The sequence below is a fragment of the Diospyros lotus genome, chromosome 8 (assembly GCF_014633365.1).
Source record: "Diospyros lotus cultivar Yz01 chromosome 8, ASM1463336v1, whole genome shotgun sequence".
NCBI lineage: Eukaryota > Viridiplantae > Streptophyta > Magnoliopsida > Ericales > Ebenaceae > Diospyros > Diospyros lotus.
Genome location: NC_068345.1, coordinates 27050257 through 27122345, shown reverse-complemented (window position 1 = coordinate 27122345; position 72089 = coordinate 27050257). Strand labels below are relative to the sequence as shown.

Below are 72089 nucleotides of genomic sequence, written 5' to 3'. Positions count from 1 at the left end.
AATGAGAGAGAGAGAGAGGGCGGGAGAAGCCGACGCCGGCCGCAGCTAGTCACCGCAAGTTAGTCGTTTTGTTTAATTTTGTTTTCTTCTCCTGATTTTGTCCTTTTTCTTGCTTCCAAGCCCTAACTGAAACAATCAAAGCATCAGTTGATCGAACCAGAGAGTCATGTAGTGTCGACCTTAACTTTATTGTGAAACTAAACTGACACAGAAATAGAGAGCTTCAAAGCCCTAATGGAAAGAAAATTCGTTTTTGTATGAAGTGATCTTAGGAAACTGGGGAACTTCGTTCTCTCCCTTGAACCAAGTTATTTTTTTGGGAAAATAAGAGGTTACTTTGATGTTGATTATAGCCACAGCCTCTAGATTCTGAATCTCTTTTTACGGCTCATGCTATTGGTAAAGCATATAAATTTCATATTTGTACAGTCTCTTAGCTTATGCTTATTTGATTGGTTTTGGGGCTCTCTGAATGTGTTCATTTTTTTCTGGAGAATGTTCTTGTAGTCCAAGGAGAGCCTTTATTATTTTGGTAGCAATTTGTACAATTAAAGGAGTTTTCCTCCCATCCCTTTGTATGCAAAGATCATATAATGATGCCATTTAACTTTATACATCTTTGTAGACAGAATACTAGCATGTTTTCCTTGCATTCTAAGACTAACTGACTAAGTAGAAGATATTATGTGATATAATGCTTAATACAATTACATTAGATTGCTCAGCCATATATATAGCTTGGGATAGGATGGAATTTCTAGATTCAATTAATACATTTGTTCCAGTGCCCATAACTGTGAACATGATATGTCAAGAGTGTAAGATTGGGTTCTTCATGCAACAACAGCCCATTCCTAATCAATAGACATGACTGAGCTGTCAAAACCAGGAAGAGATTGTTGTATCTTGAACCTTTTGTTGTCTGCCCACATAGATAACTGCTTTACTGACGTCCTCTAATTTGTTCTACGTATTGTTTTTGCTCAAATAGAATTCTTGATGTGGTGATTGCTTGAAACATATTAAGAAATGTCAACCATTGGATTGCCGATTTAATGGGGACATTGGATTTGTTTCAGTTCATCGGATTCCGCATTTGGGATGGACATGTTTAAAAGGATGCTTCAGATTGGACATCCGACCATGCTTAGCTGATATATGAAGCGCCTCACTCTGAGCTGCCATTAGACCCCTCATGCATGGGTAAAAATTGGTCTCTCTTTTATGTTAATGTTGATATTTAAGTGTGTATATATTATAGTATGCTTTATAACCCTGAATAGAGAGCTGCTGAGATGAGCAAAGTTGATCTATCTGTAAAGAAGGGGTTGGTGTGTACATATTATTATTATTAAATTCCTCTATGTTCTGCCTTTAGCATTTTGCTTTTGCTTTCCCGTTCCCATTTCCTTTCAAACGATCTTATCTTTTTCCGCCGTTGCCTTCTTCTACTTGTATAATGCCGTTGATGTAATTGCCAATGCCATCCATTTTGCACCATTATTGATGAAAGTGACTCAGAGTCTGTCTACCATTCATTTGAAGTGGCAAATTTGGACCTTGATTGGATTTGGATGATTGTGTGTCTACTTGTGGAATAACAGGCCATTTGGTGTTGGAGAGTGGATTGGAATTGATTGGCAAATTTTATCCGAGAAAATACATTTGTTTTACCGACGGTTTTAAAACCTGCCGGCAACGGAAGAATTTTGCCGGCAGTTTCTTAGAATGAGTACTTTTACCGGCGTCGGCGGTTCTTAAACAGCCGACAAAGGAAGAATTTTGTTGACGATTTCCAAAAACCCCCGGGAATGAGTACTTTTATCGGCGGTTTGTAAAAATCACCGATAAATAATTTTTTCCAGCGGTTTCCAACCGCTGGAAAACTTTCCCGACGGTGGTATTTCCGACGGTTGTAATTACCGGCGGTAAAAGTTTTACCAACAGTTTTTCAACTTTTTCCCGCGGTTTTTTCACCGCTAGAAAAAGTTGAAACTCTTGTAGTGTATATAACAGAGGCCATCTCCTTATTGCCCAGCTCAAAGAACCCACTTTCTGGAAGGCTATCGAAATTCAATGAAAGAAGGGAGAGAATGAGAGCTTGCAAACATAGCACATCGTATGGCAAAAAATCCCACTAAAACCCACTGGAACTCAATGGAGGTTGAGAAGAAATCATAGGTAATGATCTGCAAGGGAAAGGAAAGAAGCTTGCCTGAACGAGGATAAAACCACTCCAGAAGGTAAGCCAAGCCTTTTCTTCTTCTTTCTCTTCTTCTTCTACCTCCCAAATCTTGACAACTCTCTGCAAATTCCTCTCATTCTCTCTATATCTCTCTAATGCAAATTCCTCTCATTCTCTCTATATCTCTCTAAATATATAGGCAAGGCAATAGACATATAGAAATGGATAACACACGTGCCTGACCGCATCAAAAGCCTCTACCACCACTCTAAAGTCAAAGAAAATGGTCTCTGAAACTTGCTTCCAGAAAAACGCACTCGTTGGATTTAAGAAGATACATGGATGCCCGGCCCGTATCCAGATTTGAGAGGGTTTAATGAAAAATTGAGGGTTCTTGATAGATTCGACATCCTTGAGCTGATTCAAGATGGTATGGAAAGCCAAAAGATAGATCTACAACTTTCATGTTTTACGTTTTGAGTGAATCGGGCTGAATCACGGTCTAAATTTAGTTGCAAAGTGGAAACAGAATGCTGGAATGCAGCGTTCTGGACAGCTCTGACACATCTTAGTAATTTGACCATAACTCTCTCATATGAGCTCCAATTAGGGTGATTCAAGATGATATGGAAATATAATAGAAATAGATACAACTTTCTTGCTTTGGGTTTGTAGAGATTCGAGATGTATCAGGGTAAAAATCGGGTTTCAATGCAAAAATCGCACACTAGAAATATGGGCAATCTGAATCACACACACCCAATTCGAATCACTCTCCCAATTCGGATCAATCACTTTCAATTCAGATCACACTCACAAAACTCACAAAATTTCATCCAATTTAGCCTTGATTCCAATCACTCACTATCCTATTCAAATACCAATTAAATTCATTCCGATACTCCAAACATATACGCAACACTTAATTAATAAACACTAAAAATAATATATTAAACATCAAGGCTAACCAATTCAACCACAAGAATGAAACAACATTAATTAACTAAATTCGGGTCATTACATTTGGGTTAAATTAAATTTGGACAAAATATTTTATTTAAACTTATAATTGGATTTGGGCCACTTAATTAATTACTAGTTGGACTAGGATAAATGGGCCGGCCCATATCCACTAGGGTTTTGGAAACCCTAAGAGGCCATGTTCCACTATAAATACCCCTTTATGAGTTGCCCAAAGAGAATGAATGATTTGTGTTTTTTAATAGTTGAAAAATTGTCATTCACACTCTCTCATTTTTTTTTATTATTATTTTGCATCGAATCAAAACGGGAGGTTCTTTCCGTCCATACACAAGCTGTGAAAAGGAGAGAGAGTTAGCACTCTCATTCCGCTCTCCTTGCCAACGGACGCATATCGTATCACAAGTTAGAGGCTGGACGCTTGGACGGCTCGAATCTGCAAACGATTCAAAAATCTAAAGGTTAGATTTATTTTATTTTATATGTGAATGATTTGATTTTGATGTTGATCCAATCGCCGGGATCGGAGTAAGGTTCAAAATTTTTAAACTACGATACTTGCCCCCGTAGCGATCTTGCTTTACATTCATTGTGGTTATTCAAGATCTTGAATTGGAATAGTTTGATGTTAAGACAGCATTCTTACATGGGGAACTTGATGAGAATATCTATATGCAACAACCAAAGGGTTTTAAAGTTCCAGACAAAGAAGACTATGTGTCTTTATTGAAAAAGTCTCTATATAGCCTGAAACAGTCTCCTCAAGAGTGGTATAAAAGGTTTGATTCCTTTATGATTAAGCACAATTTTAACAAATGCAGATATGATAGTTGTGTTTATTTTAAAAGGAACAAGAACAAGTCATTTATATATTTTCTTATATATGTTGATGATATGCTAATAGTATCGAAAAAGATAAGAATGAGATAAGGAGATTAAAAGCTCAGCTCAACAAAGAATTTGAGATAGAAGATCTAGGCGCAACAAAGAGAATACTTGGAATGCAAATTTCAAGAACAGAAAGGCAGGTAAATTGTATCTAAGTCAAAAGGGATACTTTGAGAAATTCTTGACTAAATTCAATATGCAAAAGGCTAAACTTGTGAGTACTCCATTGGCTGCACATTTTAGGCTTTCATCGAGCTTATCTCCTCAGTCAAATGATGAAATTGACAAGATGTCAAAAATTCATACTCTAGTGCAGTGGGTTGTCTTATGTATGCTATGGTTTGTACACGCCCTAATTTGGCTCATGCAGTGAGCATGGTTAGTAGATACACGGCTAACCCTAGTAAAGAACATTGGAAGGCAGTCTAATGGATTCTTCGATATTTGCGTGGCACCACTATACTTGTTTATAGTTCAAAATACTAGAGATGGAGTTATTAGTTTTGTTGATTTTGATTTTGCAAGTGATCCGGACAAAAGAAGATCACTTACTAGGTATGTGTTCACCATTTGTGGTTGTTCTATCAACTGGAAGGCTACCTTACAGTCCATCGTTGCCCTGTCTACTACAGAAACAGAATATATGGCAATTACTGAAGCTATTAAAGAAGTTATTTGGCTAAAAAGGTTGATGAGTGAAATCAGTGAAAATCTTCATAACAGTACAACCTATTGTGACAGTTAAAGTGTTATTTTCCTCACTAAATATCTTATGTTTCACGAGAGAATGAAGCACATTGATGTGCGATATCATTTTATTCAGGATTTTATTGCTTGTGGTGAAGTTACTGTGAGAAAAATCAACACTCATGACAATCCTGTAAATATATTGACCAAGTCCCTTCCTATTGCAAAGTTCGAACATTACGTGGATTTGGTTAGTATTTGTTAAGGAGATTGATTCTCCATCATTTCATTGGAAGAAAGAATTCTGGATAATTTCGTTTGTGGATTTAGAGTCAAGGTGGAGATTTGTGATAATTAGGACTGAAAATCCTTATTTATTTGTGATTGGGTTTCCTAATTTGACCGTGACTATAACTTCAATTTTGATTTGTGATTATGACGTTGTCAAATTTGATTTTATATGATATTTATTTCATCTGGAGGAATATCCTTGTGCATCATCTTCTGATTAGGATATGATTATAAGACGATATAGTTTTCATTAGGATATATGATCTCTTGTAAAGAGCTACAACATGATTATTTGAAATAAGGTATTGAGGTATGTTTTTCCTTAGGTATTCGATCAATCAAGTTTTAATTTCGAGGATGGAATTTTTGGATTTAGAACATATGGCAAATTTCGATGACGAAATTTTTGTAAAGAGGGGAAAATGTAAGAGCACATATTTTCATGAGGTTACCATGTAATTTAAGTAAGTTTAGAATATCGAAAAATTGACTTGATAGCAATTATAAGTACCGAATCAACTGCAAGGAGTGCCCTGGAGCTGAGATATCTAAGGAAAATGATACGGCTTTGACGAGGATTTCAAGGCATGATTTATGGTATCAGAAAAAATTGGATCAGAAACGATTTTCGGTACAGCTAAAATGCAGCTTTAATTCTGGTTGAAAAATTGAAATGTTATAGGAGACTTCCAGGAAGTTAACAGAAGCTTGAGGGGGGTTCAGTTTTTCATAAGAAACAACCCTTCAGTGGTTTCAGGAAGAAACAAAAGGATTTGCGGCTAAAACAAAGATTTGGGCCTAAGTGCATTTTTTTGAAATTGCCAGAGGGAGGTCAAAACGATGATTTTTTAGAATCTTCAGGGGTCAAATGAAAGTTTTAGGACTTAAGGGTCTTAAATCCAATTATGAAAAATTGAGGGGCTTTGTGAAAATGGGCCAAAGTGAGAAAGCCAAAGTTTGAGGGGCCAAAGTGCAATTTCAAGAAAACCTGTAAACAGCCATGGCTGACCAGCCCATCCCATCGTTGAATTCAGCCACAGGGAACCCACAAGGGTTGGTCGGCGACGTCTTTGGGTCAAGTCTTGGTTGACAACAGCCATGAGGGTGGCCGAAAAATCGAGATTTTCGACCGGAAGTTCGGTGGTTTTTGTTAAGATCTGCAAGTGGGATTTTTGGTCAGGTAAGGTCGATTGAACGTCGATCTAAGGTAGGTAAATGCTCTAAGGGCTTGGGTTGTCCGAGCAAGGGCATTTGAAGCATAAAAAATGCCTATAAATAGGGGTTCTTGATAGCCGATTCTGAAAGAGATTTTTGCTTCAAATTGGTCGTGTTTTCAAACAAATTGAGAGAGGAAATCATAGGGATTTTGTTCCCCATAGCCTGAGGATGATTTATGTGCATTTTCATGCATTTTGATGAAGGTTAGAGGGTTGTTCGAGGCTTCGCTGGAGTTGGGAGGCAGACAGCCAAGACGAAGCTTTGGCCGGTCCGTTGAGGGGTCTCCGGTGCTCCTTTTAGCCCGAAAATGGTACCTTGCGGATCGACTAGAAGAGAAGAAGAAGCTGATGGAGTCAGTAAGCATCGCCGGCTAACTATCGCCAGAGAAGACGACCGGCAAGTGGTCGGCACGCGTTGGTTTTCATGAGCAGCCACTCGCCCTAGCGAGTGCGGGCGCGTGGAAGGCTGAAAAAATTTGGGAAAAATCTCTAAAAATCCTAGAAAATCGGGAAAAATAAGATGAGGAAGCCTGTGCAAAAGGATTTGGTGTTTGGCTTCCCGATGTCTCAGTTTCTGCACCGATTAGCCTCGTTTTACAAGCAAACGAGGGTCTGAGGTAAGTCCAAAAATTTTTCTTTGATGTTCTTAGACTTTAATGAATTGTTGGGGAAAAAGATTGGAGAAAATACTCCCGAAGGTATTTATTTGGATTTTTAGAAGGGAGAATGGAAGAAAATGCATAGAAAATGAGGAAATTAATGTTTTGAGATGTTTAGTGATTAAATATGATTTATAGGATTGTTGTGCACGAGATAAAGCGATTGGTGCAACTTTTGAGGGTTGGCACAAAAATCGAGGTGATGCGCATTTTCGAGATATCTCGAACTCGTGCTAAAAGTAAGTAGTACTTCCCAACTAGATTTATTTTTATGAAAATGCTTCATTGTAAGTGGTTTGACCTAAAATCCGATTTTATGTAAATGATTGTCATGTTGTCATCCCTTGATGTGAGTATGTCATGTAGATTGCATTTACATGTATTGATGATGAAATATGCATATGAGCATGATAAGATTCACAGTCATACATTGCATGGGTTTGGGATTAGGTACTGGCGTCGTTACTTTGCCAAGGGTGCACCCATACACCTCGGTTTGGCAGGAAAACTGTAAAAATGGCGAGTAATATTAAGATATGGTCAACCCAAACAAAGAGTTATGATGTTATGTGCATTGCATACATACATGAGTATTAAATATTTTGTTTCCCTCACTTAGATGATTCATCATCTAACTTGGGCTTTGCTCCTAGAATATTCAAACATTCCAGATGGAGATTGTAGCAGAAACGATGATGAATAAGGCATAAAATGGCATTTAGCAAAGTGCATAATGAATTGTATGATGAGTTGAATGTATGTTATGTAGCCCATGTATTTAAGTTCTGCAACTTTGAATTCTGAACATTTTGAGAAATGATGATGTATAATCTTAATTATGGTTAATGAGGATGTAAGAATTGATTTATGATTAATGTTAAGATATTAGGTTCGATTCTAGCTTCCGCATTTGATGTTTATGATAATTCTCTTTCGAGATAGATGTATGGAAATTTTGGGATGGATATGAGAAATGATATGGTTTAGCAATAATTTTTAAGAAAAAAATTTATCATCCCAGAATTGTCCTAAGTTATAGCGCGCTCGAAAAACGAGGCGCTACACTCGCAGTTTTTCCTAATTTCCATTTTTCACGTTAAATTCTGTATTTGTGTGTAGTTGATTGGTTTGATTGTGGTTTGTTGTCAATCCAATTTTGTAACAACTTCTAAGAATATTCGATTCAGTTTTCTGTGATACTTTTCAAGCTACTTGAGTCACCTATAAACCTGTTCCATTTTTGTCCGACAATCCCCACGACAGGTTCACTTGAACCCGATTTTTATTTCCCATCATAAAGTCTCTTGAATCTTCAAGAGAATAAATTTTTGCCTCAAATCTTTCAAGCAAACTTACCAACACCTTGTCTAAATTAGTTTGTTTGGGAGCTCTTCACCCATCAATTTGATTTTGTTCACAACATTAAGAGTCTTTCAGAATACTCTTTTATGGTTTTAGTATCCTTTCTCAAAAGCTTAAACTCTTTTCTAAGAGCATCCCAAGCTTCCTTTGCAGTGTTATGGCCATAATCCTTATGAAAACTACATTTAAAATTATTAAGTGAATACAAGTCCTAGTCTTGAATCTTGTTTTTGTTGCTTCTCTATGATTCCTAATGAGTTCAATGGTTAGATTTTCAAACAATGGTGGAAAATCATTTTTTCTCTACCACATGTCATAAATTACTTGTGTGCAAGTATGACTCCATCTTCACTGCCCAAATCTAGTAGTTTTTACTAATAAAAATAAGTGGACATAAAATTGTTTCCTGACATAATTGTTTATTTGGCTTGAAGGGCTGAGTGTCAAAATTTTATATGGAAACGTTTCTCAATGGATTCACTTGCTCTCAAACACAATCCCTATTATAGGATAGCCAAACAAGCCTTAATAGTCAGCATAGGAGGCGGAAGACCCTTCCACAAGCAAGTGACCTCGGGAAGACCTAGAAAACTCTTCGAGACAATCTTGCCTAAGAGCCCCGAATCCTGAAGAACCCGAATGCTCCTTCAAGACCTTCGGGTAAACTCTTCGAAGGCAACTCTTTAGGGCTTCCAATCCCCAAAAGTACCTTTAGGCCCTTCAACCTTAGCCCATAGACCCAAAGGCCCATGTCTCTCGCCTGAAAGGTCGAACCACTCGCCTTCACGCAAGTGTGCTACGTGTCCTGCCTAGCCATGTGGCCTAGTCCTTGGCGCCTATAAATAGCCCCTTGACCCGCACCTTTAAGATCCATATCTAATGCCTGAAGACCCAAACCTAAAGCAAAACCCAACACTTTAGATCTATCATCCCTAGCCTTCGAATACCCTGATGACAGACATGACCATCCGCACATTACATTCTGCATCATGACAGTATCCAACTTTGGCATCAAAGGGCCCGCACGAGAGAGATCCCCGCGTGCCTTCTAACTGTTTATTTGTCGTAGACCACTCGAAGACTCGGAAGACCCTTTTAGCAGTACTGAAGAAGTAGCTCTTCCTAGAGACCCACACAACTCTCCCAGAGCTGAGCCGATCTGAAGACTCTTTGGGTTCTTTCACCTCGAAGACCTTTCAAGTCTTGTCACCCCTAAAGACCCTTCAGGTCCAACTATCGCCGAAGACCCCCTTCAAACCACCAGTCATCCAAAGACTACTTTCCTTGGGGAATTTTCCAGGGTAGCATTCAAGCTCTCCCAAATAATAGATCGAGCTTAGCCCTACACACCTTGCTCTCCTAGATAGCGGATCGAGTCATTCCCCAAACAGCTCCAAATGCTTGCCAATGCCACTCACCAACACAAACCTTACTCCAAGCCCTTAAGAATAGTAAGACTTCAATACCAATTTGTTGGTACATAAAATCAAAAATACAAAAGTTCTCACTGAAGTTATATTATTGTTCATTAATCAATTGAAATTTATACTAGCGCAAAAAAAAAAAATCATTATTGTTTCCTAAAAATCTCAACCCAACTTTGACTATTATTTAAATTTAAATAAAAAATTCAAACTGAAACAAAATAAGTAAATGATAAGATTTCTGGTCGTTCGACCCTTACAAATAACCTGGCATTGATCAGGTCTTCAATTGTAGCAACAAATGCATCCTTCAACATGCTTATTAAGATAGCAAAATGATAGTCATTCTTAATTAGTAGAGTATTCTCAATTTTTCAGAAAATGTCAAATTAGTGTGTCAGTTGTGAGGGTTGGGTACAATGGAATAGCCCTAATTAGCTTGGCATCCATTTATCCTGAAAAATCCCAATAGATCTTCCATTTCCTATATGCCAACGAAGCCCATGTCAAGAATATATTTGGCTTGTCATATAATTCTCTAGATTTGAGAGAGGTTACAAATTTTCCTCAATTAGGAAAGAGTTAGGAAAATACTTGCCTTTTAACGACTAGTGATGCTTTATTGACCTCTAGCCTTGTTTTGCAAGCATAGCTTTATTGAACGGAATCCCAGACCACCCAAGGCGCCCATTTCAACCCAACGGATCTTTATCTGTTCTTGTGGTATGACCTCAAACCTTTACAATTATTTGCAAAGAGACAAAGAGAGCAGAAAACATGACATAATGCATGTGGGAATGAGATGAGCGGTGACTTTAATCAATACCTCTCCAGCATGCCAATGGATAACATATTTTCGTTCCAAAACATTATGTTTATCCTTGTGAGCATTGATAAGTTTTCCTATTTGATTGACTAATGAAAGTTAGCATGTCAAGGCCCAGAACCATAAGTTTACTTTGGATAGTGGTTGGGGTATATTGTGACTTAAAAAGGTGCCTGATTTTTCGAAATTAATGACTTAGCCTAAAGTTTCACTATAGTCATGAAGTATTTATTCCCAAGAAGTTGTTATGTATTACTATCATCGAACCTACAAATAGAAGACATTAGGGGAATGTTATGGGGCTCTAAAATTGACTCCTTTGATCTTCTCCTAGCATAGAGAAGAGAGCCTCAACATGTAAAATGAACAAGAGGATACAGAGAAACCTCATCGAGGGTTGTCCATTGCTTAGCACCTAAAATGATCCAACACAAAGATACAATTATAGATAAAAATTTTAATGTATGCCGTACAGGTTAAAAGTTAAGTTGCACTTGATACATTAAGATATGGTATATTTGTTGAGTAATATATCTAGTTGTTTCATGTTCATGTTATTTATTGGCAAGCTTTGTCTTTTGTATTTATTTGTTTGTTTATCAATTACTTAAATACAAGATGTCTAAAAACAAAGTCTCTAGGTTTATTCTATGAAGAAAGGAATTGAGGTATGACTTCAATTGTAAGGTCCTCGATACACTTAAAAGTATAACCTTAAACATATCCCTAGTCAAAAATGTAATCAAGACGGGATATCAATGACACAAAGAGATCGGTGTGTGCTATGTTGTTCCCTTTAAGAAAGGTAGTAGTTGATCTTACAGACTACGAGCATTGGATGGCTAAGCTAGTACATAGGTGCTTGTTGGTGAGTACAAATTCATTGGACAATGACCTGATTGAAAGGATTCCTTATGGATCTTGCACGAGTGTCTAAGGAAACCTCTAGTGGCAGTTGTGCAAGTGATCCTTCATCTTGAGGTCACCACTGTGTCTTACGTGTGGATTTGTATACTTTGACACTGTTATGGAAGCATCTCAATAAAGAGTGTGAGTACGGTAGTGATTGGGTATGCCATGAAGCATGTGAAGGTTGTGTGCAAGCCAAGATAGGATTCATCAACCCTTATTTTGGGGAGATATGTCTCATAGACCCTTTAGGGAAATATACCTTGTAAGTCTACAGCCATAGCAGGATAGAGATCCTATGAAGCTATACTTTCCAAGAACCAAAGAAATATTATGATCAGGCACTAAATGGAGATTGGCTTACAATCCATGTCCCTACTTGATTAAGACACTTTAAACCGATGAAGGGATTGTATTGCATGAGAAGACCATCACTGAAATGCATTGATCGTAAATTGATTTTTCTACTAATTGGGGGTCATGATGGGTTGCTAGACTCCGCTCATGGTCTATGCATTTATTCAATAAAGTCATTACCAACATATGTAGAAGTCTAATGGGTCACACGCAATAAGGGTTTGCAATTACAAGGTAATAGCGAGCTTGATTAGGATTGGGGAATCCTAACAGTTAATATTTTAGAACTTATAATAAATAAGTTTTTTAATTAAGTTTGTCATAATTCACCTGAAACCCTAGTTGGACTAGGCTACCCAAATTAAGGGCTTGGGTCTTGGTGGATTGTTACTTAATTAATCTATGGACTTATTTATAAAACTAGCCTAAGAACATTGGATGAGTTAAAAAGCTTAATGGGTTGTTTTAAAGTGTTTAAAAGTAAGGCTTAATAGGTTGTTTTAAAGTGTTTAAAAATAAAACTTAATGGACTATTTTAAAGTATTTAAAACATAAAGTCCAAGAAGGAGAATAAAAAGAAAAGCCCAATTCTATATTTTAAAGGGTTCAAAACATGGTCTTAAAATACCATGCGGCCCAAAATCTCAATTAGACTTTTATCCCTAAGGGTTATAAATAGCCCTTATGTGGTTCCTTTTGTAATGAACAGTGTGCCTCTCCTAGCCATTGATATCATTTGACGTGCATAAGAAAAAGCTCCCACGCTGCCCTCTTAAGCTAGCACTTTTTCGTCCTTAGGGAAACCGCCCCCCTACAAGGTTCTTGGATTGCAAACTCGCGTAGATACTATTAGAGGCCAGGCAATTGAATGACTTCGAATCATCGCTTTTCGAGATTGGATCTAAACGTTAAAAGGTAATCTTTTGTCATTATTTCGTAATCTATTTCCTTGAAAAGATTCTAGAAGTATTTACAGTTAAAATTTTTATTTTTCGCTACATTATGATCCGTAAAAAGCTTCAAAAAAAGTCATCAATAAAACCATTTGCAAACTTTACCCATTTGTGTGCAGAACAAAGCCCCATTCCATAGAATCATATGTTTTGCTCACGTGTTAAGTTCTACACGCTTTCCCTTTCCTTGGGCGTCTTCAAGCTTCATACATGCATGATATTCATGTTATACCCGTGATCAGTTGACTGCGCACAAAAAGCACTTTGGAAAGGTGAGATGGCCTTCAGAAGTACTGTCTTTAATCCATTCACCAATACTTTAAAGAGAGAGAGATTCAAACAACTACCATTTCCTTCCAGATAGAGATGTTTATTCTTTTTCTGAACACAAAACAAAACAGAGCCTAAATATGATAGTTTTACAATATATAAGAAAATGGACCTGAATTGGAAATTAGATTTTAACAACTCGTTTCTGCCTCTAATTAATAACCGGACAATCCAGAGAAATGTTTCTTCATGGCTCTATCTTTCCTGTAATTGTTTCTTCCTCCTCCCCTCCTCCCTCTACCACCCCTGTGATTCCCCCGTCCCGCTGCAGTGTCAGTAACACCAGCCTCGTCGTCCTGAGCCTGCTCCTCGCTCGACTCTGTCAGCTTCTTGACCGCACCCAAAGGAATGTTACCACCCCGTCCAAGGCCGTGGATTAGTTCTCTCTGAGCTTGATTAACTATTGTGGCTTCATTGTAATTTGCAACCGCAACTGAATCTGCCACCTTGTAGCTGTAGTTCTTACCGTCCTTGACATAGAATTGTGGCTTCTTTCGCGAGTTCCATCTTGAACTATCCGATGGAGCAGGGGTTCCTGTTCCTGTTCCTGTCCCCCATGATTTCCCCCTATTTGAATTTGTCTTATCTTCCAATATTTCACTTTCCTCCAGCCCACCTGAATCGGCGATACTCAGTCCCAAATCATCAAAAGAGTCATCATACTCATCTTCATACTCAAGTTGAGAGATCAGCGCCGCAGTCTTTGCTAAATCCTTTTTATCTCTGGAATCCAGGATCTGAGAATTGGGTGAGGTGGCTGTAGACTTCCTGACAAATCTCCCAACTAAAGACGATGCTGAAGCTGAAGGCTTCTCAGTTTGAAGCCCTCTACTTGTAGGTATCGCATTGGTGGAGGCAGGTGCTTCATACTCCGACAGTTTGCCTTTGCCTTTATCGTTCTTGCTCACTGGAGCAGACTTGCGAGGTGGAATGCTTTCCAGTGATGGGTCTAGAGCCTGTAAATCTTCATGGAGAGTTCCTTCCAGAATGCTCTGAATCACCTCTTCTGGATTCTGGTTATACACTTCAAGGCAGGCAGATAAGAACCCCTTTCCGTAGTCAGGGAAAATGTCTTTTATTTGACTGATTTTGGACTCAATTATTGCAGTGTCTTCATCCACCTGGAAATCCTTGCTTGTCAGAGAGATTGGCTGTGGCACTTTATCAGCAATGGCTTCCATGGGATGCTTCATGATTCCCGAAAGATACTGAAATTGCTCATCATCCATTAAAATCCATCCTGGAAGAAAAAAATTGTTGGCCCAAAATCAATTCCACCAATATACACATGGGTTAGTTCAACGAAACAAGTGTGCAAAATAGAGCACAGAGCATCGGGAAATGATTATCTCCTTATGAATAAAACATAGTCCATGGAGAATAGCAAAAAAAATATCTCCTCATTAATGCTATATTTACCCTAAATGTCACCAAATGACGAACACTCGCCAAGATCCTATGATACAATTAATTTAAGCAAATAGCACATGGTTTTTACATCTTTCATAATATACTTGTACTTTTTAAGTGTCCATTAAAAAAAAACATGTTTCCTTGCAGAAAGCCTCAAGATCTCACAATAAAGCAGGAAAAAATTCTAGAAGATAACATGCAGCCTCAAGTAATAAGAATAGCATATACAGTTTTCCATATTTGGGGAAAACAAGGACAATAATATCCATGCTTTCATTCAGTGATTGATACAATACCATTAGCCATAGGATGACGATTTGTCTATGCAGGGTCTGTAACATATGATATTGGTGACATGACATCTCTTACCCCATGTTTTATCAAAGAACTGGATAAATTTCTATCCTCAAATAAGTCTCTTCTCAATGAAGGTAAAAACCAATCAAGTGAGCAAATTCCCAGAAATCCAAATTTCCATGAAGATAAACTTGAAAAGCGGCATAATTATTCTCAGTGTTCTTCCAAGACCTGGTTAAGTTCTACCAAGAAAGTCAGACAACATCTTCATCAGCATGGTGTGTCTCATTTTAGATTATCAAGTGCAGGAAACGAACTAGAATATATTGTCACGACCACAAGGGTAGATTAGGCATAGGATATTACATGTATTTGTTAGTGGTTGTACCTTACTGCTTTACTGGTTTGTACCTTTACCTAGGAAACCTATAAATAGGCTGTAACCTAGAGAATTAGTCATATTGGGGAATGATAAACTGAATTTCTCTCAAATTCTCTCTCTAATTTCCCTCCCAATTCTCTGTTCTCCCTCTATTCTTGCTGTCTCCCTCCATTTCTGTCTAATTCTTTCCCATACTCTTCTCAATTTCCCATCCAAACCCTAGGAAAACCCTAGGTCGTGACATATATCTCATGGAGCATACTGAGAATAGCTGCTTTTTTGTTTTGTTTTTTTTTTTTTATCAGTAGAATAGCTTTTTTCTTACTGCCATATGCTTTTGGTTGGTAAGACAATGGAACCCGTGTAATCACTTGATAAACCCTCCAAAATTTGTTGCCTACAAAAATCAAATAAATGCAAAGATATGACAGAAAACTCAAAAAAGCTGAATATGTTATGATTAGAAAAGATTCATTTAGATATCTCGAATCAATTGTTGAGAGAGGGAGAGATTATTGAGGATGTTAATAATAGGATCAAGATAGGATGGTTAAAGTGAAGAGTGTCCAACATTTTATCATCAAATCTTTCTAAAACAAGCCCCCAAAAAGACTTTTCAGGCTAAAAAGAAGTTTTCTTGGACAGCTATTAGACTTTCTTCGTTGTATGCCTTAGAATGTTTAGTTACGTACTAACAAGTGCAATTATGAGCATTGAGGGCATTATGAAGGATGTGTGGTCATATAAAAAAAGACAATTAGAAACAAAGATTATATGTAATAAGATGGGGGATGCCTATTGAAGATAAGATGCACCAAAGAGGATTAAGATAGTTTGGTTTGGACATGCAAGAAGAAAACCGATAGACACACCAGTGGGGTGAATTGATGAAATGGAGGATGTTTGTAGCAAAAGAGATAGAGAAAGGCAAAAGAAAACTTGGTGAGAAACCGTTAAAAAACATGACAGAATACAATAGCTTTAGAAAGGATATCTCCATGGATAGAGATGGTTGGAGAGTTAGAATTCATGTAGTAATTCCATCTCTAAGAGAATTAAAACTCGTGATTGTTGTTGTTCTATTCACAGAAGAAGCTAAGTATTATGTATCTTGAACCCATCAAGACAACCTAGCTTGAATTTATCAAGTCTTTGTTTGACTTGATGTTGACAAATTATTTATGCATTTATGAACATTTCTTAGAAACATGCCCAACCCCAGTGTACAGCCTTCGTCTTCAGGATGGCCTGACTAGACATGTGTGCAACCAAGTTATTATGATCACGGTGACAATTACTTGCTAATTTTCTGTTTTTGAAAAAATGATCAACAGGGAGAATTTGAAGAGATGTGAGTATCATGTTAGGGGATAGGGGCACACTTGTGAAATATCTATGTAACCACCCAAAACTTTGTGCCTAAACCAGGAAATTATTAGAATTCAAACACAGCAGCAGATAATCCCAAAATTTCCAATATTTGTCATGAGTTCTGCTCGAGTTTCTGCCCCTTATCAGTAAATCCCGTTATGCTCTTAATATCAGTGCAACAAGTATATGTGCACACATGTAATAATCCTGGTACAGAATGAAATTACAACTCTAAGAGTTCTACAGGTTTCTTGATGTTTTCCTGAAGGTAAGGCAGTTCCCAATGTCCCAATGCATAAAAATATCAAGGGTCTGATTAAATCTACAAGTCACAATTAAAGACTTGAACAAGATGATTTTTTTTTTTTTTCCCCTCATTTTTTGTGCCCCTCCAAATGTTGGCTCCTGTGCTTTAGTTTTTTTTTTTTTTGTCAATTTTATGTTCAGAAACCTCATATTATTTCCTTGATTTAGTAATTCTAGCATATGTATCAAAGTCTGAATGCATGCCTAAAGCCTTTTCCCCAGCACTACAGCACAAATAAGAATGTAAAAAGCCTTACTTTTGGTAGAGTTAAGCAAAATCTCTTAAAAACCATCACTGTGATTAAGAATCCATACCAGTACTTCGTAAAAGTGCAATTCGACTCATTATCTTGTGATTTTTTTCAACATTTTGGAGAAATGTTCCCCTGTTTTGGCCCTCCTGAACTTGAGAATGTACAAAACTGATCTCCCTAAAAGTCTGAACCAAAATGTCAGCCCTTATGACACAATCCTCTACTTTTGCTGGGAACATCTTTGTGGCTACTGGAAGAGGGAAGTTGCTTCCAAACACTTCATCACTGAGATAGCAACAATCAAGTAATTTCCAGCCAAACTTCAATATCCTTGTAGATAACATCTTCAAACTTAGACCGACATTAGAAAGAAGATCACCAAATTGTCCCTGCAGTCCATCTTCTCCTGTGGTAAACATAATTTGGAACCCTTTCTGTAAAGAAGGCAGCAATGAATCATGTAATCTTGCAAGGGTGTTTACCAAATCCTCATTTCCATAACTGCACATAAAGATACGTTGATTGGATGGTGTTTGTAAACAAGTAAACAAAAGCAGATATTAACACAAAATGAACAGTTGCCTAATAATTTAAGCTATCAACAAGTTAGCATCTTACTGTCTGACCTACAGCATTGTGCAACACTGAGAACAAAATGCAACAATGACAACTGAAAAGTCCAAACATAAATAGCTTCGGGCCCTCATGTTGCAACCATGGCAACTGAAATGTCCAAACATAAATAGCTTTGGGCCCTCATGTTCCACTTCTCATATTAACATTTATAAACAACCCATAGTACCATCGTATTCTAATTTATGCAAGCCATGGCAACATCTTTTCAAGGAGTACATATCAACTGCAGTAAGATAATTTTGGCTGCAGTGTTCTTGCACAGGATGGAGCAAAAAAATAAATACAAAAAAAAAAATAAAATAAAAAAATAAAGAAACTTTTGTAACATATCATAAGCAAAACTTTTTAAATGGCCAAATACAATAATGTCACTCAAATGGCCACTGAGTGGAAACTGTCAAATATTTGAGTCTTCAATAATGTCTGATTGATCTCAAGCATACCAAGGTTAACAAATTTGCAGGAGCTTGCTAGTATTGACCAAAGCACACAAACCATACAAGAAGTCAAGTTCGGCGGAGAATGTTTCTCAGGTAACAAGTCAAAAAAGTCCCAAAGGTATGGCCATATATCCTAGAAAGCAAAACAGATCTAACATCAATTATAACAAGAAAGAACAAACTTTTAAGTAGCCTGCCAGTGGATCTTCCCTGATTGACACATAGAAACCATGGAATATGTGAAAGTTTTGCCATTACTGCTTCTTAAGTCCTAAAACCAACAAGTTCTAATGGTTTAGCTACTTCATTTTAAATAGTAACAACAGATTTAGCAAATATAGTCATCCAAACAGACCCATGTCTTGCCATTAATTAATCAGAGCATTCACTGGTCATTTAATTAATGAACCTATTAATAAAGATGATAATAACAGCCATTGGTTGATGAATAAATAATATTACAAAAACTAAAACTCCTAAACCAACAATGATTGTGTCTCTCCTCAATTCACTTAGTGAAAGTAACTACTCTTTTATGAAGCAGCAAAGGACAAACCATCAACAGTCAAGAGTAATCAATGATCATTAGCTCAACAACCCTACATATCAGAAAGATTAGTAAGTAATAATCAATGGCTCAATGAACCGACTATGTTACAAGAACTAAAGCAGCTAAAATCAATTACTTTTGTTTCCTCAACTCATATGCAAAAGTAACCCCCAGTCCTTTATTAAGAGATAAAAGGTCAAAATGCCAAGTCAATACCTTGTTTCCACCGGATATGAGAAAAAGACAGCAGAAGGCTTGTATGCACTGACAAAAGCATCCATGGAGACAATTGCATCATTTATGAAATCCATTACCTGTGAGTAAATACAAAAAAGTCCATAGTCTGAAGCAAAAGGAAGCATAGACACTATGTTTTCTCTGCAGATTATTTCCTGACAAAAATTCATCTCAGTGACTCCTATCATCATCATCATCATCAATTGCACCTTAATCCTAACCAAGTTAGCGTCCGTGACACGGCATTCATAATGTAAATTCAATTCTAAAAGTAACATTGACAATACAAATCCATGCAAAAGATTATTTCCATGGAGTAATAAGTGTAATAACCTTTTGCAAAGATTGTTCCTTTAACAATAATTTAGGGAAAATTTTAACTAAAAACCACAACTGTAGTCACCTGACACTATTTCCAAGGACAAACAAGAATGTTTTGCAGATAACAATATAACCATGTCATGTAGTTCTCCAAAGAAATTATCTCCAGCATACATATAAATAAAGGAGACAACATGAGCTATTCAAATAGTAACCTCCAAATAGTCTGCATGTAGTTGACCAGATCCATGATTTTCACCTCCTTGAGAAGAAAATAGAACCTGCATGGAAATCCAAGAAAGAAACTTCTAGAGTCATTTACAACATACTTCTGATTTTATAAAAGTAATGCAGCTCCTCCAAGAATATATGGGAAAAGCTCAAGAGAAAATAAGCTGCCATATCCATAGAGGAAATACAACCAATACTAAATAAAATTCCACATGTTCTTCTAATGTACAGCTATTAGCTCTCAGAATATCTATCCAAATTAGGGAAGCTATACTTAACAATGTAATTGGAATAAATATAGACATTGTCATGTCCCTAGGAGGATTAGAAGGGTAATATTGTGATAGAGATATAATAAAGGGGTAATATTGTAATAGGTTTACATTAGTTTGTTAGGAGATATTTGGTTGTTTGTTAGGATCACATGGGTACTGTTAGAAATTAGTTAAGGGGCTACCTATACCTATAAAAAGGCCATTGTAAGAGGAGATGAATATGCTGAAAATTGATATTGATTCTCTGAATTTCTCTCTCTCTCGTTCTCCACTGTTCCATTCCTTCTCTCCCTAATTCTATTCAATCTCCCTCTTCAATTCTTCTATGTTTCTTCCTCAAAATTCCTTCCAATTACTTCTAAGACCCTAGCTAAACCCTAGGGTCATGACAAATGGTATCAGAGCAATCAATCCTTGGCTGTGGATTTGATTCCAGTTGATTGGAACTCCCAGACGAGCAAGCCTTCCCATCCTTGGAGCTGTTGCAGGTGAATTTCGAAGAAACCGCAACCATCGATTCTCAATTTCGGAGAATCCCGCTGGTTGCATCACAATCGCCTTCCTTGATCGATCAAGCTCTGCGCCTTCTTCAATTGGTTCGGCCACTCTGAACATGTTAATCGACTTGGGTGCAAACCTCGCTTGCTGATCCACAGTGAAGCGGATTTTGAACGATAGTCGATAGCGGTTGGGTGCAGTGATTCCTAGCGATTGGTTGGAACTCAAGCGATCATCAGCCTAAGACAAAATTCCGGGTGAACGAATTGAACACCAAACCCGATCGGAAGCATCAATTGATTGAGTGGAAGAGGAGACCGCCTGAGGAAGGCAGGTGAAGGCAAAACTGACCTAGGCAACTTTGACGGTGATTCTGGAGCGATTAGGTCAGGGTCGCTGAGTCGGTGATCCTCGACCTCGAGAGGCAACGAAGAGTCGACAGTGATCTTTGGGTTGACGGTGGTCCTCGACAGTGATTCTGGACGGTGATAGATCTGATCCTTGAAGGGGATTCTTGGTTCGGCTAGAAGGCAATGAAGGGAGGGTGGTCCACGACCACTAAAGTGCGACTATTGAGGCAAGCTTGAGTCTGTCGAAGGTGAAGCGAACGGCCCAGCGAGTTGCGACCAGACCGGAAGACCATTTCGACCCAGACCAATAAGCTTCCTATAGGTGCGACTGTGGTGTTGCGGTTTTGATCGAGAATTCCGCTCGGAATTCTGTGGGGTTCAATTCGTTTAGGAAAGCATTGGAGGCAAAAGTGGAGTTGATCTAAGTAGATCACTGTAGTCCAGTGACCCACGCTTCTTGGTTGTGAACTCAACAACTCCCAATAGCTGATTCCAACGAATTCCAGGGCCTCGGTGTTGATTGGCGAGTGTGACCAACGACTCCAACCTGATTTGGGAGGGTGATAGTGGTGAATTGGAGGAGCGGATACAGAGGCAGCTTGTAGAAACTAGTGATACAGGCCAACGATTCTTGCCTTTGATTTCTGACAAGCTGGACAAACTCTCTTATCAAATCCATTGAAGATCCGTTGAAGCCATGACAGCTGATTTATGACGGTGATAAAGGCAGGTGGCTCTATCTTGCTGAGAAATTGAAGACCGTTGAGGGTGAGAGGCAATCGTTTATCCTAGGTGCTTGTTGTGAAGCAAATACCACAAGGAGATGAGGTCTCAATTGCAACCGAATGATGTTGCATTTTCAATGGCTAATTTTCAAACAAGAGAGCAGCCTCAATTGCAGCGAACCAATGCTGCATTTTCAGTGGGGTATCCTACTAGTGAAGCTAGGGGAGGCAGCGCATACATGAAGCAAAATGCTTCACTTGTAGCTGGAATGGAGCTTTAATGGCAGCCAAAGAAGGCTGCATTTTCAGTTGACAGCAACAAGGATAAGCAGCAGTGTAGCTGGAAGAATCAAACATGGGGAAAGAAGTTTGAGAATGAGTCTAGCCGAAGGGACAAAGGAACAAGCAGTGGGATTCATGAACAAAGCGAGAAATTTGATCGCATGTTCCACGAGAAGCTACAGGAGTTTGCAATGATCAAGAAGTATCATTACAACTTTCTTATTGAATATTTCGATGATTATCGCGGGAGTTTTAACAATGAGGAATTCCTTAAAGTGGAGCAGCCAAATGAGACAGCCTTACTGAAAGTAAATCCTTGGTGTACTCCAGCTACCAACAAGTAAAAGAATTTCCACTGGAGGAGGTCCCTACTGAAGATGTGAAAGGGTCTAAACATACTACTCCCTTGGTCTTGGCTATGGAGAAGGCTAAGGAGTACATAGAAGAAAAGATTGGGGAGGAGAAAGTGGAGGATGTCACTCAATCAATGGACAGTCCCTCAAGCACTACCACTAATGCTGAGACTCCTGATGCCATTGATCTCCTGAAACAGCAAAATAAGGAGTCTAAAGAGAAGGAACAAAGAATTGCACCGAGCACCTTGCTTGGAACATCCCACATGTATGTCATTGGCACGGGCACGCAAGACAAAGCAAAGTTAACATTGAAGCCCGAAGAGTTGGAGGATGGGGTTGTAGGATTGACGGCGCATCTGGAGCAATGGAGGACGCAGAAGGATAAAGCGAAACAAGATGAAAGGAAGAAAGGGAAGGACTTCTTTGTTGAAGGGACCAAGACCCTTGATGTTTTGCTCATTCATGTTTCCATTAGTGTGGCAGCAAGCCAGAATGCTGTTGCTGCTAAGGAGAAAGAAAAGAGAAGGCAAAAGAAAAGGGAAAAACAAGATAAGAAGAAGGAAAAGCGAAGAAGAAACCACTGGGTAAAGATGGGCATTGGATAAAGAAGCAATGGTTAGGTGGTAATAAGTTTCTTGAGGACAAGAAACATTTCAAGGGGGGGAAATTGTCATGTCCCTAGGAGGATTAGAAGGGTAATATTGTGATAGAGATATAATAAATGGGTAATATTGTAATAGGTTTATATTAGTTTGTTAGGAGATATTTGGTTATTTGTTAGGAGCACATGGGTGCTATTAGAAATTAGTTAAGGGGCTACCTATGCCTATAAAAAGGCCATTGTAAGAGGAGATGAATATGCTGAAAATTGATATTGATTCTCTGAATTTCTCTCTCTCTCTCTCTCGTTCTCCACTGTTCCATTCCTTCTCTCCCTAATTCTATTCAATCTCCCTCTTCAATTCTTCTATGTTTCTTCCCCAAAATTCCTTCCAATTACTTCTAAGACCCTAGCTAAACCCTAGGTCATGACAGACATGCTTTTAAGAGAGGGACTTATCCACTCCCTGTCAACCCAAGGACAAAGAGACAGCTGTGTTCAGATTTTCTTAAACTCCTCAGTTATTTTCAATTTAGAACACCATCTTTATACAACATGAGTATTCAGCAAAGATCACTATCGAAGCAACCACGTAATAGATGCATGATATAGAGGCTTTACATACACATTTATACCAAAAATGTGAATTACTTAAAAACTTGTTAAGCTATATCCAAACGAAGTGCCCATACCCCACATCCATGCCCAGGCATATTGGGTATGATACAAGTACTTCCAAACACTAGAAGAAACTGTGTAGCAAAAATCAAGGAAAAAGTTGAATGCCTTGAAAGATGGAATCAAAGATGAGAAATATATAATCAAGTTGAAAAGGTTATCCAGAAAAGGCCAAAGGTGATATAGGTATTACAAGCCTATTTTTATTCATCAAAGGAACAGACTGTATCTCCCCTGAAATGTAACTGCTAAAGTAAGTTCATCCAATAATATTGGAGCCTCACTGAGCCAGCTTTTACAGAATCTCTACCAAAGAAGCACAGATACACCAAAAAACCATTGTTAAATATAAGAAACAGTACGGTGGAAAAATTTATTTAAAAAAAAAAATCTAGGATGAAATTATCTAGCCTTTCAGCAACTTAGCTTGTTTCAACAACACAATAACATACCCTTAATCCCACTAAGTATGGTTAGCTATTGAATTCTAGCACGCCAATCATTTTTATCTATAGCTATATCTTCTATAAGGCCCTAATAATTCATATTATACCTAGAAGTCTCTCACCACATTTTTCTTGGTCTTCCCCCAATTATTTGGCAAAAGGGCTGTTTAATCCATCCAATCTTCTCATAAAAGCCTCTATTGATCTTTTTCTCACAAAACCAAATAATCTTAATGGTGGCTCATGCATGTTATCTTCAACAAGAGTGATTCCAACCTTTTATATGGCCACACATACATCGTAACATCATTATCTATGTTGCACTCATATTTTGCACATTTTGGTGCTTTACTACCCAACATTGCATGCCATACAAGAAAGTTAGTCTTATAGCCATCTAATAATTTTTTTTCTTTTTTCAGGTTTATTGGAATCTTACTATCACATAGAATGGCATACACGCTTTTCCATTTTAACTATTCCGCCTTAATTATATGGGATGATTTGATCCAAGATATGTACACTAATCTTTACTATTATATTTAACAAAACTTACACTCCACGTATTTGGTTTTGAATTTGCACAAATTGAAACCTCTATATATTCCTTTATATCTCAAGCTTAGCATTCAAACCTCTTATCTTATCTACCAAGCCAATGTCATCTACAAATAGCATACAGCTCTTCCCACATATGCTTAGTGAGTTCATCCATTTCTACGACAAGATATAAGGGCTCAATGAAGATCTTTGATATAATCAATTGAAATTCAAAAAGCCTTTAGTATCTACTCCTCATGTTCTAACACATGCTTCTACACCATGATATATGTCTTTAATAGCCTGAATGTAACCAATTCAAACTCCTTTCTTCTCTAAAACCTTCTATAAGACTTCTCTAGAGACATAAGTTTCCTCTAAATCCATAACCCCATATGTAAACCCTTCTGTTTATATCAATATCTTTCCATTAGGTGCCGTAGCAAGTATATTGCTTGCATTGTGAAGCCAGTAGGCATGAAGTCAAAGTTTTATGGTGTGGCTTATTAGCTTGGATCCTTTATAATTGGCAAAACTTTGAACATCTCCTATATTATTAACCAAAAATAATCTCATTAACCAAAAATTCCCTATTCTCCCATGCATTTCCATGCTTCCATCAAGACATTATCTGGTCCAATTGTTTTACTATTTGTCATCTTTTTCAATATTTGCGTTACTTCATTTGGACATATACATCCATAAAACATATAGTTCCTATCTTCTTTAAAGTTAGTAAGATGCCCCAACATAACACTTGTTTCCCCACCTTCATTAAATAACTTCATGAATTACTCCTCTAACTTCTCCTTGATCATCCTCTCATTTACTAGTACTTTTTGGTCTTCGTCTCTTATGCATTTTACTTGGCTCAAATCTTTTGTTCTTTCTCTTGCCTTAGTAATTTTATATATGTCTCTTTTCCCATTTTTTTTTGTGCCAAGTCATTGGTATAAATTTTCATTTTTTACTTTGCTTCACTAACTGTCTTCTTTGCTTCTTTTTTTTGGCCAAAATATACCTTTTTAGGTATTCTACATTATGGGATGTACAAAGTCTTGCAAACAAGCTCTCTTAGTTTTAGTTTTTTCTTGTACCCCCTCATTCCATCACAAACTCTTTCTGGTTTGAAACTTTCCTCTTTGACTCTCCCAGAACCATTTTTGTAGTATTTTGAGTTGAAATAACCATCCCAACCCGCATTTGGTTAGTCTCTCCTTCTACAGCCAAATCTCTTTTGCCACACTTTTTCCTTGAAAATAGCTCGCTTTTTTCCTTATAAATCCTACCATCTGATTCTTGGGCTTCGATTTTATCATTTTTCTCCCCCATTTTTTATATGGACGCGAAGAGCCATGAGTCCATATTGGCTTGCAAGCATTCTCTTAGTATAGCATTACAATCCTTACGACATAAGCAATCCCCATTTCATAAGAAAGTAGTTTATCTTGATAGCTGGTAAGCCATTTTTATAAGTGATAGTGTCTGTTCCATTTCTTAAACCTGTTATAAGCTAAGATGAACTCATGTTGGGGCAAAATCCAAGGTAGCTCTACCCTCAGTATTTCTTTCCCCAACTCCATAATTTCCATGCAATCTCTATACCCATTCCCCTCTCTACTCACATGACTATTTAAGTCACCTCCTACAATGAATTAATGACCTTCTCTCTTCTAGGTATTTCTTGTATTGACCACTCTAAATCTTCCCAAAATTTTCTATTTCTCTCTTTTTCCAACCCAATTTGTGGTACATGTATACTAAAAATATCCACAATCTTTTCTCTTAGATCAACTTTTGTTGCAATATCCCTATCTCCTATTCTCTTCGTACCTACTACCTATTCCTTTAACATCTTATCCATAATAATTCTTACTCCATTGCTTACATGAACCTTCGTTCACTATCAAAGTTTCTTATATCCATTTTTGTTAACATTTTAGCCTTATCTTCAACCTATCTTGTCTCTTGGTGGCACATAATATTAATTTTTCTTCTAATCATCACACCCACTTCCACATATTTTCCTATCAAAATCCCCACATTTTGTGATTCAATCCTTAATCTATGATCCCAGACTAACTTCTTGTCATGAACCTAGGGTTCATAACAAGGTTGGAATTGGCAATTGAAAGGATCCGATTGAATAGGACTGAAACAAAATGATTTGAGGGGGAAATGGGACAAAAATAGGGGAGAAATTAGAAAAAAAAATGAGGGAGAGCAGTAAAGAGAAATGAGAGGGAGATTGGAGAGAATTCTTAGAGAAAGAATTAGAGTTTCATTAATCAATTCATGCCTATCCCCTTCCTAAAGCTGAGGCAATATATATATATAGCCTTACTTAACTACCAAACAAAACTCTCTAACCAACTAAGCTACAAGACAAAAAGGGAAAATAACTGAATAACAACACCCATGTGTTGTAACCAAATTACAAAAATACCCCCTAACTGTAATTGTAACTCAATTACAACTTTGCCCCTATAATACTCAAGGTCGTGACACTTCTTCATTCACATCTGTCTATGAAACAAAGATGTCTTGCCCATTTAACACTACATCCATTAATAAATACCATAGCCCTAGCTCATTTTTCATTGCACCAGGGCAATATAGTGCATCTTTAAGAAGGTTGCCCCCAATGATTTCTCATTTGTCTAGAATCCATGATGCTTGGTCTAATAAATTTTACGTTGGTTGTCGGCTACGAATGCAACCATCCTACTCTAGTTATTGAAGATTTCCCATCAAATGCCTCATTAGGCACATTGATAAACTATTAACTACATGCAGTGTTCCAAAACGCGTTAAGCGCTAGTCGGGTGCCAAAATAAGGCCTAGACGGGGCCTAGGAAAACTATTGGGTTTTTTTAATTTTTTGATATTATTCTAGGAAAATCAAAGTTGAAAAGACAAGTGAAATATCCAACACCCAACAAAATTGAATTGCAGGTTCAACATAAACATGTGCGAAGAAAAACTTGTTGATTCATAATGAACTTCTTAGGATGATAGATGATGAAACTAACAAAGACATGCTTAAATTGGGGTGTGTGTACAACGGCTTATATTGGGTTGCCGCACACCCAGCAAAAGAGCTCTGCACGGTCGACGTTAACGACAATCTTGTGGCTGCCCAGATACTCATATATTCGTTGATCGATACTTGACGTCCAATCGGTGTTGTCACTAGCTCTCTAGTCACTGTTGTGCCCTATTTTAGTCTCCTTCGTTCACCATTCCTTCGGCGATCGAAGCTCTGCATATCGCTACATATAGCCGGATCTATTGTCTGAGCCTAAAACCTTGTCAGATCTGGTGTGGATCTCATTGAAATCGGTCAGATCTAGTCCTCCTGTCTTTGGAACAAGCCTGAAACTCGTCGGATCTGGTGTGGATCTCACTGAAAATTAGGTGACCCAAGCGGCTAGGCACCGCCTGGGAGCCGATTAGGCCCAATTAATCGGGTCGGGCCTAGGGTGCCAACTTGCATGTATTCACTGCGGCCAAGGGGTCACCTAATGCCTTGGCAACGTGCAGCCACCTTTTTGAACACTAAGTACATGCCTATTATACCAACAATAACAATTTGACAAGTATACATAGACAAGAATGGGATCTAAGACTTTATGATGTAACTGGAGTCAAGATTTTGATTAGGATGACACTTTCTGGTCACAAAAACCGAACATTCAATGAAAACCAAATCAGCCAATGATTTTTAACTCAACATCTAAATTCTTTTATTGAAATAGAAAAAATGCTAAACAAGATGGTTGGGTAGATAAAAAAGTGAACCCAACAACCCAGACACACTACAGAATAAATCTCAATGTCCCGGCTAAACAGATCAGATTTCATATCCCATTGTTAAGTTGAAGTCAGCTGTTGGGAAAGTTTACCTCTAATGATGCACTGCAACGTTGATGCATTGTGTGGACAATATTCATGAAATGAGAGAGGGCAGCAGTGAAATCATCATGGATCCCAGGCTGAGCCACCATAGCATTCATAACCTGCAAAACTCTACAATATGAGAAAGAGAGGAGGGGGTCGACATCAATTCTCCTCAGCCCCAGTGACCAGTCAGGTGCAGAGGTAGTCATCTAGGGGGAGGTACACCCACTGTATATGAAAAGTTAGAACACACTAGTAAATCCAAATATCACAGAATGAGTGCATCAAACATAGGATGGAGGATTCCAACAAAGCAAGGCACAGAGTAAAACATCCCATAATGAGGAAAAAAAATTAGATTCATTTGTTGGCAGACATAACAAAATTGAGATGTGAAGTATAATAAACACTGGGAAATGCCAAAGACCAGGAGAGTAAATTGGCAAATATATCCAAATCCATAAAATTGAAACTAAGGCATGCTGAATTATTGTAACCAAGAAGAAGAAGAAGAAGAAGAAGCAAGTTCAACAAAATCTGAATTCTGGAATATGAGCAACAAATGCAGTTAGCTGTGCTCATCAATAACACTTGAGCAGTACAAACCTTGTGCCCTAAAATTAAAAGACATAAATCAGCGAACTTCAAAATCCAAAAAGTTCCCAGTTGGTGAAATTGGGCCATCTTGAACTTCAAAACCAACAAGGAGAAGGGGCAACATTGAATGTTCAACAAGTTCGAGATTTCAAAATCTCAGCAGTGAATGTTTACTGTATTGATCGATAACAGATGAGCACTAAAAATCTCTGGTGAAAACTGTACTGATCAGTATACAAGCAGTACATATCTCAGACCCTGAATTTAAAGTCTGAGAAGACATGGAGGCAAGTCATACCAATGCCACAATATGAACTCCCAACAACGTAATTCAGTCACACCAATTGCCACAATATGGACTTCCAACAACATAATTTTCAAAGTCAATGATGACACCACAAGCCTTAATCTAGCAGTTGTCACGACCCTAGGGGTATAACTGTAATTGGGACACTTACCTTGTATGAGCCATTGGACTAACGGAAAGGGGTTAGGCGGGTCAAAACTAACTGTACAACAGCTATCTGTTTTGGCTGTTATTTAGGTGATTGCATAATTGATGAATTGTGCTAGAGGCTTTATATAGAGACCTACAGCAGTAAGGAATGTATCATTGAGAATATTAAGAAGTTCTTCTCTCTCAAACCTCTCTCTGTCCTTTCTCTCATTCCCTCTCGTTCTCTATTCTGTTTTCTCCCTCCAATTCTGTTCTTCCTTCTTCTAAATTCCTATTCAAACCCTAAGGAAACCCTAGGGTCGTGACAGCAGTGTGGACTAGAAACTATAATATTGAGAAAATTTAACAATGTAGACCAGAAACTTGATAATGATAAAATTTAACAATCTTTCCTAAGTATGAACTTATGCAACCTAAGTAAATCCATTCGAAATGAAAAGTACAAATGAATGTCCTTACCAGTGCATGTGTCAGCTCTTCATTTTCATGGCCATACATCGCACATATGTCTAGCAATTTAGGCAAATCAAGCAACTTCTTCTCCTGCAAAAGGGCTACATGTGGAATTCGTGAAGACCTGCGCCTTGGAAATCCAAGGGCAACCTCATAATAAGCACAAAATTTCATCACTTTCCATGATTTTCATCAATAGTTATTTTTCTAAGAAAAACAAGATTGCAATTACTCAGTAAATCTAAAAATTATAATAATGATAGTGGACAAGGAAACAAAATGCAACCAAAAGAAAAACTGCACACCAGAAAGTCATAAAATTGATCATTTACTTTGAGTGCACAAAATGAGCAAAGAACATTCTCTTTTCATGTCTAATTTGATATCTAATGTTCATAATGACAATCACATCCTCAATCCTACTAATGTTCCTAACAAATACAAAAAAGAATAGAAAAAATTACACTCAGCACCCCTAAGGTTTCACTACATTACAGCATGCACACCAAGTTCTGGAAATTACACTAACCACCTCTTCATCAAGCAGTCATTAAGAAACGATTATAATTAGAATTTTGCCCCTGAAATATTAAATTAGCATTTACTAAAACAATGTTAGATATTTTGCATGATGTTAAAAGAACCAAATGCCCTTTGATTTTAAAATTATGGTTTTTGATCTGGGACAACAGCAAAAGACAGATTAAATTACATTGGGCACCCTTAAGTGTTACATACGGGGCACCCCTTTGCTTTCTTGAAATTGACAAAAAGGGACGTCTAAAAAAACCAGATTACTTTGCATTGTCCTCATATTCACGTGCTGAGACATGCTGGTACAACTATTCATCCTTCTCTTCCCATTAGATAGTTACTCTTCTTCTAAACAATGAACATAGAATTAAAAACAAAGCAAACTGATAAGCCATGGAAGTAATATGACCAAGAGCCATTAAATAAATCAATTAATTGTCCATTTTGGTGTGTCAAATATATTGGGAAAGAAAGGAAAGAAACTCCCCTTATTAAAATAAGTAATCAAGCCAAAAAAAAAAGTGATCAAAAGAAGCATGTAAAATAAAAGTGGATGAAAAATATATATCTATCTGGCGGTATTTCCTTTGGAAATGATGGGGTCAATTTGCAACCTAAAATTGTTAGTATAACTCAGATGGCCATGAAAGGGCAGTGCAGTTTGTGATTGGAGACTGATGGACGCATACGCTTCCACCAAATCCCCCTGCTTGAAACCCTCTCCACTATCATCTCCATTGTTCTGCAATCCGACACTGTTTGACACCACGTGATGACTCTACAACGCTGGCATTCCTGTTGATTTTGTGCAACTATAGTCATTTGAGCTTTGTGATTCATGCTTCTATAAAATGGAAAATGCATCTGGAATGCTATCGCCAACAGTTCGAGTCTGAGAAAGCGAACGATTCCAAGAATCTAGGGTTTGTCTTGCCAGGGGATGCCAAAAGGGTAGTCTCTTCCAGCTCCGTCCAAAGTGCAGAGAAGCTCAAGTCCAGTGGAGGAGATGAGGGCTGTCTATATATATAAATATATATTGGTACATATAAAGAGAATTTAGATATGACAAAGAAAAGGGGAAGAAGTTGTGTGTGTATAGAGAGAGAGTTGGGGGGGGTATTTTGGGCAGTTCATAAAATGTCATCATTTTCCATTTAATCTCACTAACTAGTATCAATATGCCACAATTTTTGAACAATAGAAGTACTTAGTGTAATTTTTGAAGTGTCAAGAGTACTCATTTGTTTCTACATCAAACCTTAGAGGTGCACAGTGTATTTTACCCAAAATAATAATAATGCACCAATATCAACATAGCCATAAAAGATCGCATATTAATAAGGATAACATAAAGTTTCCATATTAAAAGATCACATATTCGTAAGCAAATGCTGATGTGCATGGAATTGCATGAGGAAGCACAAACATGATAAATAAAGTTGCCAGATCATATTTTTTCATTAGTCCAATTCTCAAACATTGCAAGAGTCCATCAATCTATTGCAATCATTCACCCAATAAATTATGGCAAATGACAGATGTACTACGCCCCTCCCTCCAAACCAAGGTTTGAACGATCCAAGTTAAATTGTCTTCTGAAACTTTTGTATAAAAACAAACAACCAGAGCAAAAGAAGACAGCACACCTGCATGGTCTTTTGGACTGAGACTATCAGCAGCCCTAGCACCAGGATCCCGATTGGAGGATCTGCAATAGAAGGACATTCCAAATTAAGTACAACAGTTGCAGGCCTAGAAAAAACATGTAAAACTTTAATCCAGTAAGTAGCAAAGAGTTACTGTTGAAACTTACATGCGGTATAAGACCATGAAAACACGCCTGCTCAGCTCGTATTCCCCTACAATGACCCCTGCAACTAGTCCTTTTACGCCATGGTAGGGGAAATCATACCACCTACTCCTAAATTGTAGGAAGCTATCCAGAAAGTTGTGCAAGGAAGAATCTCTAGCCACTAAGATGCACCACAAAAACAGTGACAAGAACATGTTAAGGAATAAAATAAATAAATAAATAAAACATACATAATCCCTACTAATCAGAATCAAGATATATAGTTATTCACCCAAAAAATGGTAATTTCCACACTTTCATACTTTCTCAAATAATCCCTTATTTTATCATCTATTGGAAGCTAGGACAATTTGTCCTATATCCATTTCCATCTCCAAATCCGTACCAACTTTGCACGCTTGTTCCTTGATGATTCTTATGCATAGGTTTCCATAATGTGTGTGTGTGTGTGTGAGAGAGAGAGAGAGAGCCATCCTAAAGTCACAAAAGGAGGTATTTCCATCTTTCAGTTTAGATATTCAAGGAAGCCAAGAGGATTGAGCTTCACCAGTGTATATCAAATTGGCTTTTAACTGGAAGCGAAAAGCACCGACTAACAACAAATGTAATATTTAGTAAGCATCAATCGAATACAGCGGAAACAACAATTCAGTGGCACCACTATCTCAAAGCAAACCACTCAAAAGAAATGCAAATAAGAAATCAATAAATTTACATATTTTCAATTCCGAGAGACAGTAGTAACCTTCTCTCCAGAAATCTCTAGGACTCAATTTGAGCAAGCGAGACAGCTGCCCGTTGAGAAGATCGACAACTCGTTGAGACTCCACGGGATCCAATCCGCCTTCGGCGGCGCTGAGACCTGCCGCCACCGCCTCGTCTTGGGGCAAGTAATTCAAGAAATTACAGCCACCGGCGCTCGGTGTGGCGGCGGGGCCATGTGATTGACTCGAAAGGGATTGTCTGAGAGTACTGGATAGCGGTGGTTGAGCGGCCTGTGGTGTCGATTCTTTTGTGGTTGCATTGGGAGTGGTTCTGGGAACGAACTTCTTTTGGGTGGTTCTCGGCGGGCCCTTGTTTCCGTCGTGCCTGTTGCCGGCGTACCGATTGGACATTTTTAGGAGAAGTGCCAGAGGAGGTCCCGCTGAATTCCGTTGGAAGAATTCTGGACGGAAAGACGATCACGGCGGCGATGAGGCTGCTTTGAAGCTTGAGAGTTGCAGTAATCTATGCAGCGACAATTCGATTTATGGGAAAAGTATACAATTCCCCCCGTATACTTGGTCTTTTTTTATTTAACCCCCTTTATCTTTAGAACACCGATTTACCTCCCTTGACCTTATATCAGATAAAGGAAATATCACAGTATGCATCCCAAGATTTGTGTCCCTCAAATTTTAGAAATTATACTAATCGCACGTGCATCTAATGAATATCTATGTTGCATGAAAACTTTTCAAATGAGTTGTTTCCTCGTTTCTAAAACATTTCTCATTCCCGTTTCGAACCCTATTTATGCATATTTCTTTAAAAGAATGTCTATTTCGTTTTGTATCAGAAACGTTTCTCATTCTTGTTTTCGTTTCCGTGCAACATGAATGAACATTATTGAACAAGACAATAATATTTGAGACAAGAAATTAGATCTACACAACTCATTTTTTTCTGTATAGAAATGGTCATCATTCTTAGTAATTTAATATTGCTTTTATAATGTTATGCAATAAGTTTATGAATTGATGTGTTTAGTTAAAGAAAATATATGGAAATACTCAATCCATGTGTAATCCTCATAATTGCTAAATGTTGTGAAAGTCATTGGGTCCATTCATCATTTTCGTCATCGTCTGTAGGCCGTCTTCTCCCATCCGGTCATTATCCCGCATTGGTCTTAAAATCCTCACATACATTCATCATCTTTCATCCATGCATCATCTTGTTTGTTCACCATCTCATTGATCATCATCTTCTCACATTCGTTCATCATCCTTTCATTCGTTCATCCTCTCGTAGCTTGCCATCTCGTTGTCTGTCGGTTGTCTTCTCACGTTTGTTTATCATTCATTCATCATCATTCACATTCTAGTTGTCCATTCATCATCGTTCAGCAACTCTTATCGTCGGCCGTCCACTTTCTGGTTGTCCCATTGTCATCGCTCATTTCTTCGTCATTGTTTCGTTGTCATCCTTCTTCTTAATTATCCTTTGTCCATCAATCATTGGTCGTTGATAGCATTGTCTCTATACCACCATTTTCCATTGCTATCCCTTTCTCTTTTACGTAGTTTTCTTGGTTTTCTTAGTCATCATTTCATCTTCTAGTTACCTTCAAGCGTAAGTAAAGCAAGTGGTTGTGATAAAAATGATAGTCTTACAATTAGTCAAGTGAAAATGCAAACTAAAGACATTGTTTGTGGATAACATTTGTTTGAGTTTGTCAAGTGGATCCTTTACAAGCTATTCTCAAATTTTGGTTGTGTTATGGACATGTTCATTCCAATAAAGTAAAGTCAAGTATAGATCACCAGTTTCACTTCATGTGGTACAAGATGGATACAAAGGCTAAGAGAGCGATTAAGGCGAGGAATGGTAAGTTGTTGCATGGAAGAAAATTGTTCGTCAAATGGGAAAAGTTTATTCAAGGAGGTCACAGAAAAGGTAAAGGGTTGGGTGTGCGATTGGTGACATCCTTAGGTCAGCGTTTAATTGCCATTAATCGATCTTTTGTAGATGTGGTTAGGATAAAGAGTGGTGATATAGGTTAGAGTATACGTTTGAATATAGTGCCTCCCAGGCGTACTTTCATTAATTTGTCAACTGACACTGGGTTGGAGGATTGGTTGCAGTCATGCTCAGTTGGGTATGTTTGGACCAGTTTGATTGATGATTTCTTAGGTGGATTGCATCAATGTTGGGACATATTCGTGTGAACTTAGGTCGATATGGGGGAAAGAGTTTTTCTATTGTTTTTTCGAGCCCTGATGCTAAGAGGTCTTGTTTAACGGGGAAAGCTAAGTGGTTTGAACGAGTTCTTGACTATGAAAAGTTCTATGTGGATGATGAAAGTTATCTTTATTTGTTTAATTGTTGTAAACATACTTAAAAGCTTGTTATGTAAGTATGGTAAATTTTATAGTTATCTAGAGTGTCAAGTTCTTGAATGGCCTAGAAAAATATTACTTTTTGATTTATCAAGAAGATAGAACATGAAAAATAGTAATTGTCTATTTTATTTTGAGAAAAACCTAATTTTCTAAAAATGTCAAGAGGGGTGATTGGTCAATTAGAACAATCTTGGGAAAGTTTCAAGAATGAACTAATTTTTATAAACTCTTGATTTTGGTTGGAGTTAAATAAAGTGATTTTGTATTGTTTAAAATGAATTAAGAAACTATTAGTAAAACATAACCCTAGTGGCAAAAGGAGAGATCACATATATTTCTTTTTTTTCTTTCTTTCTCTTTTTGTTGAAAATAGGGTAAGGATGTGAGCAAATGTTGTCCAAAGACCTATTTTTAATAGAAAACAATAAAAAAAACTTTTAGACATAAAGAAACCATTACTTATTAATGTCAATAATCGCAACACAACACACAGAATTATATGAATCACATATACATGTTCGATATATATTTCAACATAAAACAAAAAACAAGTCATGCTTCAAGCTCAAAAGGGATAACATAAGCAAGCTTGATATAACAATGCATATCAAAGCATAATACTTGGATTTATCACATACAAAAACTATTTTGGAACATAGGACTCCTAATTTACCTCAAATAAGCTTTGCTTGAAAATGTGTTCAAGAAAAACCTAGCCCATTTCCTTCTCATATTCTTTATTTTCTTCATTCTTTTTTCTTTTTTTTTTTCTCCTATAACATCTCATTTTTCTAGCCCCTTTTTACCTAAAAAATTTAGGAAATTGTTTTAAATTTTACATATACTCACAAATTTTTATGCTATTTTGACCTTTTAACAATAATTAAGGTAACTACTTAGTGTTCAACACAAAACATAACTAGATCAAACATAATTGACATGTACTTACAAAGAAATAAACATTCAATTAAGAAATAAACTCTAATTTATTACATTCCATGAATCACGTTTAGACAATTTTAAGGAAACTAAATAATATAAAGAAAAATAACTCTAAATACAAAACAACCAAAAATGATCTTCTAATCGCCCATTTTCTCATTTCTTTTCTATGTGCTCAAATTACCTAGACATATTTTAATTTGTCAAATGTAAATGATGAACCATTAGTAACACTCCCAAAACAAATTCCATGCATGACATGATCAAGCATATGGATATGACCAATTTCCTACATCTTTATGACAAAATGAGCTGATAATCGATTATTATTTATTAATTAAATCTACACCATTTGGTTTGAGAAAAACACCAATCACCAATTGATAAAAATGTATCATATCATTTTATTTTCCAAATCATAAAGGCAAAGATAGTCATATATGCATAAATCAGCATTAAAAAAGGGATTTAATGTAATAATTGTAAATTTTCACATTATTCTTCAAAATGAAAAAATTCTAAGGCTATAATGCAACTTATGGAAATGTAATAGTCATATGTGCAATAATATGTAAATTACAAGGCTCAAGTGCAATTTGAATAAATTCAATGCAAATTTAGGGGTAAATGTGTCAGCTAAAAAATTTAAAATTTTCAATGAATTACATCTGTACTTTCTTCTCCCTTAAGTTGTTTCATTGTTAGTGACTCTTAACCCACACCAATTCATCATTAACTATCATTCTTCACGAACACCTCACCTTGTCATGCCTTAAACCACTAACCATTATGGCCTCTACTCTGTAAAAATAAAAAAAATAAAAAGTTGCTAGAAATTGAAACCACCGCTATCAATTCTTGCCACCGACAAATAATTCGTTGGAACTAGTTACAACTACTTAAATTCCTCCAAACTTTTTCAAACTAACCCTCTTACTCTTCCACTTATTTAATGTGCTCCAAATAAAAAAAACCCACTATTTTATTGCCAAATATTTCCAAAATTCAATCAATACTCATAGTCATATACATACAACGATACGTATATCGATTTCTATCCAAATTCAGACCAATCTTCATATTTTTTACTCTAAGTTAATGCCTAAAACATTATAATTCTAGTTTTGAGTCTCAATTTGGAGAGTTGCATAGAATTGAAAACTTTGGTTAAATAGATAATTGATTTTTTTGGTTTATTTTTGTTATCAAAAATAACAAAAATAGTTTTGTACCGAAAATGCTTGGCCACTTTTCTCTTTAAGATCTATAAAACAATTTGATCCATTTTGAAGCCATTTGTTCGAGATTTGAGTCTAAAGTGACCTACCAAAATTATTCATCGTGATTTAGACTGTTTTTTCACAAACTTTAAGTCTCAATTACTTTTTAATTCAATGGTTGATAATGCAAACTAGAAGTACCTTTGTGTTCTCGATTATGTCCTTTTCAACATTTAGTTTTTGGTTTGTCTTAATTAGAATACATTTGAATTTCATTAAAGTTTATGCAACCAACTTGTTACGTGTTTTAACCATCTTTAGGGTCAAATAACTTTCAAATTGCTCCTTGATTTATGATAAATTTGGGTTTCACGGGTTTGTCTCAATCTCATCTATGAAGTACAATATTAAGCTCAACACAATTTAGTGTGGTTTGGTCAAATTTTGTGCCTAAAGCTAATTTCCTAATTTCCTAATTTAGAAAAATTAACCTATTTATATAATTTCGACAAATTACACTTATACCCACTTTCTTTGTAAATTCATGTTTATTTCTCCTGAATTTCCTCCATGGCCTAATAATTCACCAAATTATTGCTAGATCGTATTTGACCTATTTTAATTAAATTCAAAATAAAATTTAATATCCATAATTTTTCTAAAATTTCCTAGTATTACATCTAATACCCCTTAAAAAAATTTCATACTCAAAATTTTCTTAAGCTTAACTATAATATGGGGTTATTATATGCATCTCCAATGTTAGCCACTATGGAACAACAAGAAAGACAAACTCGGCAATTGCTCTTGCTCTTACTTGATGGGCATTTTAGCCAATTTGCATCAAAGACGAAATTTCAACCTTTCATTTTAAATCTTGATCTAATGGCTAGAATTTAAATTGAGGCCTTTTGGTAAATTCAAGTCAAGATATTTCCATTTAAGAATATAATTAGGATACAATTTTCACTATTCACCTTGCCTCATCATTCACATCCATCAAGTCAAGTCAATGTTAACATCAATATTAATATCATATCAAGTATTTCATGTCACTATTTGACAATATATGACAATATATTCCTCTTATTTAATTAAGTCGTATCTCAAATGTCAATTCATGAGATCACATTTCATTTTGTAGGTAAATTTCTTGTTTTGAGTGTCTCGTAGTATTCTATCTTGATAATTTGCCCAATAACATCATTCTAAAATTTATCAAAATCTATGTTGATGAACTTGTATTAACACAAAATATCCAACTCTAATGTTTATTTTCCCAAATAACCTTTGTTAACTTTTTATTCCTTGAACAACTTGTTATTCAACTATGGCTTGACTATAAATCTCCTTTAAATTTTTTGACATGGTAGTCAACCTACAATTGACTATAACTTAGCTGACGATACTTTTTGGGTTGTCATGTTGGTAATCCACAAAATGTTTCCTTAATAATTAAATCCTCAAGTATTCTAAAAAAGGAACGAGGTATTATGATAAAATGAAAGCTTGCCCATAAGTTCAAGTAGGCCCCACAGGAATAATTAGGCCCGGTAGAGTTAAGAAAACCCTACATGAATAATGACCCTCACACAAGTTTAGGGCATCAAGTATGACTAAGATAACAAGGTGAATTATGATAATTAATGAATTCTTAGTGTTGAGATAGGTTCACTAGTGTGTCATATCGGTTAATAAAATGGACAACTTAAGTCAAACGATATCACTCTAAGAAGTTACGAATGCAATATAAATACAATCAAGGTTGTCCCTGAGGGTAGGCAACCAAGGCGGTCGCCTGAGGCCCCCCAACCATAGAAGGTCTCCCAAAAATTAAATTCGAGCTTTGAATATATATTTTAAATATATAATAAATACATGCTAAACTATATAATTTACACCAATTCTATTTGAATTTAATTGGTAGAGTGGTGGGTTGTAAATCACAAGTTTTTTAGGTCACTAGTTCAAGTCACTTCACCAGCATGCTTGAATTTTTTTACATTTTAATGTTTTTTAAACAATAAATACAAATTTCATAAATTTTGTAAGAAAAAGAATTTTTTTACATTTTAACGCTTTTTAAATAATAAATACCAATTCTACAAATTTTGTAAGAAAAATTAATGCCTTAGTGATTTTTTCTACATTTTAATTTTTTTAAACAATAAATATCATTTCTGTATCAAAATTTTGTAAGAAAAATCAATACTTTAGTCATTGGACCTTTGCAAGTTTTTAGTTAAATTTTTTAAACTTGAAAGTTAATCGTGTAAACTGTTAATATTAGATTCGATCTAAAGTTTTGAAAGCCTATGACCCCAATAAAATTTTGGTTTATAAGCTTACCTAGGGCCCCCAAAATTTCAGTGCCGACACTGAATACAATGTCATGCATTCTCTTTTAAAGCCTTATGCTCCGTGTCATCAAATTAGGAAGAAATACAAAAATGAAAAATGGTGAAAAACTTTTATTTATGTACATTGTCATATTAATGGTAATCGTCTTATGAAAATTTAAACTTGTCCTTAACAAAATATTTCATACTGTTAGGAGGATATTTATTGTTATTGGTTGCCTAAATATTATTACATGCCATGCATTTATATACCTTTAGCAAATAATAAAAAAGTATTTTATATTATTTACTTTCTATCCCTTAATTCTCCTAAACAAGAAAAAAAAAATTTATTTCCATTTTACTCTTTTCCATTCTACTCCATTTCAATATTCCATTATTAATTCTTCCAAGAAAAGTCCAAATAGAAAGAAAATAAAGATATGCGTCATTGTTTTTCCTTGTTTAGCTTTTTCTTTTTTCATTTATCTTTTCTCATTATTTAATTGTCTTCCTTTCTACTTACTCTAAAAAAATAGAATGATTTTTTTGCTCATGTTCTTTGCAAAATTAAATAAAAGGAAAACATCGCTTACTCTTCAATATCTATTTGGGAGAACGGTAAGGTAGAGGACATAATGACATATAGTAGAACATAACATAAGGTAAATAAAAGTATGTAAAATTTGTTACCCTTCTATTATTCCAGAAGAATAAAATGTAAATAAGAGTAATATAGCTTTATTTTGTTTGAATGGAGAATGGAATGTAAAGGAACAATAAAAAAGAGAAGATGAAGTTATAATTATCTCTTTTACTTTAAGATAAACATGCAAGGTCCATTCCTAAATATCCCGCTAGCATAGGAATCCAAATGGAGAACCCCACAAAAATTGATAAAGATATGACTCAAAATGATTACAATTCCAATCTTCCTCCTTAACAAGAGAAGCCAAATAAATAAATGCACTATCTGACATTTAATAATCTCTTAAGAGCTTAATCGCCCATACATTTCAAAATGAAAGGGGAACAAAAAGTTAATCACAAAAATAAATCCCTTTTCTTATCTCCTCAAAATGAACCTTCAAGAATCTTTTGGCTGGGATTTCTCTGTACACACATACTACATTACCAGCTTAGACGCCACTCGTCTCACCCTCAACTCTGCCATTGCCCTTACCTGAAATGATGCAAAAGTAAGGGTGGGTCACAAGGCTCAACAAATATAATATAAGCAATGAAAACATTATGAATAAAGGCATGAATAATAAGAAACGAGTAGAGAGTAACCACTTATAGCATTATATATGTAATGGCCTGTCTCTCGGAGCCCCTACCGAGCATAGAGGATTTGTGAGAGGTTCATTATTTGAATGATATTGAACAAAATACACAAACTAAAACTCACACACAACTCTTTTAGAAATCATAACTTTTTACATCTCATAACATTTCATAATCTTCTTTACATAATCATTCACAACTTGAGCCCACTTGGGCTTACAAGACATACATCAATCTCAAAAACATAAAACACTAACCTTAACACAAACACCATGATACACATGATCTAGTTTCGGGAGAACTCTGCACTTGCTATCTTCTGGACCTAAACCCCGCTAAACGAATTTGGCAATTCAGACCAATCCCTGACCTGGAATGATGGAAAGCAAATGTGAGTCACAAGACTCAGCAAGCTCTAGAAAGAAAGGCTATAGGTTAAAGACAACACTATTCCCATAATACCCTATGCAATTCATGTCAATGCAACGTCATATCATGCCATGCCCAATACCTACCTTATTTCTAGATGCATAAACATATAATAAACTTCATATAAACGGTCATTGGGGCCCACATAAAACACACACTGGCACCCAAGTCCAAGATAAAAACCTGTTAACAGCCTTTTATAGGCTACCATACTATTTCCCTTACACGTCTCTTCCTGTCACTCACCACATAATCTATTCTGTGGGTTTCACCCCACGATCTTACTGTTGTCGTGGGTCTCACCCCAAGGTCTTTCTGTTGCCGTGGGTCTCACCCTAAGGTCTTACCGTGGGCCACTTCCACGGCCTACGTTCCGTGGTGGGTGCCGCCCATCACCCATACTCATCACCTAAAGCCACACATTCTCACCATACAATGCAACAAGTAGGAAGTGCAATGACTTTTGCAGCATAAGCGTGATGACAAGGCCCCCATAAATCAAGTATTAGGCCATGATACACCCACATAGGAATACACACATGCGAAATGCTCTACATGCACTGGCTCACCTAGAGTACCTAGGTTGGCTCTTAGACCAACCGGGTCATGCAAATGCTCACACATCCCATCATACACAAGGCATGTCCCCCAAATGAATGCAACCCAGTCCCTATGCAGCACACACATCATGATATGTATAAAACAAAGCGAAAATTTGGCAGTACTAGCTCTTCTGGCCCTTCTAACTCTTATTGCAACAGTCGATGACTGGCGGCCATACATCCAGCCATCAACTGCCACGACCAACGGTCGACGATCAGTGACTTTGTACCCCATACCCTTAAGACACATATGTCCAACATCAACTTATACACTTCCGACTTAACATTTCTTAAGCTATTCCTATGACATCTCATGCACTTGTAACATAACCATTAACATACCATTCCTGTTCTCATTCCTTCTTATTTTCATAAAACCATCTCAACATACATAAGACTCTTAACATATTCCTATAATCTAAACCATAACATTTTCTAAGAACCTAGCCCCAATGGGTTCAGCATTATTCCCAAAGAAAGCAGAGCGATACGAAGCCCCGTGACGAACGAAATGAACGGCACTGAGGCATTACTGCTTAGCTCATTCCATTAACAATAAACCCATTAGAATATATATATGTCATAGGGTGGTTACCACGTGGATTATTGTTATTAATGTGTGGTCACGGTGAGTGAAAGAATAAAATGTAGTATCTACCTTAAGATCTAGAGATCTTGAAGATGATAAGAAAGATAAGAAAATAAATAATGCTGAAGGCTTAAATGTAAAGGGAAATTGGGAACATAAATTAAAGAATAAAGGCAAAGGTAACTCAAAGGCTACAAGTAAAATGAGGTTTAACTCAAAATCTAAAGGAACAAGTAGGGGATCCTCTAAAACAAGAACATGTTGGTATTGTAAGAAAGAGGGTCACGTAAGAAAGAATTGTTACAAAAGAAAGAAAGATTTAGAAAATGAGAACTCTAGTAATCAAGATACAACAAACTTATCTGATGGATATGATAGTACAGAGGGCCTAATTCTGTCAGAACATGCCGCAGGTGATGAGTGAATTTCAGATTTAGGTTGCACTTTTCACATGACACTTAGGAGAGACTGGTTGCTTAATTTCCAGCAAATAGAGGGTACATTTTTTGTGACCCTATACCAGTTATATTGCAGGATTGATTATTACCCATTAGGACCTTCTGAAAATGATGACACTGTTTTGTGGCATAGGAGGATTAATGATTTAAACTTTTGTGAGACATGTGCCTTGGGCAAGTCTCACAGGTTGCAATTTGTTCCTACAACTCATAAGTCCAAAGATGTCCTAGATTATATTAATTCCGATCTTTGGAGATCTCCCCAAATCCCTAGTTCCCTATCAGGTGCCTAATATTTCCTTTCTTTTATAAATGACTATTCTAGGAAGGTATGGGTCTATTTCTTTAAGCATAACAATGAAGCTTTTGCAAAATTTAAGGAGTGGAAGACCTATGTAGAACTACAATCAAGCAAGAAAATAAAGACTCTAAGAACAGATAATGGCATCGAATTCTGTAGTCATGAATTCACAAATTTCTGCAAACAAGTAGGTATTGCAAGGCATAGAACTTGCAATGAAACACCTCAACAAAATAGTGTTGCTGAGCGTATGAATAGAACTATCCTAAATAAGGTTAGATGTCTTTTGAAAGACTCTAACTTGCCTAAGAAATTTTGGGCTGAAGTAGTTTCAACTATTTGTTATCTCATAAACAAGTCCCCTTCCTCTGCCATTAGCTTTAAGACTCCTAAATAGTTGTGGAGTGGGAAAATCCTATCATTAAACCACCTTAGGCCATTTGGATGTATTGCTTAAATCCATAAGAAAGAAGGGAAGTTAAACCCTAAAGCCAAAAAGGTTGTATTCTTAGGATACCCTCAAGAGGTAAAATGATACAAATTGCTGCTAGTTGATGAAAAGAAGACAGTCATCAGCCGGGATGTAGTATTCAAAGAATCATAATACTATACCCCAAATAAGGTGGGAAATGCCAAGGTAAACCAAACTGAAAAATTCTAGTTTGAGGTGGAAAGGGACAATCTTAGTGATAAGGTAGTGGAGACTAGCCTAGAGAGTCCTCAAGTTACTAGTCCTCCAAAAATTGTTGAATCTGAAATAGAGAATGAAGATAATGAGACTTCAGTTGAAATCATTCCTGAATTGAATGATTATGTCCTATCTAGGGATAGGGTAAGAAGAGAGATTAAACCTCCTACTAGGTATGCCCATGCAGATGTAATTGCATATGCTCTTAACATTGGAGACTCAATAGAGCATGATGAACCTGTTACTTATCAAGAAGCTTGCTCTAGCAAGTATAGAATTAATTGGTTGAAGGCAATGAAAGAAGAGATGGAATCTTTTCAAAAGAATAATACTTGGATTCTTGTAAATAAACCTAAAGATCAAAAGGTTATAGGCTGTAAATGGATATTTAAAAGAAAGCCAAGTATTCCAGGAGTAGAACCAGCCAGATTTAAGGCAAAGGTAGTAGCCAAGGGTTTTTCTCAAAGAGAGAGCATAGACTATTATGAAGTGTTCTCCCTTATAGTAAAGCATACTTCTATAAGGTTAGTTTTAACCTTGGTAGCTTTATATGACCTGGAGCTTGAGCAATTAGATGTTAAGACTGTCTTTCTTCATGGAAACCTAGAAGAAAAGAGATATATGGACCAGCCTGTAGGTTTCATAGAAAAAGGTAAGAAGAATAAGGTTTGCTTGTTGCAAAGGTCTCTTTATGGTCTAAACCAATCTCTTAGGCAATGGTATAGGAGATTTGATGAGTTTAGGCTCAAAAAAAATTACACTAGGTGTAACTTTGACCATTGTGTCTACTTTAAATAGTTTAAAGGAAAGTTGTATATATATCTCCTTATATATGTAGATGATATGCTTATAGCATGTAAGGAAAAGGGAGAAATAGATAAATCGACTCAAGTCCTAAAATCAGAATTTGAAATGAAACCCTAGAAGCAGTTAGGCATATCTTAGGAATAGATATCAAGAGAGATAGAAAGAGAGGTACTTTGACCTTATCTCAATCTGGTTATTTAAAGAAAGTGATAAATCTCTTTGATATGGAAAGCTGTAAACCTATCTCAACTCCTATTTCCCTTCATTTTAAGCTTCAGGCTGTAAAAGAAAATTTACCTAAGGAAGAAGCTGAGTATATGAAGAAGGTTCCCTACTCTAATACAGTGGGAAGCCTTATGTATGCCATGATAGGTACTAGACCCGACATAGCATATGGAGTCAACCTAGTAAGTAGATTCATGAGCAATCCTTCTAAAGAGCATTGGTCAGCTGTTAAGTGGGTTCTTAGGTATTTAAAGGGGTCAATAGATAAGGGTTTAGTGTTTAGTTCAAATGCTAAAAATTCCAGCTACATTTAGGGTTACTGTGGTTCTGATTTTGCAGCTAATTTGGATAAAAAAATATCTTTATCAAGATATGTTTTCACTATAGGTGGAAATGTGATAAGCTGAAAATCAAATCTCCAACACATAGTAGCTTTATCAACCACTGAGGCAGAATATGTTGTCTTAACAAAAGCTATGAAGAGGCTATTTGGTTGTAGGGAATAGTTAGAGTTAGGTCTAGGTAACCAAATCCCTAAGGTATTTTGTGATTCTCAAAGTGTCATTCATCTCTAAAAAAATAGTGCATTCCATGAGAGAACCAAGCACATAGATGTGCATCTTCATTTTGTTAGGGATATTATATCCAAATGGCAGGTTAAGGTAGAAAAGATTTCTACACTAATAAATCCAGCATATACTCTAACTAAATCTGTTCCAGTAGCTAAATTTGAGCAAGTCTTAAATTTGCTCAATGTTCTTCCAACGTAGCTGTGGAAGACTTGTAGGGGTCTCTAGTCATAAATCCACTATTTAATCTATTTTTAAATCAAGGTGGAATTTGTTGATTTGTGTGATTCAAAATTACTTAAATGATTTTTCATTTGTATTTTGATTTATCAAATCTGATTGCATGTTATATGAAATTGAGATTCATGTTATATTCATTTTATTTGAATTTAATTGTTATGCATATTCTATTGATATGTAAATCATATGGGCTATATTATATGTGGGCTGAGTTTATTATGGGTCATGCCCATGTACGTATGCCTTTCTGTGTTGTATTTGTTGTTGGCCCAGCTCATTCATCGGTCCATTCAGTGATACTATAAAAGGCTGTTTGATACCCTAATCTCGACAGATTGCATTCACTCATATTTCTGAAACCTTAAATCGGCGCCTTCCTTGAAGCGAGACATTTCCTATGAATCCTTTTCTCTTGTTTTGATCGGTTGGTTGTTTCCATAATAAGATCGTGTGGTAAGTGATTGTATTGCTTTAATTTTTATATTGTTTTAAGCACCTGAGACATGAGAGATTGGTTGGTTGAAAGAACAGATCCGAAACTTTGATCGCGAAATCGATTTTGAACAAATCTATACTTGTTCTTATTTTTGGATTCTGTTTTCAGTTGTTGTATTTGCAATATTGTTTTTACTTTCGTTTGAAATCTTGTAATCCGATTGTAACTTTGAAATTTTAGTGGATTGATTAGAGGAGGAACCTCTATCGTGAGTAAGATTTATTGATCCGAACACGTATCTCACTGTTTCGCTATTTGTATGTGAGTTGTGATTGTATTTTTCATTTATGTGTTCTTGTTTATTACGCTTGATCTGTGTTTGATCGAGAAATAAGCTGGATCTAAAACCCACACACCCATCTTTGAAGGTGTGGGGCCTCAAGGTCCTCAACTCAAATTAGGAATATATTGGTTGCATATTAGCTCACATTTTCATAAAAACATATTAATTTATTGCAGGTCGCACATGTCCCAAGTCCTATGAATTTACCTACGAAAAAGAATATTGATCTATTACTATTATCTGTCTAATAAATTTATTTAGTACAGAGTAACACCATACCACTTGTGAATTATTATCATGAAAAATAACAAAATACAATTATGAGAATCTTGAGACCAAGAGAAAAATGAAATGCAAACTAACCACCACCCACCAAAATGTAGTATTACATGGCAAAAGAACAAACAAGAACCCTCATTAACATCCACGAACAAATAAAAAAGAGTAATCAAGTAAAGTCTGCCTAAAAATAAAATGATATATACTGCATAATATTATAATGATTAGCATGCAAATTTTCATCAATTTCCAAAGCAATGTGTGACAAATTAGAAATAATGTAGATAGAAAAATCAAACTACCAAAGGACTTCATTCAACAAAAACCAAAATAAGTAACTACACAGTTAGAAGGTTTTAAATACCAGCAAAAGCCCAAAGATGAGTAAAGACGAGCTAAATAGCCTCTTACCACCCACCTTCAATGAAAAGTAAAGGCCTTAAATATAGACTTTCATCCAAAACATTTCTAAGCTATGGTTATGAGTTATGACCTATTTCTTCCTATTTTCCCCTTATTGAGGAAAAACGGTTTGATACAACCAAAAACACTAGAAACTGTGCATTTACTGTCATCGCCTCCTCAAGGAAAGCGGATCCCTTGCCCCATGCGGAAGCTGATTTGAAAGTCGACAAAAGGAATGGTGTCATCTTCTCCTCAGATCAGTAACATCATTTTGTTCGTGAAGAACAAACAGGTTTGTTGCTAACCAGTGAAAGCCTGGATATCAGCCTCGTAGAGCAGAAATTGCACCCTTCCCATGCAACATTCCATATCACCACTCAAAGTTTGATACTTTAGGCAAAATTAGAGCAATTAGGCACTCTGAGGGATTGGGTGGAATGGAGAGCATTGAAAATGCATCCTCAGAACAGGGAATAATGAAAAGAAGCCTTGCCCATATGGATTTGGTACCCGGTATCTTGATCACGCCAGCACATTCTCTCTGCTTCAAGTAAGTTATGAAATCCTGAAACTGTATCATTAATTTTGTAGCATCACAAATCAGCTGCCACTATGTTTTAGGAGGAACAAAAACATTGGATTATTTAACTAATTTGAGTTCAAAGACAAGCTCCAAGGCCTAAGTACAAATATAAACACCATATATGGACACCCTGACATGGAAATTTAGAAAACAAAATGGAAGAAACAAAAGATTGTATGCAGCATAATAGAGACTCAACAAGTACGTAAATTTTTGTGTATAGATGAACAATAACTAGTCTTCAGTTTTTACATTAAGGATTTATGTTTTATTATATCAAATGCAAAAAGAATGTTGCAGAAAATGTCTCAAGATGTAATACCACTATATGTTTTAGAACGATCTACAAGATTGGTATGTTTTATGGTATAGGGTGTCTGGAAATTAAGAAACAAATGTTAAAAATTAAATAAAGATTAGATGAGAATATAAAGGTGGATGTACAGTAAATTATGAGAGATAGGATTAGAGATAAACAAATTTGAGCAGTGATAAAGCCAAACATCTGTTAAGAGATAAAATGAGAGATGATCAAAAGTGATGATTAGGGCATTTACAGTGCAGATCAGTAAGTGATTTGGTTAGTAAAAATGCGATTACCGATTAGGATAATGCTAGAGGAAAGTGAGGCTAAAACTTAAACTTTAAAGACATGAGGCTCAACTAAAAATAAGCCATTTTCTCAACTACTTTGGACGACTATATGAAACTGTTTTCTTCAATTATGCTTGATGAAGGGCCATAATTTGATGGGAAAAGAAAAGCGCCCTGAGCATGAGGCTCCCCACTTTGTAAGGATCGGAGAAGGGACGTTTTTTTATGCACCCTTATCCTTGCTCTGCAAAGAGGCGGCTGTTTCCACAACCCAAACTAACAACCTTCCAATCACAAAAGAGCAACTTTACTGTTGCTACCAAAACTCACCATCTAATGACCATAACAACGATGGAGAACATATCAAGCCTTAATCCTACCATGCGGGATAAAATCATAAGATTTAATGTGGTTTTTTAACATCTCACACAACTGAATTTTGGGACCTCCCATCTTCTGGGAAATGCATTTTAGATATTTGTCTGACTGGCATTTCTTAAAAGCATCTGTTCTTATCTGCTTCTTGATATTTGAAATGTGCTAGCAGTGCTGCAATGGGAATTCCAATTGGCACTAATGAAATACTTCGCACATCAAGGGACAGAAATTGCCATCATCAAAGAAAATACTTCTCAAAACCAGGACTAGTGGCTTCAGGAGCTGGATTTATTTTAGAATAAGTGCCTAAAACGATTTTTTATTTTCAAATTTTTTGACAAGGAATATACCATGTCCACATAATTGCATTCATGAATGATTATTTATATGTTCTAAGTTTATCATATTTTTAGAGGAAAAAAGAAAAATCATTCTCCAACTATTGTATTATTTGGCAAATGACAAACCACTATATAAAAAAACAAAGATAAGGACAAGATAACTTACGCCTTTACAGTCACCTTCAGATGACGGGAACAGCCAACACACTTCTCTCTGCATGGCATGCCAAAATCATAAGATAAGACATTGCAAATTAACATCATTATCCACTCAAACAAACTCTAGAGGAAACATCCTAATCTAACTCTTCAAAGTTCAAAAAAACCATTCAGAAATCATCCAATTAACAAAACTAAGCTCCAAATAATTTGTTGCCTAATATTCAAAAGCCAATACTCCCTACTACAACATAAACAAAAATAATTAACAAAGGAAGAACAAATATTTAGAAGCTAATACTTTATACAATAAAAAATAATTAATAAAGGGAAAAGAAAGGTTTACAACAAGGACAACAATCACAAGCCTTAATCCCACTAGATGGGGTTGGCTACATGAATTCTACACCTTCAATTATCTCTATTAATGGAAAAGAAAGGTCCACAAGTAGAAAAAATTGTCAACAACTTTCGACTGTTAATTGGTGTCCCCAAGATAAGGTTTTCTGATTTATCACACCTATCTCATCAAGATGCCAATTCACCACTACAAGGATAAGAGTTACTCAGACAGAAATTCTGGGTTAAGAGTTATTAATTGGAATTTCAAAGATAATTATCAAAACATTGACTAATACAAACAAGATAATTATAACAGCATTAGATTCCAAATAGGACATCACTCATTGTTTGACCATGTTAGTAGAGGGGCTAAGAGCGTTCCCTAAAGAAAGACCAAATATTTCACTTTTTCCCTTTTTATTTGGATAAATAAACGTATTAAACCAGACAAAGTCTTAAGGGGCCAAACCATGCACAAATAAAACAGGCCTAACTATGGATAAGGGTAAGCCAACCAAGAACTACAGAAAAGAGAATGGACAAAAAGATGTGTCATCCCTGAGCCATAGATGCAGGGAGGCAAGAATTCTTCCCTTCAACTAATGAATCAACCTCTCAATCCCTTCAAAGGTGCTATCAGTGCTCTCTCTTAATAGGGAGTTCATGAGCTAGGTGGTATTAAGGTCCCATTCACACAACCTATGGGAGGAGGTTACAGATAGGTACTAGAATCTGGATGGGTTTATTAGAAATACTTGTTTGGAGGTTGGTAGCCTATGCTAGGGCTAGATTTTGGTAGATAATTGGTGTGCCTATAGGCGCCTACTGGAGGTCTGGTTTTCTCTCTCTCTCTCTCTCTCATGAGATTATCATCTTCTGTCACTTTCATTGAGAGATCTTCAGGACTTCAAGGTTGACTCCTTCACAGCTTTCCTAGGCTGCTTCGAAATAATCCCTTGTTACGGTAGCATGAGGATAGATGCATTTGGAGCCAGTCTCAAATAGGGAGCTTTCCTGTCCTAATGCATTTATCAGGATAAATCCTCCTGGAAAGATATCTAGAGATTAAAGGCACTTAGAGTTGACTCTTTTTCTGGAGTACTTCTCTCAGTTGTTTACCTTCTTATGACAGGTAACTTGCACGCAAGGGGGAAAATTCTAGCAGATTGGTGAATCTTGTGTAACGAAAGTGGTGGGCTGTTTCACCACTTCATTGTTTTATGGCCAGAGAGGACAAGAGTATTACCTTCTCCATTTTTGATACTCAACAAGTGAGGCTAATGATTGATATTCAACAGGTGACTATCCCCACCTACAACTCTTGTGATTGCTGAGATCTTTTTTCTTATGATACAAAGCTTTGGCTTGAGAGGAATATTAAACTTTTGATGGCATGGAGCATTCTATTATGATCTCAAGGGATGCATCCGCATTTCCCTTTTTTCTATTTCCCTTTTCTTCATTTGTTAATTTTCTTGATGAGCTATATTTGCTGATATATCTTATTTTCTTTAGTTTTCTAATTTCTTTTTCAATCCTTCAGTTATTAGGTTCCATTAGAATCCTAATTAGATTGGGATTATATCTATTGAAATCCTAATTAGAGAATGATCATGCCTATTAATTGTGTATATGAAGTTGTTTAGGATGTAATTGAAAGAGATTTTGATTATTGGTATTGATTTGAGTTTTTGGGTTCTAGTTTATTCTATGCGTTCTTGTTCTTGTTCTTGTTCTTGGTTCTGCATCAATTGGTATTAGAGCTATCTTTCTCTTGATCATTCTGCATCACACAGATTCTTGAAATTTTCAGTTCTAGTTGTTGCCTACAAGATTAATTGATTGCGCAATAAAAGATAAGTACATAACAAGTAGCACAGTTATGTGAAGAAAACCTATAAACTTGTATGATGAATACTACTAACCAAACTTCCTTTTGACTTGCAGAATGCGGTTTATTGCTTAATATGTGCAAAGTGAAGTACAAGAAATCATCATTCAACTTGGACAAATGCATTCCCACAACATATCGAGACTTAATCCCACTAGAGGGGGTTGGCTGCAGGAATTCTAGTTCGCCAATTATATCTATCTCAACAATGGCATCCTCACTTTTATGCAAAATAAAAAATTCCTATTTACAGTAAGAATCATATTGCATATAAAACCTGGAACAACCTACCAAAGAACATTCAATGTGTTGCTGGAAATCAATTACTTTAATTGCACTAGGACAAATTTTGGATAATTCTTCCTTTCTTAAGGATATCAATATATATAAGCACATAAATAAAGTGAGCCAAGCAAGTACAAGATATGTGTGTGTGTGTGTGTGTGTGTGTAGAGAGAGAGAGAGCTCACTTTATGAGGTGGAGTACTAGAAAATGTTGATTTCACATGTTGAAAATCTGTGCGTTTCATCATATCTAATTTCACAGGCCATCTGCACAAATTCCAATTGAAGAGGTTATCAGCAACTAGTCTTGCCACCCAGGCAACTAGAAGAAAGTCATCAAAATGAAGAAAAGGTCAATACTCTGCAGGCTCACGAATGCCACTTGAGTACTTGCAAGCATCAGAATCCACTCTATGTGCATAAATTGTACAGTAGTGAACCCCACTTTTAGACAATGTTCCCTGCCATTGATGTTGTAAATGATGTCCAAAACTTTCCACCTGGGAAGATGCTGATGGTGGCATTGAAGACAGGTATGCAGGCGGAGGTGGAGGTGGAAGTGGAGGGGGAGAGCTAGGTGGTGGGGGAACCAGAGGTGGCTGATAGTGAGGCAAAGGAGCTGGGGGAAGAGGCAATGGAGGTGGCATATCAGGCTGAAGAGGTGGTAAGGATACCATCCGGGGTGGCACAACAGGAAGAGGAAACATCTGGCTGGAATGCTGCAGTGAGTTTCCACGTAATTGTGCAAGTGGGGTCACAGAAGCAGGTATAAAAGGGGGTGCAACACAATTACCATGAGGATTGTTAGATAAACCTGGTGAGATTAAGTTCAAAGGCTGATGATGGCTCGGTCCACGTGCATCCCAGGAAGTGTTTGGCGGGAAAAAGGCAGGTCGCATGAAAGAAGGATGAAATGGCTGTGGTGGTGGAATACTAGATCCCTGACAAGGTGCAGGTATGCGTGGAGTGTTCTGCGGTGCAGATGGCAGCTCAAGTTCAGGTCTTCTATACATCCACATTTGGTCAGCTGTGCCAGAAAAAGCATTTCCACCTAGAAACTCGGGAAAGAAAACTAAAAACAGTTACTACAGACTCCTTTGGTGTAGCAAATGAAGTAACTAAATCTTTACTGATAGAGGATTTGCCACTATGTCATTGTTGCATTTACAAAATATCACCTCCAGTTAGAGGATTCGCCACTATGTTATTGTTGTAACCATCAAAATTTCTTGGTGCAACTTCAGGTGTCCCTGCACCACCAAAAGCAGTCCAGTTTGACTGAAATGCATGTCCACTTTGCTTTCTGTTCCCATGATTTTCTAGATTCAATCTGGGTGCTGCAAACTCTGTAGAACTGCTTTCAGGTTTGGCTGTGAAAGGAGAAACTTGGTGCTTTCCTGGTTGACTGCTCAAGGAAAAGGTGGAAACTTTATGAGAAATGCAGAAAAATCAATCAAGTGCCAGTTCTGGAAGAATTTCAGTAAATCTGTAAGACTATAATTTTACAAGATGCCAATCCTACTAAAAGTTCAAGAAGCAAGTTTTCCTTTCATACCTAAACATCAAAAGAGTTGAGGAACTAGGAGAAAAACAAAGGTGAAGGACAGTATAATGTATATATGCAGATTTGAGTATAAGAAGGGGGGGAAATGGCCATTCTGGAGTAAGTGCCTGCTTGCAGTACCAGTAGCTTAGAGAGGTGATTTTTTGAGAGTATATTGATGATGACCACGCTAACAACTGGAGTCAGAATATTTGTTCAAAAGGTCAGGTCAGCTATCACAAGTCTGTCTATCTGATATACACATGTATGATTCAGATTTGGTCATACTAAAGAATCATCATAATTAGAAAAGTCAATTGAACTAAACAAGTAGAGTTGTACAAAAACGTGCTATTATGAAATTAAAATGTAAAATATGATTTAAGACACCATATATACATCAAATAAATCTGAATGCCTCCTCTTATGCAAGTTCATTGGAAGCTGCACGTTTCATGTGAAGATTTGTTTCGCATGTTCATTCAAGTGGTATAAGTATCAGAAAAATAATATTTTCATTTAGCACATTTAGACAATAAAAACCATGCATGATGCTTGCCATTATTATTATGTGCAAATTCTTGTATCATTAGCTATTAATCACCATGAATGTGGCTCCATGTAGGCCACTTGAGTGATTTCATAGATTCTCCTTCATAGAATCAATGGTATCTCGATGATTATCTCTAATTACAAGCTCATCTCCATAACATGTGCAAATTATGTGTAGCTGAGAGGAGCATGTTATGATGGATGAGTGGCCATACAAGAGAAGAGATTATCTAAAATAAGGTTGGAGTGATGCACCACCACATGAGACTACTATGGTTTGAACATCATCATCATTATCACCAATTGTGCAGCTTATTCTAACCAAGTTAGTGTTGGTGGCATGACATCCTTATTGTCAATTGATTTCTAAGTTAGGGTCAATGGCAAGACAAATATGGTTTGGACATATTGAAAGAAAAGGCAATTGATGTGCTTGTAAGGTGAGTGAATGGAATGTAAGGAATTTGTTACGAAAGAGGTAGAAGAAGAGTAAAGAAAACATGATGAAAAACCCTCAAACATGATATGGGATATAATGGTTTTCCATAAGATATGGCTATAAATAGAGATGATTATAGAGCTAGAATTCAAATAATTGACCCACCTAATGGGATTAAGAATTGAGATGTTATTGTTGTACGAGTTTATCTCCATAAATTGGCCTTTGCTAATAGAATGTTGTGCCCTACCAATTGGACCAAGTCTGGGCACGAGCACCCCCAAGCTCAGCCGTAGGACTTCTTGTCGTGTACCTATATGGGGAACTATTGTAACAAGTATAAGTGCTGTTAGAATAAGTGTAATTGGTGAGAAGTGTAAAATTTGAATGCGGAAGTGGTAACCGTTATTGGTGCCAACTTCCCGTCGGGACCGAGTATATAAGCTCATCCCAAATTCATTGTGAATCATCAAATGTCATTTGAATTGATTCTTATTCAATTTCCCTCTCTGATTCTCTCTCCCTCTCATTTCATTCTCAATCCTTCTCCCTTAATTCTCTAATTTCCCTTCCCTCCATCTCAATTCCCACCTAATTCTCTCTACAAAGAGGATAAAACCTTGTTGAATCTAGGGGATTCGACAATTGGTATTAGAGCTTCGTTCCTAGCCCAAGAATTTCGACGAATTCAAAACAATGGCGGACGACACTCACTTGAAGCAAATGGAATTGCAGCTCCAACAGGTGACGACCACAGTGATGGATGTGCAGACTCGAGTTGGATCCATGGAGGATGCCATTGGAATGGTGGTTGATAAAAAGTTGGAGGAGGCCTCAAATCAGTTGCACGGGATATGCGCAACCAGATCAGAGAGGAGATGAGGGAACAAAGCAATATGTTGCGTGATTAGATGTAGCAATTTATGCTCATGTTCTCGAGCCAAGCTCAGGTGAGGATGTCTCTGAATTTTCCCCCGTGATAAAGATCAGATCCAATATTGCAGGGAGTCGGCACGAGCCAGAGGATGGTCGGCTCCTCGGAGGTGGAGGGCGATCTGGCAGCCATGGGGGACAAGGATACTGGAGATCTAGGTGAATTCAAATCACCACAATTTGTCTGTCCCAAAATTGGAGTTGCCAATGTTCGATGAGACGAAGCCACACTGGTAGGTTCGATAGTGTGAGAAATTGTTCGAGATACATCAAGTGGCTAATGATCAGAAGATCAATTTGGCAGTGGCCTACTTGAATGACGTGGGGGATGTGTGGTACCAGGGGTGGTCAAGGGTGAGAGAAGAGTGTAGCTGGGATGAGTTTGTGAAAGGTTCGAGGAGAAGAGAACCATGGATGTAGTTGAGGAGTTCAACAAAATGAAGTAGAATGGATCAGTGCAAGAGTACTAGCTCAGGTTTGAGGAGTTGAAATCCCAGATGCTCAACAGAAATCCGTACATGACCGAAGATTACTTCGTGTTAAGTTTTATTAGCGGTCTAAGTGAGGAACTCATATCTACGATGAAGATAACAAGGCCAAGGACAATGCAAGAAGCGATGGAGAGTGCTCTGCTTCAGGAGTTGAATGTGGAAGCCTTGATGAATAAGCAGAGGAATCAGGGCAAGGGAAATGGCTTGGGCCTATCACCACCCGTGGGAAGGATGCAAGGAAGAGAGACATACAAGTCTGGGGTAATGCCAAAGCTGTCGGCATTACCACCCCCTGCTAATGCGGGGCAATAAAGGGGGAGGGTGATAGAGCAAAGGAAGCCTACTGGGCTATGTTACAAGTGTGGGGATAAGTACTTCCCCAAGAAACCAATGCATAAGGCAATTGCTCCTATTGGAAGGGGGAGAGATAGAGGAGGACGCAGGAGAAGAGGCCATGGTTGTAGGGGATGATTGGGAAGAAGAAGATAATGGCACTATATCCCTTCATGCCATAAAAGGAGTGGCTAGCAGCAAGATTATTAAGGTTGAAGGGAAGGTGCAAGAGGGTACACTCATGGTATTAATTGACAGTGGGAGTACCCACAGCTTCATTGATGAAAGGACAACAAGGAAGGTGAATTGCGAGTTGTCTAGCACCCAACCCCTATCAGTAACAATGGCTAACGGGAGCAAGGTAATGAGTAAATCAGCCTGCCTAGGATTTTTTTGAACAATGCAAGGGGAAACGTTTGAAGCTAACCTAAGATTGCTAAAATTGGGAGGTTGTCAAATAGTTTTGGGGGTTGATTAGATGAGAGAGGTAAGCCCTATCAGTTTTGACTTTAATAAGATGGAGGTTACATTAGAGAAGGAAGGCAAGAGAATCACCCTACAAGGAAATGTGGAAACAAGGGCCTGCAAGTTGATTAGGGGAAAGAGGCTGCATAAGCTACTCAAGTGCAAGCTCTCTCAGGTGGCTCAATTATTCTCAATTGAGGCCAGTGAGGAGACCGAGGAGCAAGGGGAACAGGAAGGACAATGCTCGATGGCCACTAGCCACCTAACCACACCCCTATGGCAGGTACATGAGTTAGCTTCCCTGGATGCATTACTTATTGAGTTTAAAGACTTATTTGAGAACCTACCCCCTAAAACGCCATTTGATCACTCTATTCCCTTGCAACCCAATGCTGCACTAGTTAACATAAGATCCTATAGGTATCCCCCAAAGCTTAAAACTAAAATCAAGAAATTGGTAAAAAAAATGCTAGACAATTCTATAATCCATCCCAACAGAAGCCCATTTGCGATCCTTTTAGTTAAGAAAAATGATGGAACCTGACGTTTTTGTATTGACTACCGCTAGCTAAACCACATCACCATCAAAGATAAGTGCCTTATTCCCATTATTGAAGACCTATTCGATGAATTAAGCCATGCCTCTGTATTCTCCAAACTTGACCTAAGATTCAGCTATCATCAAATCTGGACAAACCTAACTAATATACCTAAAACTGCTTTCAGAACTCATCATAGGCATTATGAGTTTACAGTAATGCCTTTTGGATTAACTAATGCACCAGCAACCTTTCAGACCCTAATGAACCACATCTTTGAGCTATATCTTCAAAAATTTGTGCTGGTGTTCTTTGATGATATATTAATCTACAGCCCTACCCTTTCTCAGCACCTTGAACACCTTAGGACTGCATTTTAGGTCCTTAGATTCACTCGGTTATGCATCAAAAGGTCCAAATGTGCCTTTGCTCAGAAACAGGTGGAGTACTTAGCGCATGCGATTTATTGTGTTGGAGTTAGCACTGACCCCAAAAAAATTTCAGCTATGGTAACTTGGCCTAGACCAAGGAATATCAAGTCCTTGAGGGGGGTCTTGGGGCTAACGGGCAGTATAGGCATTTTTGTGAAAAAATATGGAATGATAAGCAAGCCACTAACAGAATTATTAAAGAATGATAACTTCAAGTGGAGTGAATAGGCAAAGGCTACATTTGGGAAAATTAAAGCAAGCCATGTGCGAGGTGCTCATGTTGGGGATCCCTGATTTTGGTAAGCCATTCACCTTAGAGACCGATGCTAGTGGAACGGGAGTAGGGGTTGTGTTATCACAAGATGGCCGACCCTTAGCTTTCATGAGCCAAGCCTTAGCCCCAAGGCATCAAGGGCTTAGCACATATGACAAGGAGTTATTGGTTGTGCTTATGGCAATGGATAAGTGGAGGCACTATTTGGAGGGGGGCAGTTTACAATCAGGAAAGATCATGAGAGCCTCAAGATCCTCTCACAACAAAAGTTGCATACTAATTTGCAAAATAAGGATATGGCTAAGCTGATGGGACTAAATTTTGTGATTCAATATAGAAAAGGAAAAGAAGATATGGCTGCAAACCTCTTATTAAGATGCTATGAGGAGGGAGACTGTGCAGCTATCACAGCTTTGGTACCAAATTGGTACTAAGAGGTGGCAACAAGCTATGATAAAGGGGCTTGGGCAAGGGAGCTACTAGAGCAGCTTAGCTTTGATAGCAATAGCAGGCAGGGGTACACCATATGCAATTTGCCTAATGAGATACCGAGGGCGATTGGTGATAGGGGATTGTGAGGCACTGAAGAGAAGAATTCTCCAAACCATGCATGATTCTCCCTTAGAGGGACACTCGAGTATTCAGAACACCTATAGGAAGGTAAAGCATGTGTTTTATTGGCCAAGCCTAAAAAAGTTAGTGATGGAGTTTATATTGCAATGTGACACATGTAAAAGGTGCAAGCACGAGTCAGTGGCAAAACCAAGCCCGAGTTCGTGGCAAAACCAAGCCTCCAGCAACCTTCAGGGGTCCCAAATCAGGCTTGGGCCAACATAACTATGGATTTTGTAGAGAGATTGCCTCGGTCAAAAGGGAAGAATTATGTCCTAGTAGTGGTGGATCGATTGACTAAATACAGCCACTTCCTCGGTCTATCCCACCCATTCACGACACAAGAAGTGGCCAAGGTATTCTTGGACAATATGGTGAAATTACATGGGGTACCCCAAACCATCATTTCAGACAGGGACAAAGTGTTCACTAGTTTGTTCTAGCAAGATCTACTGAAATCCTTAGGCTCGATAGGCGACTTCTAACGACAATTTTGACGAATTCTATTAGCTACACGGAACCGATCGAACTTTGGAAGACTACAACAGAGCCGACAATTCTCTGTGGGTTGATCTACGTAATTTTTGGAAAGCATTTCTGGAGGCTGTAACATAACCAATTGAGTCATTGGAGGTTGTTGAGCAAAGTGAATTTCGAAAAAAAAATCAATTGTGGTGATGGATATAGGAATCGAGAAAGCAATCGCTAACCTCAATCAAAAGTTGGACGACTTTTTGGTTTTGTTTTCACAGAAATTTCAGGTTAGTATTCCATTTGAATATTTTTTCAAAGAATATTCTGATTCCTTAAAAAGAGAAGTTACAGAAGGCAGTTTGCCCATACAGAACTTTTCTACTGCAGTTGAAGATATAACTCAGATCGGAGATGAGAGATACAATAAAGAGTTTAATAAACTAAAACAAAAAGGCTTTGTTAAGAATTATCAGGTCAAGTTTGAGGAATTGAAAGCACTGACGCTCATTTCCCATCCAACCTTGAATAAGTCTTATTTTGTATCGAGTTTCATTAGTGGACTTAATGATGAGCTATAGCTTACAATGAAAATGATGCATCATGTCACTATAAAACAGGCTACGGAGAAGGCTAGGCTGCAAGAATTGGCACTGCAAGCCATTTTAAAAATGCATGGGCTGCAACCTAAAAGTTATTCTATGAGCAGCCAGCAGATTAGAGGTATTTCTAAGATTGCCAATCAAGTTTGTGACAGTCCACATGCAGTTAAAGAAGTTCTGATGGAGCAATCTGGACCAGAACAATCTTATATGGACTATAAGGAAACATGGAGACAACATGTAACTAGAGGAAAACTAAGGGCAATAATTGAAGGAGGTAAAAGTCTTGTTGTCGGCAACAAGACTAGTGTTGTTCTGTTTGTTCATATTTCAGTTGGTAAGCTACAACACCAAATCAAGTCTTGGCCTGTAGTGAATGTTAGAGTATCTCACAGCTCTAGACTAATTCTCTCAACTCAACCAGCTCACTATATAACCCAAGAACACATTAATAACAGAAAAGCATAAAGCAAACACCACAAAGAGAGAACCACACACACAAAACAACAAGGTTTATCCTGGTTCAGTCTTGAAATCCAAGACCTACATCCAGACTGTTGGGCACCACTGAAATCCACTATCTTGAAACACCCAAGGGATGATTACAACGAGAACTTAACCCCTCCCGCCCATATACATTGAAAGCTATAGGAAAACTAGGGAATACAAGCCACAAACCAGCCACTCCCTACCTCTCGCACTCAATCCCCAAATCAAGACAGTAAATCGGAAGCAATACTTCACGAATACAAGTGCACTTAGACTCCTCTATCTACATTCCTATCCATGACCCCTATTTATAGGATATAGGGGAGCGGAGCACAAGATAGAAAAATAAAACAACTAACTAACAACCGCCTAACTGAATAACTGATTTAAAGAGATGACTGCCTCCTTCTAGAAACAAACCTTCTAGAAGAGCAATTAAATCTAATGCTAAAACAGGAAAGAAAATATGCAGCAATCCAAAGATACATGATTTACATTTAATCTAATCTAATACAAATGTCACAACAGTGAACTTTGAGTTCCCTTCTATCATGGCAGTTGTTGATGCAGAAGAGCTATGATGCATGGAAACTTCTCGGGGGCGCCATTCTAGTGTTTCCAAAACGTTTCCAGTGTTCCAAAATACTAAGAAACGTTTTCGGGCCACTTTTGCAATTTCAAAAACTTTTCGTAGCCATTTCGTAATATTAGGAAAATATCGATCCACTAATAGAGATGAAATTTTCTTCGTCTCTAACATAAAATTTTTAATTTTTTCTAGAATTTGTTTGAATGCATTATAGAATTTTTGTTTATTTTTAGATTGAATAACCATTTTTTATATTTTTCTATATTAAAAATTATATTTATAAAAAGGCCCCTATATTTTTTTATTTACGCATTTCTGTTTCTTACTTTTTTGAAAAATGACGTTTTCCCGTTTCCGTTTCATATCATATCCGTTTCTGTACAACCTAATAGAAGAGTTGGTGCTAGTTTTAGCATAGATAAGTAAAACAGGTACTTCAAGAGAGCCTAGAATACTAACTGAACAAAGAGATGTTGTTTCCTCTTTCATCCATAAGACAAAGCCAAGAAGGAGAAAGAAAAAGAGGCCAAAGAGAAGAGAAAAGAACAAGAAAAGGCGAAGGATGAACCAAATAGTGAAAACGGGAATTTGATGAAGAAACAATAGCTCAATTATTGTCTGTTAGAATTTGTATTAGTCTAGCTGTTAAGTCTTAGTGAAAGGCAGTATACTCAGTTAGGGAATGATTGTATATTTATATTTTATGTGTTTAGAATATAACGAAAATAACTAGCTTAAAGTTATTTCTGGATAGGCCTTGTATTCCCTAATATTTTAGTTTAGTCCTTAAGTTGTAACCGCCTCTATATCTTATAAATAGAGATGGATAGGTTCTCGGGAGAGAAGAGATTTCAGCATTCATTCATTTGTTTTTTCTGTCTTGCACGAGTTCTAGAGAGTTGAGAGAGCTAAGGCTCGGTCCTTGTATTCTCGAGAGGTGAGTCTATTGATTCATAGCTAGGTGTAAGAGAGAAGGAATTGCTGTAATCTTGAACGCTTTCTAGTGGATTTTCTGAAGGCTTCAACAGTCTGGATGTAGGGCATTTTCATGCTTGAACCAGGATAAGTTCTTGACTCCTTTATTTCTGTTATTGCTTTGTTATATGTTCTGCTTACATTTCTTTGTTTCTATTTCTATCGGGTGAGGTTTGGGTGTGAGAAAGAGTCTAATATTGTGAGAAAACTGATCCTAGATTCAATATTATCGTTTCTTGAGGACAAGAAACCTCTCGAGGAGGGGGGATTGTCACGACCCCGAGGACATATTGGTAATAGTAGATTACATGTATTAGTTAGGTGTTGTATTTTGCTGCTTTACCAATTGTACCTTTCAGTTAAATAGCCTATAAATAAGCTAGAGTAGGTAGACAATGGCATTGTGGAACGATATTTTGAATTTAGTCTCCTCTCTCTTCATTTCTCTTTAGAATCTAAGGGATTTAAATTAAGTAGAAAGAAAACAGAATATATGGAATGCAAATTTAGTAAAAATGCAAGAGAGGATGATGTTATAATAAAATTAGAAAACCAAATCTTACAAAGAAAAGACCATTTTCGATATTTGGGATCAGTGATTCAAAAAGATGGAGAAATCCACGAGGATGTCGCACAAAGAATTAAGGCAGGTTGGCTAAAATGGAGAAATGCATCGGGGGTGTTATGTGATGGTAAAATCCCATTAAAATTGAAAGAAAAATTTTATAGGACAGCTATAAGACCAATCTTGCTGTATGGCTCAGAATGTTGGGCAGTCAAATACCAGCATGAGCAAAAAACGAGTGTAGCGGAGATGAGGATGTTAAGATGGATGTGCGGACATACAAGAAAGGATAAAATTAGAAATGAAGTTATTCGTAATAAGGTAGGAGTAGTGCCAATCGAGGAGAAGATGAGAGAGACTAGACTAAGATGGTTTGGTCATGTGAGAAGGAGACTAAGAGACGCTCCTGTGAGGAGAGTTAATGAAATGGAACAATTAGTCACAAAAAGAGGTAGAGGTAGACCCAAGAAGACTTTGGGAGAGACATTAAAATTTGATATGAAATATATGGATCTAAATGAGGATATGACAAAAGACAGAAATACATGAAAGTCTAGAATTCATGTAGCCGACCCCACATAGTGGAATAAAGGCTGGATATGTTGTTGTTGTCTCTTCATTTCTCTTTCTCAATCTCCTCGGTTCTCCCTCAATTCTCTTTGTATCTATTCTGTCTCTCCCTCCATTTCTGCTCTCTCTCCCGCATTCTTCTCAATTTCAATTCTAAACCCTAGCCCAACCCTAGGGCATGACAGTTTGTTGCTGCCAGCTGTCATAGTTGAGTAGTATATAAACTCAACAGTCTCATTGTGTACCATTTGAGATCTCAATTCTGAATTTGACAATACAGTTTCTTTCTATCTGTTTTTTCTCAATTTTCCTTCTCTTTCTCAACAAGTCCATGATCTATATCCACTACTTCCCCATTACAGTGCTGCTCTCCTATTCTAGGTGCCACTCCACCACTATCACTGTGTGTTCACTGCACTAATGGAGTTTCAAGCCAGAACCCATGACCATGTCTCTTGGACATCGAATCTCAAGCCAAATTCCTTAATATGGAATTTGTATCCCTATTGCCATGATTACATCATACGAACAGAACTTCCTACGACCCAAACCCAAATTCTCCGTCCCTCTCTCTAAACTGCCTTAGCCCTCTCCCATCCCAGCTTTGGCAGTTCCTGCACTCCCTCTCTATAAAATCGTGTGGTTAATGACCAGACGGAACACTGCTGCTAGGTTTGCCCATGGAAGGGGATAATTGTAATATTATCAGTTGGGTAAGAGAAGAATGGGTGCAAATTTAAAACAGCAATTCAAATTCAGGCCTATGCAAAACCTTCCTTGGGGCAGATTTTGCCTAAATACAGATTATTGTTCTTTAAGCTACTGTCAAGTGTCAACAAGTGCAAGTTCTATGCTCATCAATACTTGCTTGGAGAATACATATTGAATCCTGAAAAGGGGCATAAAGTAAAGCAGCAATACTAAATGGCCCAATAGAAAGCAGTGCATTGCCAAAATCCATGTACATTAAAACCTGAACATAAGCAAGCATGTTCTACACAATTAGATTATATATCAAAAGTATTATAAATATACACAGTAGAGATGGAAATTCTCTGAATAATCTTTTCCCATGTGATGATAGATTTGGACGTTTTATTCTTTTTTTTTTTAATGTTTAGCAACTGGTATAAATAATAGAATAATAAATTTCATTTGGCACATGATACACAAGAAAACTTCCCTATTATGCTTATCAATGTTCCTATGAATTAACAAATCTCTTCAAAATGAGGAAGGCCAAGTTCTGCATACTGGATCCAACTCCTGCCCTCCAAACCAAATGCTTCCCGGAGAAAAAACAATAAAAAGAAAAGAGAAACTGACATGGTTGCCAGAAAATATCAGCATGGCTAGTAAACGGAAAGACTATTGATTCCAGGAGCTAGGGGAGGGGCATGGTTGGAAGATTACTAGTTGAGTAAGAGGAGAATGGGGAGCAATACTAAATCAGCATTTGAAAATCAAAGTCCTTGCAAAACCTACCTTGGGGTAGCCTTTACCTAAAGTAGAATTGTTTTTTAACCATACTCAAGAAATGCATGTCTTAGCCTGACCTGCAGATACAAATATGGACTGCTGAAACAGGGGCACAAGTTTTTGCCTAAATGTAAAGTTATAGCAATGTTATTATCTTCATCAAAATTGACGTATTACCATTTTACATCAAGTCTTGCCAAAATTGCATTCACTTAATTTCTTAAACTTACTGCATTATTTAAACATGGTCCTATTCTTATTTTTCAGATATAAGGTATGAATTATCTTATGGCATTGGCTTATTCGGGCCTTTGCCCACTCTAAGATGATCTAGTTCTGTCCCTGCAGAGAACATCAGAAATTATGCAGTAGAGATAAATGCTATAAAATAGAAAGATCTAGTCCAATGGAAATACCAAAAAAAGAAATACAAAGGTTATATATGCTATTGAAAAAAAAAAAAAACTCTGCTTGGCCTTACCAAATTGTGAAGCCTCATCAGATTTTGCCTGGACCATAATTGCCCATGAAAAGTTCTACATTTATTAATTAACTGAACTCTAATTACACTTACTTTAAGGATAAAGTGTAAAAACAAATGAAGTTTACAAATGCTCTCTTCTTTAAGATAATTAGTTCAAGAATTTGGGCATCATAAAATACTTCACCTCTCTACAAAACATGCAAAAAATCTTGGTATCAGTTTCCCTCAAACCTATCTCAATACAAACTTGATGGGAAATCACCAGAAAAAGCCTTTGATTCTTCCAAGCCAAAGTTGAAAGTAACAGAGGGGAACTAGATCAAAATAGGTAAACCCTTTCACTGAGTTAAGAACTCCCTCCCACGTGAACACAAATATCTAAGAGCCCAAGGCAATACCCATTCACAAGAAATTAATTTCAGCAAAAGATTTTCAAATTCAACTTGCATCGATTCAGATCAGTTATCATAATTTGGTCAATAATAATATCCTCCCATTTGTAATGAATTAATTTATGCTCTGACTACTCTCACTCCACCAAAGCAATCAGAGACATTTAAATTGTAAAGTTAATAATGATTGGCATATTTAGAAAATTGAAAGGAAAAGAAAGCAAAATAACAGCAAATAAAACTGGGGAAAGTGAATACTAACAAACCTGGATTCAATGAAGAAGAAAATCATAGGACAATCCCGAAGATTTTTTAAGAGAGTATTTGCAGCATCTATGCTGCTGCATTCAATAAACCAAGAACACCCCATCTGCATATTTGAACGTGACAACCGGACAACAGAACCCACATTTCCAATAGCAAGATTACAAACAGTCATAAGCTCGTCATCAGTAAGGAATGGAGAACTACTGTTTGGAATGTTAATCTGAAGAGTGCTTGAAGGCAATCGGTCTTCTTCTCTGCCACTGTTTCCAGATATATGTGTGTCAACATAACTTGAATTATCTGTAATATTATATTTTGTACGCAAAGATGAAAGTAAGGAAGTCAAACGAGACATCCTTGTGCTATAGCTGTCGGTAGGGCTCCCAACCACTGTTTGAGGATGCGGTGGTTCAACATTGTTGTTCACAAGATTGTTGCCTCTAAGGTCAGCATGAGTAGAAGCAGGTCCTATAGGTCTGGCAACATTAGCTGGAGCTGAATTTGACTGTAGAGGATAATTTTTTAGCTTGCGTTGCTGCCTAAGATGAGCCATCACATTGGCAGCCTCTTCAGGAGTCTCAAATTCCAACAGCAATGCACCTTCACTAGTAAGATCAGTTACCATGCGAGGGATCTTGTAGAAAACATTCATCAAATCCTGGAGGATCTCATCCTTGGCCCATTGACTTGAAACATTTCCAACATAAACTTGGCAACTAGAACCAACAGCAATACCGTTCACAATTCTCCTGGTTCCCAATCCTTTATCCAGAAACTTGATGCGAAGACAAGCACCCCAAGGTGAACGTCCCTGCATGATCTCTCTAGCTTTTATGGCATCCATGATATATCTGTACTCAATCAAGGCAAATCCCTTAAATGGAAAGTATGAGAACTGTTCTAGAGGACCAAAGTTCTCAAACTGAACCCTCACAAGTGCTTCAGATGCATTGGGGCCTAAAGAACCTAACCAGAGCTGTTTAGAAGCTGAAAAAATATCCATGGCTGCAGGGTCCCCATCAGAGTCCCGTATAACTTGATCACTAACAGAAGGATACTGCACTGCTAGATTGTCTCTAGGAGATTCAAAAGCAGTATGTGCACCTCCACTGGAGGACCTAACAGCAGGTAAACTAAGATCCAAGTTTGAAACTTGATTTTTCTCAGTTTGGGCAAAATGATTTTTACGTTCCAATGAACTAGTCCTGAAGTCTAATGTTTTTGTTGAGATGGGTGAAGGCATTTGATTAGTTAGCAGATCCCTGGGAGTGGAAGACCTACCACGTGATCGATCAACTTGCTCCCCAGTGTCAAAATTTACCGATTTTAACCCACCGCTATCATAACTTGAACTCGCATTTGACAGGAGATCAGTGTCAATACTAAGTAATGAGCCTTGGCGCTTCAAATATTGACCTGACAATTTGTCTGCTAAATCATCAATATGAGATCCATCATGAACTTTTGGAGAACTATCTCTTCCAGAAACTTTGGGAGATGCTTCAGTTTCACTCATGCCAGGCACCAAATACTGTCTATTTACATATTTCAATGGATCTGAATCATCCTCATCACTGTCTAGTTGACTGTCTTCTAGCTTTACAAGCTCACTAAAAGATTCAAATATTCCATCAAGGACAGATGTAACTTCTGATACAACTTCCGGAGCTGCTGATTTACATAATTTCTTATATTTGGAGAATATCCACCTTCTCAATGAGGGTTCCTTGTCAACAACCTTCAAAAAAGAAAAATTATCAAGGCACAAGATAATCAATTCAAAGATACAAAGCAATAAGATCTAAATCATGTAGATAGCAGTAGTTCAGAACAGCACTTGTAACAAGATTTTATAATTTGAGTATAAGGTTCTCCAATCAAATTCTAGAAATCAGTATGTGCAGAGAAAACATTATCCTTGCAATTTTCATATTAAGCGAAGCCCAATATTTACAACAGCTCAAATTCACATTCTAATTAACTTCAAAGAGTATTTACATAATATTTTCCATGATAACTATAAAGGAAGGACCTTTTAATAACTGAAACCAACAAAAAGACAAGAGGGAGAAAATCAAAGGAGGATATCTAGTTACTATCTCCCAAACCAGTGCCAAGACATTAAGATCAGTCTGCAGACTAATAACAGACCAGCTGTAATACAGACTTCAAGGTCACCTCTGAAAAACATATGGAACAGAAACTCCAAATATCCATGCACTCAAAAATAGCTACTCCTTTCAGCAGAAAATAATAATAGTAATTTCTCCTCGGATTAGAAATTATGGTAATTAAGGATATGAGGAGTAATATTGGACTTCCTGGATACAGATGAAAGAAAATCCCTACTTGAGGAGAATGCAGCTAATACTAGGGACTTAATCCTGCAGCTAGAAAATCAATGAGAAAGACTTTATCATCTAGAAGAAACTAAGAACTTCATCAGACGTTCAGTGTTGAGGCATAATGCACAGGTTGAAAATCTGTTTAGGATCTAAAGTAGTTCTTAAGTCTTACCAATCCCAGCAAGCAGTTCCTTTTAACAGGAGAAGCATTCTCTAGAACCTTGTTGCCACCCTCTCTAAGGACATCATTGCCTCCACCATCTTTTTCTGCAGCAGGCAGTGCTGATCCTGGATTATTTCTTTTAATATTGATATCGCAAACCACATTGGCAATGTCAAGCTTGCTCGTTACTTGATTAAGGAAGTACAATCCTTCTTTGGGTGTTGCCTCTGTTTCAGTGGAGTCAAAGAACTCAAAACAAGTTGCAAGAAAGTTTCTTGGGCAGGAAAAGAAAATCCTCAGGAGACATAGTGCACGGAGCTTGGACAATTTAAACACTGCAGAATCATCTTCATCTGAAAACTTTTGCTTCAGCTCAGAAAAGAATTCAGCAGAATCTCGAATCTTTAAAGTTTCCAAGTCAACAATCTGAAAAATATCCCTCCCCTCAAAAGATAATAATAGGAAAGAAAGCACATTAAAGAAAACTGCAGAACAGATGCCTTGAATAACAGATGAGGTTGGTCCTGCTGCTGAAGCAGCAAGGCAGATATCAGCTAGACCAGAAATACAAGCTTTCGCAGTGCTGAATGCAACATCATCAGTATCCTCTCCTCTGTTTATCACTGCTAAGCCACAGTTGTGCATATTGATAGTAACTTTAGCTGCAGCTTCAAGGGCAGTTGGGCAGTATGATGCATATCGGGGGATAAGATCTGCTAGAATGCGCTGCACACTCGTAGAACCTGCACCCAGCAGCTTACAACAGCTTACAAAATCTAAGCTTATTATAGAGGTTGACTTGATTTCAGAAAAGGAACTTCTAGTTGTCATGGAAAACTGTTGTACTTCATCATTGTATGTCATTGATTGAAAAAGTAGCATTCTAGCTCTCTTTCATAAACACAAATCCACTAATTTACTAAATACAATAAAGAACTTTCGAGGCTTTTAGGCATTAGATGACCATTCGGTGTTGTTCTTTTTCTATTGATGGGCTTTTGGAGGGTGTTATCAACAATTCAAGAGACATATAGCACATTGTCTCTCAGGTTTAAACCCTAGAACAACTTTAAACATAAAGCCAGATTGTCAACTTGCAAATAAATTGCTCCGGACCACGTTGAAGCTTCTAAGTATAAATATCCCCTCATGGCAACCTGCAAGTGACATACACTAAATTGTCTTTCAAATTTCCATAAACTTAACGAGGAAGGAAGTGCGTCTTTGCAATTTTTCTTTTAGCATGGCAATTAATGTGATTATCATTCAGGTCAGACATATAATATCCAGAATTCTTATATTTAAGCAAATCTAATGAAATTAAGGGGAAACCGGAAACATAAGACTAAACGGCCTGAAGTTCAAATTGACTTAACTGAAATAAGCACCTATTGACCTAATTGGGCAAAAATTTAATTTCGCAATGACCAAAAAAACACAATAAATAAAACTTTGGCTACTAGGCCGCGTGCATTACTTCAGTAAAACCGCAATCAATTAATTCGATCAAATCCCTTAGTGATCACATCGAATCTCGCCAGCTAGAAAAAAATTATGCAATAAACCGTGCGAATTTCAAGAGAGCAGAAATGAAAGACAATAATCAATCAAGAAATCGGTACAAAAGATTGTCACCTCTACAAGCACTAATGAGAGAAAGATAGGCTTGCTCGAGCTCGGGCATGAGAAGGGGATCCTTTCGAGAGACGCAGAGTTTAATTTGCTTGTAAGCATCGTAGACGCTTCTAATTGCCTCTCTGTTTCTGCGTCGTCTAAGGATTTCTTCCTGAGAGAGCGGTAGAACTAGGAAATTCTGGTTAAGGGCTTGTGGCGGCTGTGCCGGCGGCGGAGGCGTTGGTTCCGGCAGTGGCTCGTACAACTTTCGCTTTTTAAGAGGCTGCTCTACGGAAGCCATGGCACGCCAGGAGGAGGGAGAACCGTCTCGCGATTCTACCAATTCGCTGGGGCTTGGGGAAGAAGAGGAGAGAAGTAATGAATTTATGCATGTGCCCTTGCTTGATTTTTTTCAGACTTGGCGTAAGAACTATTTCTTTAAATATTTTCTATTTGTGGTTTTGGTATGCCATTTGAGATAATTTATACTTTAATTTGGATAAAATATATTAATCATCCTTAAAAGTTTGGTATAATTGCATATATCTTATATTTTAGTTTAAAAAATTGTAAAGTTCTTATCAAATAACAATAGTTAAATTTTTAAAAATACAAAAAATGCCCTTTGATTTTAATCCCTTTTTATTTTCTCCTTATCCATTTTTCCTTTCACTTTTTCTTTTTTTTTTCTTTATTGATGGCCACAACAATAGCAATGAAAATGGTGATGTCAAAGGTATTGACAAACACAATACTTAACCCAATTGTCGATATCTCTGAAAGAAAATAAGAAATATGATCTAAAAAGATAAAAATTAAAAAGTTAATTAGCGAGGTGGTAGCCATAATTGTCATCAGCAACCTAAAATAGAGAAAGACAAATTAAGAAATATTGAATTGCTATAATGTCTCTATGATCGCAATGGTATGTAACGTCATTTTATGATAATGGGGAGAACCAATAGTAACTAGGGTTTTCTAAAAAAAATGAAATACTGATAATTGTAAAAGTGAGTGATGAAAAATAAACAAAATGAAAAGCAAAAGTGGCAAGACAACTGGGAAAGTAGTGTAAGACAAAGCTCCATTTCTTTCTCCCTCCTCCCATCTCTCTTTCTAATGATGCTATAATACCTAGTAATATGTAGCTTTTCTAATCATTGTTTAGGGATATTTTGAATGGTCTTTACAAATACTTATAGGTCATAAGGGGCTAAACTCTAGTTTAGGAAACTTATCAATGCATGTATTGATAGAAATGTCGAGTCACTCGTAAGGACTATCTCAATACTCAAAAGTTTAACTAGCAAAAAGTGTCGATCGAAGTACATCTAGGAACAAGTCCAAAGCTACCCCTAAAGCTCAAAATAAGAACTAAAACTAAATAACCAAAATACTAGCTCAAAAAATTGAATTATTAAAAGAGATTTAGAGAAAAATAACTGAACCCTAAAAAAGGTTTGGTTTGATATAAGGATCAACCTTAAAAAGGTTCTAGGTGAGACATAAGTTTATGAGTATAGCAAGGCGAACGAGCATATTAAGTAAAACTAAGGTATTTAATTTTAGGAAAATTAACTAGCTTAAGAAAGTTAGGGTTTTATGAAAAAATGTGTCAATTAGTGAAAGACTACATGATAGAGAAATTAAAAATGATGTGAATTGATGGGAAGTGAAATGAAAGAAGTCAATAAATCAAATTAGTGAGTGGAGGATCAAATGATGGGACAAGTTAGATATTTTTAGGCTTAAGGCCATAGTTTGGCACCAAACTCACATTCTCTTAACAACCCATAAGCTAGCCAAGCACATATGTAAGGAGAAAATAGAGACTTTCTTGCTCCATTTTAGCCACCACTCAACCAAAGAGAAATGAGAAGGAAAAATAAAAAGAAAGAAGAAAAGAGAATAAAAAGGGCCTAACGCTTGAAGATATCCAAGTATTTCAAGAGAGAGGTTTAAGCAAAAGCTCAAGGGAAAATTAAGGTAGGGGTTTCAGCTAAGACATGCCTGAGAAATGAGTAATTTTAATTAATTCTCATTTTTCCTTGGATTCATTAGTTGGAATAACTTGGTATAATCTCAAGGCCTCGAAATGTCCTTGCATGTGTATGATTCAAGGATAGAAGCAAGGGAATTAAATATTAAAGAAAGGTATCTCTCAACTATGAAGAACCTTAATTCAATATGTGAGCTAGGTTTCGTACTTCAAACTTTTAGTTATTTTGATTAACTAAGAGCTCCCTAAGACCTGAAGAGCTCCCCAAGGCCTTGCTTATGTCTTTGCATGTGCAATATAGTGAGAGACATAAAATAAAAGGAGGCAAAGAGGTGCCAAGAAGTTATTGGGCAAGCTAAACCTAAAAGTGAGTGGCTTTTTATCAAGGTTTTATTTTTGAGATATGGGTAAATTTAATTTGGATTCAATCTCTAGTACTTTTACGTCGTTTTCCATGTGGCTAGGTTTAAAAAAATTGGATAAAAGAGATTAAGGTGTTTGGTTAAGTAAGAATCAAGAGGTAAAGACTCTTTTATTAAGTTTGATCGTGAGAATTATTGTAACTAGGGACTCCAATAAGTTAACCTAATTTTCTAGGGTTTTGGTTAATGATTGCACGTGGGTA

The 72089-nt window shown here is 37.0% G+C and overlaps 1 protein-coding gene across 1 annotated transcript; it reads right to left on the bottom strand.

Annotated features, from left to right (window-relative positions):
* Window positions 1–13065: 13065 nt before the first annotated feature.
* Window positions 13066–69866, bottom strand: LOC127808590 (uncharacterized). Its single transcript, XM_052347164.1, has 17 exons — window positions 69487–69866; window positions 67861–68594; window positions 65343–67081; window positions 53027–53253; window positions 52209–52899; window positions 52034–52115; window positions 49338–49385; window positions 47649–47846; window positions 32758–33193; window positions 32013–32172; window positions 31846–31907; window positions 29672–29766; window positions 28164–28277; window positions 19492–19557; window positions 18935–19032; window positions 17154–17593; window positions 13066–14309 (listed from the first exon to the last, which is right to left on the bottom strand). Exons 1-17 carry the CDS (start codon window positions 69764–69766, stop codon window positions 13225–13227), a joined length of 6555 nt encoding a protein of 2184 aa, XP_052203124.1. The 5' UTR covers window positions 69767–69866; the 3' UTR covers window positions 13066–13224.
* Window positions 69867–72089: the final 2223 nt, after the last annotated feature.

Excerpts from the sequence above, each read along its gene's own strand:
- LOC127808590 (XM_052347164.1), bottom strand. The coding sequence starts at position 69,766 with ATGGCTTCCGTAGAGCAGCCTCTTAAAAAGCGAAAGTTGTACGAGCCA. Across the intron at positions 31,908-32,012 it reads TTCATGGTCTTATACCGCAT|ATCCTCCAATCGGGATCCTG; the intron begins GTAAGTTTCAAC and ends CTTCTATTGCAG. Across the intron at positions 29,767-31,845 it reads CAGTCCAAAAGACCATGCAG|CCCTTTTGCAGGAGAAGAAG; the intron begins GTGTGCTGTCTT and ends TTCCACATGTAG.